The following is a 71,775-nucleotide window of genomic DNA, read 5'->3' on the forward strand; positions in this document are numbered from 1 at the left end:
GGGAGATCCCTGCTGCCTCCAGCCGCGACCCCGCAGGCCGAGGGCCGAGCCGGGCGGGGCACTGCCCGCGCACACCCGGGAGCCGCGACCCCGCAGGCCGAGGGCCGAGCCGGGCGGGGCACTGCCCGGGCACACTCGGGAGCCGCGACCCCGCAGGCCGAGGGCCGAGCCGGGCGGGGCACTGCCCGGGCACACCCGGGAGCCGCGACCCCGCAGGCCGAGGGCCGAGCCGGGCGGGGCACTGCCCGCGCACACCCGGGAGCCGCGACCCCGCAGGCCGAGGGCCGAGCCGGGCGGGGCACTGCCCGCGCACACCCGGGAGCCGCGACCCCGCAGGCCGAGGGCCGAGCCGGGCGGGGCACTGCCCGCGCACACCCGGGAGCCGCGACCCGCGCCGCCGCTGAGGGGCCGGGCCCCGCCCCGCCGGGGCGGGCGCGGCGCGGAGGCGGTGCCGCAGAAATGGCCGGCGCCGAGCGGGGCCGGGGCCGTGGCAGGGGGCGGGCATGGGCGGTTCCGGCTCCGTGATGCGGCTCGGCGTCGCCGCGCTGCCGCGGGATCGCTCCTTCCGCTGCCTCCCCGCTCGGGACGAGCGCTGGGAAGCGCCGCCGCCGCCGCGGGCCGGGGCCATGTTGGGCGGCGGGGCCAGGGCGGCCAAACCGTCCTTCGTGTCCTACATCAGCCCGGAGGTGCGGGGCCGGGCGGGCGGGGCGGCCTCGGGCACCCCGGCCCGGGGCGCGGGGCGCGCTGTGCGGGGCAGGGGAGCGGGGCCAGGGCCACGGTCAGGGCTGGCGCCGGGCACTGCGGGGCTCAGCCTGCCCGGGCTGCCCCGAGGGTGAGCGGCGTGGGAAAGAACTTAAAGAAATAGAGCTGGCTGGTCGGAGGAGTTGTTTCTGTAAGCCGTGGCCAGGTGTCGGGCTGCGGCTGTTCGGCCCGTAAGGTGGGACTTTCCGAACCTGTTGTTCTTATTGTCCCTGAATAGCGTCACTTCACTGCTCGTCGAGCTGCTTGCTATCTGTTCCGCCGCTGGAAATCCCTGGATATCCTTCCTGAACAGCTCGATGTCGAATTCTTGGCAGAGTGTATATTTCTGTGTGTGTCTTTTGTATTGTACTGCCTAGTCTCCTTTCACTTATTTATCGAAACTTACGCTGGCGGTTTGATCGAAGTGACCTTAGGCTCAGTTTGCTGAGGTCATCTTGTTAGCACATGGTATTAGGTTAGCATTGTTATTCTGTATTCCATCATTCTTATTCTTGGTAAACAGCTGTTTTCTAGGAAAAACGTTTGATTAATATGGGCCATAAGTGCTGGGTTTTTTCCGCCTCCTAGTTCTTTAAGATCTGTCTAACAGATTCTTCTTAATCGTTAATTCTTTTGAGAGCTTAAGGAAGAGGTTTTTGTCAATCTTGTTAGTTAGTGCAGAGTCTGTCACTGATAGGACCTTGGTGAATCTGCTGTTTTTTATTTTACACTATATCTGAGGGAACAATCAGAGTTGTTATGGCCAAAATCAGCTGTGGTATTTAAAACTTAAGTCCTTAGTTGGTGGTAGCAGATCCGGTTTTATATGTTTTTCAGTACTGGTGGCTTGTTGTTTCATCAGTTTACTTTTAAAAGTTTTATCTCCTTCTTGTATTTCCAAGTGAAAACAGATGTAAATGATAGGTACAAATATTTCTGGAGTCAGCAAATAAATCCCTGTCTTTCCTTTTCACTTCTGGAAAGTACCTTGAACAAATACACAAGAAACTGGATTTTGTGAAAGAAACAACTTCACTTGTTGGACTTACTGGAAGACATTTCACCATTTAAATGAGCGTAGAATATGACTAAAGCTTGCTAGAAAAAATGGCTGGTTGGAAAGGGCACGAGTAAATATATACATAGTGCAGCAAGATACCAAATAATAAAGAGTACTTTAATTTGATTTTAAGTGCAGTAATGTAATGCTTCAAATATGATCCTGATGGCTGCAGGAAGAGTAACTAAGGTATTTAACATGGTTTCAACATTGTTTTAAAATATCTTGATCCAGTAGACATTGCAGTCATTAACTCTTTATGTGTTATTGCTGCTTTTAAACCTCTCTGTATTTCATTTAAATTTAAGAATTTCACACATTGTTGCAGCAGGAACTGCTTCCATAGAATGATTTCTGCCATAGAATGGGTGTCCTGTTTGCACCTTCAAAGACACAGTAAAACGGAGGTCTGATGTGATTAGCAAGTAAAGCAAGTTTGACTCTGCTGTTGACAGCCTATGACTGCCTTAATGGTTACACAGGAAACTGAAGACTTTAGTGGCTTTTATGAGGATTAAAAATAAAATTTTAGGTACGCGATGGAACCTGTGAGTCTACTTTGGTGTCTAGAAAAAGCATGTTGCTTAAATATCCTAAAGTAAGCAGAAATGTGCGTCTCTCACAGAGCTGTGTGCACCCAAGAAAAACAACTTCCTGAACACAGGTTTCCTGTACAAGTTAACTTTCATGTAGTTGAGTTTTAAAAGGAACTAGACTGATAAAGCAGTGGAAATTCTAATTCCTCTTATGTGGAACATAGTTTGGTCAAGTGGGGGCTTTCATAAAGGCATTTTAAAACTTCCAGGTGCTTGGGGAAGACATACTAGCAACAGGTGTGATGCTTCCTCTGGCAGGCCATGTCAGAGGGTGGGAAACAGCATTTCAGGGACTTCATGAGTTTGAGATTTCAGCTGTGTAGGATTAGAAATAGTGGTGGACTTCTCCATCAATTTGCAGAGCCTTGCCTTGAATCTCTTTGTACTTACTGACTGAGGCAAGATTTCCAATCAACTACTATGCAGTGCAGAGCAATAGACTAGTGTTAGCTGTAGCCCTCCCTTGCCTGCAGCCTCCAGCTTCTGTAGTGTTGTCCTGGTTTGCTTGGAAAGCTGTTTTAAAGCCTTAAACTGCTGCTTCCTGGTTATGGGAGCCCTGCAACAGGGAAATTAACAGGTAGAGCTGAGTTTTGGTTTAGCCCCACCTTGTTTAGTCCATCTTCAGATACCTGAGGGACACAGTAGGCAATATTCTGAGAAATAAAATGAAGTCAGCTTTAAGCTGCTGTGTGCGCTAATTTGAATATGAAAAGAAACAGGAACTCTGTTCATGTTATTATATGGCCAGATGGAAGCAACGAGTGAAAAGAAAATGCTGTTTATTAACAGTAATTTCTGCTGTGAAACCCCAGAATGTGTGGAAAAGCAGCATTTTTAACATCTGACTAAATATAACCTAGTTAAGCTCTACTGTTTGGAACTGCAAATCAATCAGTGGTCTGTTGAGAGTGAGACCGTAGGATGTTGATATTAATGACACACTTCCCCTCAGGACAGACTTGGCTATCCTGCAGGAAGTGGGGTGAATACTAGGGTATAAAGTTAATGTTTTGACATTTCAGATCACAGTATATGTGTCTGTGGAGACAGTGAAACAAGAACCAGTGAATTACTTCATGATTTCTAACTCTTTCAAACTTCAAAAAATGAAGTTATTTACAGGTTAAACAAGCTAGATTGTGTTTTCCTAAAAATCTTAATTTGCATAAAAACTTGATTTCAAATTTGATGTCAGGTTTAAAGTTGGTATTTTTCCATGTATTCCTTAAAGCTGAATTCTTCATATTAGTTCGTATGGGATGTTTTTTTCCTGTGTTAGCCTTTAAACTATGGAAGAGGTAGTTCTGCTTCATGCTGCTTGTCTCTGAAACCTGGGATACACCACAGACTGCTGAGGGTAACTTTCATACCTTGTGTGCTTTGTCTCTCAGATCCTGTTGTTAGCTCATAACCACCGTGAATACGTCTTTGTTGTAAATCTTGGTACAATATTGTGTGTTCTGTAGTGATGAGCCTTAAAAAAGTACGTCTCCCCTTCAAAACTGGAGTGGTGGAGTTGAAGGGTGGAGTGAGGAATAGGAGTTGGTGAACAGCTGGGCTGACATGGGGGAAAAAAGGCGTTGATGTCAGAGGAGATGAACAGGACAATGTAAGGAAAGAGGAAAGGATAAGAGATGAAACGGATGGGGAAAACACGTGCTGTGATCTAATAGACTTCTGGATAATGGAGCTGTGGAAGGAAGGAAAACAAGCAGTTAGAGATTATTCTCAACAATGTTATTAAAGTGTAGTAAGTCTATGCTCTGGGTTGCATGACATGCAACATGGGATTAGGCTTGTTTGACGAACAAGGAGTCCTTCAGAAAGTACCAGGTATGTAATGTGGTTTGTTTCTGGATGCAAAGTAGATACTCAGCATTTGCAGGGGTCTTTCCTCTTCTGCATGGAATTCCTGTGGAACTTTGCCACAAAAGTTTATTTTACTCAGGAGCACTGTATTCACTTGTTGGAGCACCGCAAATAATTTGCAAGTATTTTGGTACACGGTTTAGCTTTCACAACTGCTAACTTTCTTAAGTATGTGTTTATCTTTTCTCACTCCTCTTTTAGTGAAGCAAATATGAAAAAACAGATGCTCTTAGCAAACTTCACCAGGATGTAGAACTTCCCTGTGCAGAACTTACTTGTGGAAAACTACATAAAAACATCAAAGTATTTAGTGTTCTTGCACCATTATTTGCTGTCAGCTTTGAAAGCTGTCATCTGTTTCAGCCAATACCCTTGATACCCTGGAAGTGATAACTTGTTCCTTCATTATTTGAATCTTTCAATCATGTTTTCTCAGCATGTTTAGTAAAAGTCTTGGTTTTCATTGTCATAATTACCTGTGGCACAAATGTCCAGCTATGGGTCAGTGGAAACATTATTGTGGGGTAATGTAGGTGCAGTGTTTACAGTTTGCAGCAGCAGATTCTATGGGTGGTGGCTGTGCTGGGGGTGATGAGCAACATCCAGTAGCAGTAGGCACATATATATCTGTTTGTCAATGATGAAAAAAACCCAGATTGTCTATGAAGATCTGGATTCTGCATGCAGGGAATGTTTTTCTCTCTTTACATATTCCCAATATACAGTTGTTTACCTTCCTGTGGAGTGAGAGGAATTGCTCTCAGTTGTGGTGACGCTGTAGAACAAAAAGCAGAAGTCATTTGGGATTCCTTTCCTGCTCCAGCTGTTAAGACCCTGTTAATATAGTATAGCTCCTACCTGACATTTTTGCCCTAAACTCTGTTGCCTCGCTCATGCCTTCAGCACTTGGGGAAGACTCGTCTCCCCAGACAGACTTGAGGAAAATATTTTAACCCTTTTAAATATATTTTTTTTTCTGGAGGAGAGCTAACTGTAGTCCCTGGCTATTGCAAACTGTGCAGTTGTTCCTTGTATTTGGGTAAAAAAACAAGAGAACTTTCCTTAAGTAAAACAGTTTTTGGTTTTCTGTTAGCAAGAAGGAGGGTGTATTATGAATTAATTTGGTATGATATGTCAGCTTTAAGTTTTGACATGATTTGTGACTCTCTGCTGTTAAAACTGATAATTAAAGGGCATTGCCATATTTCCTACCATGGTTTGAGAGCCTGCAAGAAGGAATGTAGCACAAGGTAAGTGCACATCTGAAAAGCATCTCTTAGAAAGGAGTTTCTAAAACCTTCAGCAGAGTTGAGGTCTTTGCCTCAGAAATTTTAGAATCAAAGTTAATTTTCCTCATTTGCTTGGTGTGCTATGGGTGACTGCTTTTAACTGTGATTGGTAGTAGGGCTTCCCATGTTGTATCTTAAGTAAGAATTGACAAAATACTGTTTGTGGCATTCATAAAAGGGGAGCTACCCATGAAAGAAAAGCTGTTTATCTAGAAGTCTGCATGGCTTTCAGTGATCACATATGGAAAGTACTTGCATGCTTAGCGTCAACAGATGGTCAGAGGGTGAAGATTTCTGAGGTCCAAATTTATTCAGTAGCTTGCTTTTGCTGCTTCCCTTTCTTTTGTTTCTGTGCTCATCTGACCTGTTGATGAGCCAGTTGTGCTAACAATAGGCATTAACAATAAAACCAAATGTAGGACAGGTGCATGCTTCCCAGCTGATTTTACAAACCAAATTACATCACCGTGTTGTCAGGCAAAACCAGGGATAAAGGAGTGGATGGGTGAGTCTGAACGTGTGACAGATGAAAGGGGTGTTAAGCAGCATGAATTGAAGTGTCAGCAGGCTCTTCAGTTAGTGGTAAAATCAGTGTTGCCCCAAAACTTACATTCATTATAAAAATAAAGTTGAAACAGTGTGGAGATGGCAGCTGAATTTACATGTGTGTTCCTACACAACTTGAACTGACTCATGGTGAGTTTTCTTGCTGAAGAAACCTTCTCGCTGAAAAGAGCAAATACAAAATGTGACAATAGTAAAATCTAATGTATTTTAATACCCTCTCTAGGAGAATGAGTGCAGCAGCATGGATTCTTCAGCATCACTCATGGCTTGAGGTCTAGCTATCTCTAGCATATATGTATCAATGCCACCTTTAATATGTTTATGAATTTATTGTGGAAATGTAGATGTTGAATTTCAAATAGAACTCTTCTGGAGGCTTAACTCTTGGATTCTGTTGAATGTTATAGGATTTCTGCCTGTCATAAGCACTTCAGTGTCTGTAGGCTTTTTCAACAAACTGAAACTGAATTTTACAAGGTGATCTCAGTGTTTGTGGTCTCTAATCTGCTGTGATGCAATTTAGTTGAACTTCTAACGCTGTTCAGAAGATAACCAATTTTAACTTGTGAAACCTAAACTTGTTCAAGATTATTTGCTGTTGAAATCCATTAAAAAAGCTTCACTGCGTTTTAACAAATGTGTGTCGGCTCAAAGAACTTCCTTGGGGTAATTTTTTTTTTTTCCTCCTTCAGTTCAGTTCTGCCAACACTAACATAAACTGGTACTCATGGCAATAAGTACGAGCAGTGTGTGTGCAGGAACAGTAGTTACTACATTCTTTATGGCATCTCCCTAAGTCAGAGGTGGTGGAAAAGCACCTGGCTGGTATAACTGTGTTACTGTTCCATGGAAGTGATCGTTGGCATCTGAGCAGTCTTGCATGTAGTTGGACACAAAGAGTGATTGTATAAGGCAGAGCTGTTAAAGGCACTTGTAAACCCAAAGTTTAGTTTAAAGCTAGCAGCGGTGAGGAGACAACAGTGGGGGGAAGAAAAGGTGTATATTTCTCCTCTGAATACAGAAGTATTCAGCTTAAGTCATAGTAACATTTTAGTGAACTTTTTTAGCTGAAAAGCCTGAACTTTGATTAAATGTTACTTCTACAGCATCCACACTTAGAAGACAAAGGCAGGAAACTGGGATTTGTTTTCTCTGTTGGTTATCAGCTGTAGTTATGGATTTCTTTCTTCATACCACTACCACTTTCATTTTATAACATTTTTCTCTTTTTGGCCTATCTTGAACATCTCTGCTGTTCTCAGGATGTGGTTTCCTGGTGATTTTAGCTTTGCTGTGCAGCCTTCAAACTTAGTTCTGGGTCTTCTGAGTGTGGACAGCAGGTGTTTATATGAATGGTAGAGGCTGTTTATTTTTGTGCTATCAGGGGCTTTTGTTTCTCTGCATTTAATCTAGCAAAATTATTATTGCCTATATCTTCTTTGATTGCTTGCCTTGAATTGCAGTGGCTGACTCTGGATGTTGGTTACAAACTAAAATTAACTTGCTTACTGCTGTGCACCTGGGGGAGTTTCCAGTTAACTAATGATTTTCCAGAAAGACTCCAATGCATGCAAAGTGATTTGGATTTGGAGGAGGGAATTCTGAACAGGCTGAGCAGGAAGGGTGTAGCATCTCCTACAGTTTAATAGTCTTTTGGCTGGAGTTTTTAGCCCTAAAATTTGTCAGTGCCTTAAGGCACTGTCAGTGCCTTAAGGCACAAATAAGTGACACAGAGAACTTAATATGTTTGTTCTGTGCAATTTGGATCCAAACGGAAGGATAACCTGTAACCAGGTATTACCTCTCAGCTGCAAGATCCTGAAATACCTTTCCATATAGTCATGTTAGTGCTGTTTAAGTAACTTTTGTACTTTGATTGAAATAATGTAAGAAATCAAAACAGGGAGTCATGGATAAAACTTGAAAAACTGGACGGTACATTAGAAAGAGTAGCAAGTCATACATGGAAAAGCTTATGAATGAGCTGGGGGATGGTGCTATAATACTAAGTTTATGCTTATCCATTTAGGTGTGCTGAGAAAACTTAAAAAATATTTGTAATGTTTTATTTCTGTCTGTTACACAGAAAGTGCATTTTTTTGTGTCTTCACAAATGCATGTAACTGACACTGTGGATGTCAAAACACTTAATTACTTAGCAAATAGATTTCTGACATTAGGTGGAAAGATAAAATTGCAGATGCACACTCCTTTCGTTTAGACGGCTTTTTTCCTTAATTTTAATTTGCCAGAATGTGAGGTATTAAAGTGGGAGGGTATAGTTCTTTACAGTATGTGTTGGTGTGATCTTTGCAAAGTAATCATTACTCTTTTCCTCTTTAGGAAATACACATAAAGGAACCCATAGAAAAGGAAGTAAATCCTCACTTATTACCAGGTAACCATTGTATATTAATAGACTTAAGTAATAAAAATTAGTGATTAAGAAACAATACTTATATATTTCCATGTCTGCAGCAAACACTCATGTAACATAAGTGTCAAAAGTAGTAAAATACAGGGTTTGGTTTAACAACCCATGCAGGTTGAAATGTTTTTAACATTTCTATCTGTATGGGATGTTGAAAACTCAATAAAAATAAAATTTTTTACAGAGTACTGTGTCCTCAGGTAAGCTGCATGCGGAGAACTGAATACTTGAGTTTGCCCCATTTCTTAGAAGTTAAAGTTGGGTGGGTTTTGTTTGTTTGGAACTGAAGACAAGAATTAGAGGAAATTTACTTTCTAGTAGCTTTTCCTCTGCTGTGAGTTACTTGAGCCTTCAAATGTTTCATTTACTGTTAAGATTTTCTCTTGTAATTTACAATTATTTCTTTTTAAAAATTATTTTCCAAGATAAGGAAAGACAAAATACATGTAAAATTCCCAATAAACTATTGCTCTTCTGTTGGGTTTCCTACATTTTTTGGGAAGAACCAAGAGTCTGTCTGATCATATCTATTAAAACTTTACTTTCTTAAATTTGAAGTTCAGTTCCTGTAATTTTTAACATGAGAACTTAATTGGCTATTGTTTATGCAAACTTGTGTTTGAGACTTTCAAAATAGCCTTCGGACCTGTAAAATAGTCAAAGCTATGAAAAAATAACTATGATGAACCTGAAATATCTAATTCAAATGTTTCAGCATTCTTAAAGTTTAACAGTAAGGAAGACTGGAATAATTTTCAGCTTGTTTATTGGCTATATAAATTGCTCTTGCTGCATTTTGTTTTCAAGTATCCACTCAAATGATTGCTCTTCTGCCATTTTGAGTAGGCCATGACACAGGTACCTCTGGTTACAGAACTCCCAAACATCTGCAGTTCAGGCCTTCTGGAATGATGTTAGTAACTTGGAAGGCTCTCAATGTGCTGATTCCAGGAGCTGCCTGTACAGTGGCTTTGTGTAACAGTGATGAACTGTCTTTAGGCATACAGTTCTGAGAAGCTGTCCTGAAGTTATTGCTGCATTTGAGATAACAATTGAATAAATTCAATTGTACATGTCAGTTAATGCTGCAGGTCAATGTTTCTTCTCTGCAGGTGAACTGCTGCTTTGTGAAGCCAGCACAGTGTACAAGTATATGCAAGAAGATGGGTCAAATCGTGGCACTTATGGGAAACTCGTGTGCACAAACTTTAAGATTTCTTTCCTTGATGATGATTCTGCTTCAGATGATAATGTAAGAAAACAAGTCTTATAATTATAACTAAACAAGCTCTGCATAAATAATCATATCTTTCCCTCATAAATATGCAGAATGAACACAAATGTGTAAAATTTCCTAATGGATGCAGAATAACTTGAATCAGTCTGCATCTGTTTGATCCTTTCTCAAGCTCTAATGACTATTTTAAGCAAAGGCAATGTGAGCATTTATGTGGACACTTAGATGAGACATAGTTTATAAGTCTTTATATTTTGTGAATTGGAGAAGCTAAAGTTAAAAGAACCCATTGTTTTGAAAACTAATCAACAGTTTGTTTAAAGCTGATTTTTGACTCTTTGTCTTGGTAGCCTTTGTGGAAGTGTAAGTGTCTCTGATGATGGATAACAGCTGCCTGATTTGACTTTGGGCTACATCTGCAGAATCATTTCAGGCTGTACAAGACTGAGTAAGCTAATACTCAGCGGAAATGCTCTGAAAAATTATGTGGCTCGGTAAAGCTCTGAATTTTTTCATAGTCTGGTGTTTATTGAAAATATTTAAAACCCAGTGCGGTTGAGCTTGCAAACACTGAAAAAGCTAAAAACTTCCCAAATCTTAAAAATAATTTCAATCATTTTTCCTTTGGTTTAGGTGCTCAAATTGAGCTGTCAGAGGAGAATGGTAATGCCACAGTGCTTTTGATAAGCTTAAACATTGAAATAGTTTAGTCCATTTAGGTGTTAGAAGTGAAAAGAGAGTCTAGTGGCTTTCAAGTCCAAGGTGATCTTGACAGTTAAGGACAATGAGAATAATATGATTTGACACACGTTGATTTTATTCAGACATTTCTTGGGCTAAAATTTCACAAAGTTTAAGTATTAAACTAAGGCTTCTGTAGCCAAGTACGGATTATTGGACCTTCTGGAATTAATTAAGACAAAGCTGCAGAATCTTTTGACGTAAATCTCAAGTGATCTGTGGAAAGTTGGTAATGGCCATACTAATTTCTGTTCCCTGCTGGCTTTGAACCTTGGGTTTATAACATGCTAAGTCAACTATATTTATTTTAACAAAAGTTCAATATTAGCTACCTGCTTCAGAGTGCTGCAGACCTGGAAGTAACTTGATCAAGGTTAACTCTGTTCACCATAAAATAGAAATTGCTGACATAGTATACATCAGCTGTTTGGTAATGAAATTGAAAATAATAGTGTTTAATTGTGGCATCGCTAAAATGCCATTTTTAACTGAACTCATGGAATGGTAGAAGTGAAGGGAACTCCAAATCGCTTCAAGTTTGGTTACACAGTAGTTAAAGTAGTTGGGTTGTATGTGTCTTCACTTTACCCAGTGATAAATCTGACTTTAATGTTGGAATGTTCTTGGGATGCTTGTTCTTTTAGGAGACTTTGTATTTCCTGCCAGGTTCCCATAGCGAGGAAACTTCTCATAAAAGGGCTTGGATTACATGAAGTTACTGTACTTCCTGTTTACTGCAGTGATTCTAGTTTGAAAAGTGACTCTCAATAGAAATATATGCTTTGAAGCTATCTGAAAAGTAAAAACTCTATCTACATTTCAAGCACGGCTGAGAATTAAATAAAGCTATATTGTGCGTGTAACTTGCATCTGTTTCTATTTTGATAACTAGTCTTCAGTGTCCTGCCTTATACAGCTTATAAGAATAAGAAATAATGCTGATATTAGAACAATGTATGGAAAGCCCTTACTTGGTAGAAGGTGGTACTGTAGTGTGACATTTCTGTGATTTTTTTTTTCATGTTTCTAGGAACCACAATTTAAGAATAAGATTGTAGGAGAAAATGATATAACTCTGCAATGCGTAGATCAAATATATGGAGGTAAGTCAGTTTTCTACCCCTAGGAGTCTTAGAAAGTGCTGGTGCTCCCTACTAGTACTTCAAATTTTTAAAACCCAATAGATTTTAATGTAGTAGTTGCAGTTATATTTAATGACGAAATGACAGATAAAAAAATTATCAGAACCTAGTCTTATCCCTCAAGTTTGCCAAATTAAATTTTATTTGATTAAATTAATTTGATTAATTGTCTGCTGCAAGAGACAAGACGATTCCTTCAAAATGCAGTGGTTCACAGCAGAGAGTGTACTGTGAAAAGTCCCTAAATTGGGTAGACAAGGATCTTCCAGTGTATCAACTATTTCTGTAGATATAGGTGTATTCACTTCATTTGAGCAGTAGTAGCACAGGTACCGAATTCTCAAATAGTTCTTTTTGTTTGTCTAAGGGAACTTTGTTTTATGAAATTCATGATGTCTTCAGCATATTAAAGAAGATAGAAAAGGAGGTTTTAATTGCCAGCTAAATTGAGTGCTTTGCATCAAGGCTTAGAGATGTGCCAGTGTTGCTAAAAAAGATAAATGAGAATGGGGCTCATAATTTTAAGTAGGGGAAGGCTTTATTGAGAATCCTGTTCTTGGACTAATTATGAGTATTCATGGTGTTTATAAATGGTGATGTGGATTTGTGAAGCAGTGAACTCAGGCGGACCAGTGAAGACGGTTATGAGGTGCTTTAGTTTTATGTACAGTGCCCCAGCTGGCAGCACATGAGGTTGTGAAATGGTACTTTCTCAAAGTGAAGTGAGCAGAGGTTTGCCTTGGGGACTTCATGGTGGTTAAAAAAAATATTTTTAAGGAACTTAGAATGATCTCAGATGTCTGGGGACTTCCCCTTAGGTAAAACTACTAAACTTTTCTTTATGTATCCTGAAACTTTAAACTTAGTATGCAGTCAGAATGTGAACAGATATGAGCACTGAACAGCTGGTTTGCTGCAAATTTGCCTTTTGCCTTGTATGAAGTAATTTGATGGGTTTTAAAAGAAAAGGTTGAGTGTATTAGCACAAGAGCTTGCTAGCACAGATTGTGTTGTAGGATGCTTGTTTCATCATGAGAAAACTTGGGCTTGAATTGGTTTCTTGAGAATTCTGGTAAGTCAGTCAGGGGCAACTTTATCAACATACAGGTACCTTTTTGATATTTACTTCACTTCTTAATTTTGCAGTTTATGATGAGAAAAAGAAACTGCTAACAGGACAGCTAAAAAAATACCCAGAGAAGTTAATTATCTACTGCAAAGACCTTAGAGTATTTAACTTCTGCCTGAGATACACAAAAGAAGAGGAAGTGAAAAGAGTAAGTATAGTAACTTGATTTGCTTTTCTATTTTTAACTTGGTGTTGGGTGTTGTGAGGATGAGGGAAGGATGAAGTTCACTCTGAGATCCCTGAAACGTGAAAGTGTTTTCTGATCATTTCCAGCTAAGACAGAAAGTAAAATATTGATTTCATTAAACATTTCATTATGCACAGCAGTTAAAAGATAGGTGCAGAGGCTCTTTAAAGAAAACTGGAACTTGAGGATGCTACAGGAAATTCGCTCCAGCTCAGGCAATCTGTAAAGCTGTTCTATTTGTGACATGTAATTTCATTGTATTTTAGAGTTCAATGTAGTGTTACTTTCCTGATAACTTCAGTTTTTTTGACAAGTTAGTCTGAACTCCAAACTAAGAGTTAACTAACTTCATTTAAATAAGAGTAATTCTGGGGGTTGAACATACATAATACTACTTAGGCAAAGTAGGTACAGTGTCTTGCAGACAACAGAGGAGCTATCCTAAAAGGCAGATTTTAGCTGTTGGGGATAGAACACATCAGTTTTGTTTAAAACCTGGATGGAGGGGTTGGTACAAAAAAAAAAGACCCTTTTTTTATACTGACAGTCCTGGTGTGTGTTTGGGTGTTAATTTTGGGTTGTTTGGTTTTTTTTTTTTTTAGATTGTCAGTGGTATAGTTCATCATAGCCAGACTCCTAAGCTGCTTAAACGTTTGTTTCTGTTCTCTTATGCATCAGCTGCTCCAAACAACACAGGTAAATGGTTTTTTTAATCTGCTTGTTGCACAGTTAGTTTGTTAAGCAGTCTGTGATGTCTGTAGTTGAGTTTGTGCTCAGCTTATGGCTCTGTCCTGCTGGCAGGTAGCCTCAAAAGATTTATTTTTCTTTTGTAGTACATTGTTAGGTATGTTGCTAAGAACCTCTAAATTGTTTCCTGTTGGTTTTGGTGTCCTTCAGGAAGTTGCACAGAAATTTTCCAAGCAGGAGTAGCATCCCTGGATTGAAGATTTACTGTGACTAAAATGGGCAAATGCTTTTCATGTGGTTCATCTAGAAAATACTTTGCTTGTTTTATCAGTGTGGTTTTTCTTATGTATTACTGCTGTGAACCAGACTTCCTGCTCTTAATTCTGAAATTACTGCATTTGCAGTGGCATCCTTTGACAAAGTATTTCCCTTTTTGCTCTTATTTGCAAGCAATATGCTTCTTCCAGCCAATTACAAAAAGAGCATAGGTTTGCAAGGCATCTGACTTCCTCTTATATCTGACTTATTACATAATCTTCCCACTTGATCAAATTTGGCTGAATAATACATTAGACTGCAAAATTCAGGATAAAAAAATTGTCAGTTCACTTTCTAACATACCGTAATTCAAACTTTAGCTGAAATAATAGTGCTATTTTGAATTAGGAACCTGATCCTTAGTGCACCAGCAACACTAATTCCTTTCACAGAGAGAGGTTTTGATCTGTGCAAGGTATTAATGAAACACTTAGCAAAATACATCAAGGAGTTTCAGGACCATTGAGGTTAGAAGAAGCCTCTGGAGATTATCTATGTTCTTGTCCACATGCCTCTCTTCAGTAGGGTTAACTGCATCAAGCTTAATCATGTCCAGTTGGGTTTTGAGTATTTCCAAGCATTGAGACTCCGCAGCCTTATTGGACAGTTAGTTTTATTGTTTGACCCTCCTTGTAGTGAAAAGCATTATTGTTATATATAAGTGGGATTTGCTTGTGCATAATTGCTTGTGCATAACTGTCACTGAGTCTGGATCCATCTTCTGTACTCTCCTCCCCTGTTCCACCCCCAGTGTTTATACACACAGAGATTGGCCCCTGCTGAGCCCTCTTTTCTGAGTGATCCCAGCTCTTCCTCTCCTCATATCAGGTGCTTTGAGCCCTTTAATGGTCACAGAGATCCTTCACTGAGCCTGGTCCAGGAGCCTTCACAGGGGAGCCCAGCACTGGGCACAGCCCTCCAGCTGCGAGCAGTGGTGGCTTCATTCAGCTGGTGCACAATGGCTTTGTTAATGCAGCTCAGGAACACACTGTCTCTTTGCAGCTAGGAAAGGCACATTGCTGGCTCAGGTAGTTCCTGCAGGCTTCACCTGAAACTGGTGTTCTGTTTCAGCTACAAGCAATGGAAAAGACTGCAAACTTTTGCAGGCAGAGACTGAGGCTGGGAGAAGCCTACTCCTTAAAGCAACATTGAAGTGCTGTCCCACAATTCTTTTCCTATTTTAATAGCTGTTTTCAGTAGTAAGTGGCTAGGTGTCATTCTTCATAAAATTATTACAGAATATGCCAAGTAGACTGTTGAAATTGTTTTTTATGCTTCTCACAGTCTGATACCTCTAAAGTCTTATCTCCAAGAGCTCATCAATAATGTTCTGCTCTGTGCTGTAAATTTTTCATCTACCTTATCTTCTTACAGTGGAAAGTTTCAAGTTGCCGTTGTGCCTTCCATGGAAATTATAGTACTGTTTGGTATTTCAGTGTTAGCTGATGTTGTAGAATGTTACTTAGTTCGGATGTGTGCTTAAAACAATTGATGTTACTCCATAAATTATAAGGTTATTATACAAGATTTGAGCTAAATCAAGCTGCTGTCTGAACTGTTCCTGAGGTGGTTAAGTAGAATGACAGGGAAGATTCTCAGTTGAAGGTATTGAGATTAAATTGGTGTAATTAATTTTCTGCTTTTATTGATTGCCTGATTTTATTGATTGCTCTATTGATTGCTCTATTCAATGCAAAACTATTCATGAGAGAAAAATGAACCTTAAACAAAATGCAATTATCTGAAATTTTTGTCAAAAGATTTTTGGAATGATTGTTAATTCTGCATTTAAACTACAGTATTAGAGACCAGTCAGCTGCATTAGTATAAAATGATATTTGCTGCTTAGTATCCTGCATTATAGGTTGGATATGAGGACAGTCCCTGCTGTATGGAAGTTCTGTAACAACTAATTAGTTTCTGCAGGAGAAACTGTTCCTGAAGTTGTCATAGCAGTATTTGACAGAATATTGCTGTTAAAGATCAAACAGGCAGCATGGTGTACAGAGGCATTTTGGCTTTGACTCAAGGCTTTCTGTACACAAGAGGTTCTGCTTGCTTACCTTAATAGCAGGAACAGGCTTACTTAGGATTGCTTTCGTGTTAGAGTTCCTGACAGTCTGAAGAGTTAATATTATTGATCTGACAGATGGGAGAAACCAAACTGTGATGTTTGAGACCCTCGAGGACTGGCGTGATGAGTTGGAGCGGACCAAAGGGAATGTGAAATACAAAGCAGTGACTACCAATGAAGGCTACAGAGTATCTGAAAAGTAAGCTTGCCCAAGTCAATAGTGAACTTTGGACTCATGAAAATCAGTGCTACCTTTGATGCTGGGATTATACAGTTATTAGCAAATTTTTTTAGGATGCTTTCCATTTTTATTTATGGAATAGTTTGGTCTGCAATCCCAGGAGGTGATCCTGCACAACCTCTGGTTCAAGCACGGTTAACTTCAACATTAGGTTCAGACTACTCAGAACCTTGGACAAATCAAGCTTTGAGTATATCTAGGAGTATAGAATAGAAAATATGTGTGTCTAGGACCTACACTTCTGTCATACTTGTTAGGATGACACTTTCTCAGTCCTGTATCTTTACTGTGGTAAAATTCCAAGTTACATGCACTGGAGATTTTCCACTGTTTTAGTTGGGAGGGGGCTGGCTGGTGAAAAGTTAACTGGTTTAAAGTAAATCTGCAAAATGTGCTGGTACAAGTTGTGTTGTTTTTACAAGGTTAGCTAAGTTTAGCTGAGCTTGGCTGCCAGTTTAGCTGAGTAACACTTACTGATGAGCCCTTTAGCATGTATAGAAGGCATTGTACTTATACTGTTGTTTCATAGTCAAATCTTGAATGATTTCACAGACCTTGGAAACTAGTATTTCAGAGTCTTAACTATTTATTCTAGAACTCTGTCTTGGGAGACTCAGATTGAGTTTAATGACTTACCTTTGTTGCTTCTCTGGGCCTTGAACATAAATAGTGTTGGTTGATGCTGGAAAACCTTCCTATATTAAATGATATTCTTGAATTAGGATGTGAACGGCTTAACAGGCATGGAAACAGAACTAGTAATTTAATACCGTAATGGTATCTTTTGAAACAACAAAGCATGAGAGAACAAGGTGGTCTTAGCAATCAGTCTTAGAGGTTACAGTTAATTGCACCTTTGCAAAGGGAGGGGAGTGTTGCAATGAAAATAGTTAAGACCTCAAGGTTGGGAAAAAAGTCTTATTTAGCTGAAAATAAAGGGACAACTTTGAGGACAATAGAATTATCTAGTAGAAAATATTATTGTAGCAAGGTGAATATATAATTAGAATTTGAGCTAGAACACTCATCATCATTAAAAATAGCTTGGAGATTCTTCGTTGTTCAGTTTCTGAGACCAAGAAATTCTTCTTTATTGTCTTAGGCTGCCTTTGTATTTTGTTGTTCCCATATGCATTTCTGAAGAGAGTATCTTGAAGTATGAAGGCAGAGGCATTCCTGTAAGTATATGTCCATGGCTGAGGGTAAGACTCTTACTGACACGGCAGAATTTCAATTAGCATTGCAGATGTTACTTCATATTGTTTTCAGAACTTGTTTTTAGTAGTTTACATGTATATGTGGTCATCTACAGAAGGGAAACAGATGTTGGAAGGAGAATGGTTGATACATATTTCACCAAACAGTGTAATATGTAGCAAAACTTATATATAACATATACATAATGTAACAGCTAAATATGTATTTACTGCTCACAGTTCCCATTTACTAATGTCTTATAGCCTACATATATTACTAGGCCTGTGTGTCCATCAGCCTGTTTTTTATGAGACTGCTGAGTGGCATCTGGCTGGGGCAAGATGTAGGCCTTGAAATGCTATTTGGATATTGAGGTGAAGATGGTGCATGTAAGGTGTAGCTGAACACCTCCAGTTACCTGGCTTGGGTTATGGTAAGTGCTGTGGCTGTGATGATGCTGCATTTTTACAAAGTCAGGTAGCCCAACTGAAAAACTAGTTCTCCCAGTCCAACAGAAAATGAAGTTAAATATACTGTTTTGCAGCCTGTGGCAAGCTGAATTTGACTTCCTGCCTTGTACTTCAAGGGCCAGTAAGACAGAGAAGATGGAAACAAAGAGCAAAGTAATCTCACTTGTGAGATCTTACCTTAGTTGCTGTGTGTACTTTAAATTTGACAAGGAAAACCATGTTCATTTTGTGCTCTTAAGTTAATTGGTCCATGGAGGAGATAGTACTGTACTGTTCTGCCTAAAGGTCAGGGTAATTTGGTTCACTTTTTCTTGGAGACTCAGAGACCTATTACACTGGCTCTTACATAGAAACAGAAGTGTTTGGGATTTTTTATTCCATCTTGTGTTCACAGAGCTGTAGGATAGTTTGCACCTTTAAACATCATCTAGTCTAATCCCCCTCTGGAATGAATCAAAGCATTCTCCTAGGTGCAGAGCCCTGTCCAACCTGGCCTTGAATGTTTCTGGTGCATATACCACCTTTGTGGAAATCCTGTTCCTTCCAGTGTTCCAGCACCCTTCTTGTAAAAACTTTCTTCCATATATGTATTTCTAAATCTACTATCTTTTAGTTTCAAGCCATTACTCCTTGTCTTGTCATAGCAAGACATGTTAAAAAGTCTTTCCTCATCTTTCTTATAAGCCCCCTTTAAGTAATGAAATGCCACAAAAAGGTTCCCAAAAGCTTTCTCTAGGCTGAGCAGCCCCAATTCTTCAGTGTATCGTCACAGGAGAGGTGCTTCAGCCCTGTGACCATCATTGTCTCTCCTTTAAACTTGCTCCAGCAGGTCCCTGTCCTTCCTGTGCTGGGACCCCGGAGCTGGCTGCAGAGCTCCAGGTGGGTCTCACCAGAGCAGAGCAGAGGGGCAGAATCCCCTCCCTCCCCTGCTGCCCACGGGGCTCTGGGTGCAGCCCAGGACACGTTTGGCTCTCTGGGCTGTGAGTGCCATGGCTGGGGCATGTCCAGCCTCTCACCCAGCAGCACCCCCAAGTCCTTCTGGGCAGGGCTGCTCTGGGTCTGTTCATGCCCAGCCTGTGCTGGCACTGGAGGTTGCTCTGACCCGGGTGCAGCACCAGAAGTTGGTTTTGTTAATCCTCATGATGTTCCTGTGCACCTGTCCTTGAGCTTGTTCAGGTTCCTCTGGATGGCATCCTGTCAAATCACCTCAGTGTGGTGTCATCTGTAAATTTGCTGAGGGTGCACTTGATCTCATTGACTGATGTCATTGATAAAGGTATTAAATAGCCCTGGCCCTAGTACAGACCACTGAGGAGCACCACTCATCACTGATCTTCATCTGGACATTGGAACACTGACCACTACTCTCTGGATGTGACCATTCAACCAGTTCCTCATCCCTGAACAGTCCATGCATCAAATCTCTATCTCCCCAATTTTGAGAGAGAGAGATATTGTGGGTAACCACGTTAAAGACCGTACAGATGTCCAGACAGATGACAACATCTGTAGCTGCCCACTGTTCAGAGGCCTCATAGAACTCTTCTAACTATTTCCAAACTGTTTCTGTGAAGCTAGTGTCAAGACAGCTGGACCATATTAAATTGGTTTGAGAAGGCAATGGAAGGACAGCATAGTAATTTTTTCCACTCTTGATGATTGTGAGGTTTCTTTATCTTTCTGAGGTGCGCCTCTTGGTTACTGTAAATTGGTAGCAGAACTTCAACTTCCTGATTTCATTTGTGTAATATTCCTGATGATAATGATTCTTACCCCTTGTTTCAATGCAAGTTTACAGATCAGCTTGAGAGCTTCAAGGAGTGAGTATGAATGAGGAAACTATGTGTAAAGGGAAGTAAGAAGCTCTGAGGACTGATTTGCCACAAGAAATACCTGTGACCGTGCCATCTGATTCAGCTGTGGAGTGTTTAATACTTTATTTCATATGCCTAGATTACTCTTTATGCATAGTTCACATGGAATAACATCAGTGCAACACTCAACTATTGAGTGTTATCTCAAGGCTGAAGTATTAGAAAAACCTATCATCCGCATGGAGAAACTGACAGATAATGTATATATAAGTTACTTACAAGTTCTATCTTGCTGTGGCATATATTCTGACATAATTTGGCCAAATTTTTGATCAATTTTTTTATCTGTGAGTTGAGAAAGTAATGTTTTGGCATAATTTGACATTTTATATTTCCCTGTGCCTGTGTAAAGCCTAACTTAAAACTTGCAAGTAATAACATAGTGTACTCAGGCATTTGATTTTGGTGCAGGTGTAGGAGTTTGCTTCTGTTGATGGTGTTATTAAAAGCACTGAAAACTCAGTGAAGCAAAAGCACAGAGAAATTTTGAAGTCGCTCAATCACTTGAGCAGATACCTTGTACAGAACAATTTACTAATTTTTCTCACCTGGTAAATGTCTTTCTGCAGATTTGGTGTTGGTCTTGCCATAACGGTGCTGCTCTTCTCAAAATGTCTGCATTTCCCAAAGAACAGGATGACAGCACTTCACAAATGCAAAAAGCCTTCTTGGATGGGTCAGTAATAGCTATTCTGTCCACAACACTTTGCTTGGTATGGACCTTGCTTCTCTTTTTCCATATATGCTATATCTTTTAAGCTTTCACACATCAGGAAACAAGTTCTATATCTGAAAGTAGTTTGTTGTAGTGGAACGTGTTTAATCTCTTGACCCAATGGCATTGGTCACTTGTGCAGGGTTGGAACTTCACCGTAGGCTTTTTCCGTGGAAGTACACACAGACATATTTCTGAGGAATTTGTATAAACTGTGATGTGTTATTTAGGTAAAGCAGCAGCAAAGCCTTTAGGGTTTAATGGCTTAATTGTTTTGCAAGTAAGAGAAATGTAGATTCCATGTCTAAAGTGCATTTGCAAACTGAGTTTTTAAGACTCTGCCACCTTCTGAGGGCTAGGTTCATATTCTTAAATAACTTGAGAACAGGTGATCTAAAACACCTGAGACAGCCTAAGCAATTCACTGCTGCTGCTTTCAGATGTGAAGGCAGACAGCACTTTTTCAGATGGGGTAGTGAGCTGAATTAGTTCAGCAGTTTGAAAAATGACAAGTTTAACTTAAGAGAAGGAGCACAGCTGTCTGACTGTTATGGCAATGACTTTTTGCCCTTTAATTATGGCTTTGGTTTTTTAACCTGTTGTTGTCCTGGGCAGAATTTCTCTCTCAGCAGCCACCTATTCTATTGGACTCGTATGTACAGTCTATACATTGAACATTGGCTCCTTGCTCCTCATAGATAGAGACCTGTTAATCACACAGAGCTAATAGAAAACAGCTTGATTGGGCTCTTAAAATGGATTTTGTTTATAAAATTAATTATACTTGCATAGGAAGGAGTTGTGGCCCTTTCTGCAGAGTCTCTAATATTATTCTACCCAGAAATAGGAAAGACTATATGACTTAGAACTGTCTTTAATGCTATTTCATGATGTGAAATTAAATAAAACTAGCAGTAAGCTGTAACAAGGTATCCTCTGATATTTTGATCATTTCTCCGTGGCTATTTGAACCTGGGGCAGTGTTGCTGGTTTTCTTCGCTGTGCAGTACTGATGTTCAATCATGGGAGTCTGAAATGTATCTACAAACTGGTCATCAGGATGTGTTAAAGTGCCATTACAGTAATAGTCTGAACTCAGGCACAGAGCAGATATTTACAATTAGCAGTTTATCTTTTCAAAAAAGCTGTTCAGAACCTGATCTTCCAGGTTAAGTTCTTTACTGCTTCATTTAGAAGAATTACTGTATTTAGCCAGCAATTACTTTCCCTCACTTATCTGATCTGATGCATCTTCCAGTAGGTCTGGTAATCCGTGTTTGTGACGTGGGCCCCTGTAATTCTCACCTAAAGCAGGTTTCTGTGCTACAGCCTGCAGGAAGCAAAGCACTCTGTCCTGCCTGGAAAAGTGCCCACACGGCCTCACTTCTGAAGTATGAGCTAGAGCAACTTTTCCCAGGTCTTGGTAATAAAGAGGCCAATGTGAGAGCAGATGTCGTTCCTAAGTTGATGTTCTTGTGAGCTCTGGAACATGAATGAGAGGGAATGTTCTGCATCCAAGCCAAACACCATCTGGCCTGGTATATTTTCCCTCCAAGTGGAAAAAAAAAAAAGGTAGATATATAGGGAGGTGCAAGATACATTGTCTTGTTTGAATCCAAATAATTTCCTTTGCTTGTGTGTTTCATTGGAAGACCTGACAGCTAGGTATCAGAATCTAGTAGGCAAAACTCAAGAGACATTATAAACTGCTGGGATGTTTGGGCGTTTCTGTCCATCTCTTCTTTCAGGATACAATTCTAGCAGCCTCCTAGTAAAGTGATTTTCGTGTGTGTAGTGAAGAAAGTACCAAAGAAACAGTAGTCAAAATCAAGTAGCGCTTGTAATATTCATAACTGCACAAATAGGCATGAGTATAATTTTACTGGTGTCATGGTTAAAAGCATCAAGTCTTGTTATAAGCCTGTAGGCAAGCTTCAAGACAGTACTTAAAAATGAATGGAGATCACTAGTGTTCCAGAGTGTCTATCTTTTGGTATTACAGCTCTTTGACAAATCGTGCCTATTAACTTTGTTTTCTATGGTAATAGTTGATGCATTATTTGACTTGTAAAGCAGAAGGCTTTAATCTCTTGATCGTTTGATTTAGAATCTATAAGACAATTAGCAAACCTCCCTATGAGCTCCTGAAACTGGATGACTTGTCAAGCAGCCTTCCATCTCTGCAAGAGATCCAGACTGCATATACAAGATTTAAACAGCTGTTTTTGATAGGTAAGTCAGACTTTAAAGCAAAGCATAACACTGATGTGCTGTGTCTCCTGGGTGCAGTAATTTTCTTGATTGGTGTCTTGATTTTGAGGGTGGTTAAAATCAGATTTTAAAATACGTAACTGAAGACTGTGCTTATGTTTGGGATGTGAATGAAGGTTTATAGTTCTTTAATTTAACCACCTCTTGCTAAGCTGTCGCAGTACCTGAAAATTACTTTTCAAGGAGTGGAGTCTTAAATGATAGTTGGAATACACTAGCTGGAATGAAGTCTGTGGGGAAGATTTTTCAGTCTTCTGTGGCCAACCTTTTAGCCTTCTGTCAAGAATAGGGACTAAATGCTAATTAATTTTTTGCTCTAGGTTTTATTACACACTAGTCACATCTCAAAACATATGAAGCTGCTTAAATTCTCTGCTGTAGAAAGCAATAAAATGGGAGTCATGTGAAAGTATGCTTTAGGCTTTCAGACTTCTTTCTTGTGAGACTTTCCAACTATTTTGCTGTCATGAAACACTTTGACCTCACCTCTTGAGATGAAAGAAGCTCCACTCCAGTTTTAGTATGAGGTATTTGAGTTTCACACTGAGGATTTTGTCTAGAATCCACTGTCAATTCCACAGTGAATCTTAAAAGCTAAAAATAAATACCCTTTTATGTGATTTCTGGTAACTTACCCTTTGTAGGGAAAAAAGCCAAAGCTTGAATTTAAGTTATTTAACCCATCTCAGGAAATACTGTGTATTTTGATGATGTAATTGTATCATTGTCTTACATTCATGCAAAAGGGAACGTGTTGAAACTGCAATCTACTAAGTATTTGTTCTAGCAGTTTTTAAAATAAGGTTTGTTAATAGACTGTACCTTACTGAGTATAGAACTATGCACTTTCAGTCTGAGAAAAACATTCAGGTAACCTTTTGCAGAGGTACTAAGACCTTAAAGAAATTTATGACCTTATTACCGTCTTTTAAAGTCTGAACACATTAACCATTACTTTAGTCCTGTGTGTGCCTAGTTGATATGGTACAGGCAACATGTCCCGGCCATGGCACTCACAGCCCAGAGAGCCACATGTGTCCTGGGCTGTACCCAGAGCCCCATGGGCAGCAGGGGAGGGAGGGGATTCTGCCCCTCTGCTCTGCTCTGGTGAGACCCACCTGGAGCAACCAGCTCTGGGATCCCAGCACAAGAAGGACAGGGAGCTGCTGGAGCGAGCGCAGAGGAGGCCATCAATACGATCAGAGGGCTGGAGCACCTCTCATATGAGGAAAGGCTGAGAGAATTAGGATTGTTCAGCCTAGAGAAGAGAAGGCTTCAGGGAGACCTTATGGAACCTTTCAGTACCTAAAGGAGCTACAAGAGACCTGGAGAGCAACTTTAGATGAGAGCATGAAATCACAGGACAAGGAAAAAGGACAGGCAGGTTTTGATCAGGTATTATGAAAAAATTCTTTGCTGTGAGGTGGGATTTGGTGAAAACTATGTCTAATGGAACAGAGCTTTGAAGCTTCATTCTAACACTGTTGTGGAGAACTAGTTTCTATGGCCAGGATGAAATAAATTAGGAGAGAAGTTTAAATTCTGTAATGGACAGGATGAGGTGCATAGGCATGGAGGCAGCACAGCTACAGGAATAAAGCATACACATGCCTGTGCATTTGAGGTGTAGATGAAAGATCTAGCAGAGACAGACGTGTGTGTAAATGTGCTGGAATTGAACACTGGAAGTGTTTGGAGAGACTCTGGGAGGTGGGCAGTTACACAGAAACATGGGGAATTGAAGCTGTTGTGGAAAGGGTGGGGGAGAGGAGGGATGTGTGTATATCTGGTTTCTCACTAGTAGAACTGTTGTAGGTCTTGTGCTTCAAGGTTTGTCCCATGCAGGAAATGTAATCTATTCTGGTTTTAATTTACTATATCAGCTTGGACACTTAGGTGGCATTTGAAAAAACCTAGAGAAGTCCTAGTGAAATTCATAGGAGTTTAATGACTGTGGTATTGATCTTGGCCTCCCCATTTATTATGTATTTTAATGCCTTTTTTTAGTTGCAGCAAAAACTGTTTAAAATATTTTTCAGGTAGTCTTGTATTCCATAAAATTTTTATAACCTACTTCTAAAACCCATTGATGTTTCTGGCTCTGATGGTAATGATTTTCAACATCCAGCCTCTTTAGGTTAAGCTTCATGTAAATCATCATGTCTGATTAAACTTTTTTATTCCTTTTTCATTTTATAAACAGATTTATTTACCTGGTTTCATTGTCATGAACCTTCAACATACTTTTCTAAAAGACTGTGGTACTGTAAAACTCTGCTGGTGTTTGTAGGACTACTTCACTTCCTTATTTAGTTAAAAGGTGTCAGCTTTAATAGTGATTGAGACTTGCTGACTCCTTAGTATTGGTTGTTTTGTACCTGTTCATAACTGAAGGGTAATGGATGGCTGTTATCACTGTGAATGTGTGAACAAACCAATTTTTTGTTTTTCTCTTCTTTTTGCAGATAACAGTACAGACTTCTGGGCAACTGATGTGAAATGGTTTTCATTACTGGAGAGCACAAACTGGCTAGAAATAATCAGGTTTGCTCTATCTTTTGCTTTCTGTGTTTCAAATCACTGGTAATTGCATTTGTAGTGGGTTTTCTAGCTAGTTTCTTGAAACTGAAACTGAATGACGTTCTTTACTGCCAGCAGGAAAAAAAATTAAGACAGGCCTATGGTGCTGTTTATATATCTTATTTCTGCAACTTGAGGCAGTGTTTCTAACAGTGCAGACTTCTGCTAAATCTTCCACTTTAAAGGATGTGAGAAGTAGCAGATCTTTCCAGTTACAATTCTTCCAGAGAGCCAGTTTAAAATACAGATCCAGTAATTTCCATTATGCACTGTCACCTTCTTTCTAAGCTCAAGAATCTTTTTTCTTTCTTGTATGAAACTATTCTGTGTCTCTGACTGGCCTTGCCATTCTTCTATTTAGTCTCTACTTCTGTAATGTCCTTTAAGGTGAGACAAAGTGCAGTGTTCAAGATGTTAGCCCACCAGAGATTTATAAAAGAGAATTTCTTCTCAGGTTTGTCCCCCTGCTGTGCTGATTGTACCTTAAGCTCTCTTTTATTCTTCCAGCAGTTCACAGTGAGTAAGTGTTGGAATGGTGTTGGCTAACTTAAGGCTTGTTGTAGTGGACTGTTGAGGAGTTTTGTTTTCAGCGTTACTTTGTGCTAGCTCTTTTGTCTGTCAGTTTATTCTGTGATCAGCTAAATTACCATGGGGTGCTTCTGCAGTCAGCTCAAATCCCTTCAGGTCTTAATCAATAAATATTGATAGTTATTGACTCCTTAATCCAGAATTTAAATGTGTGCGTTTATTGAAAGGTTCTAGTGAAGACCATATATGTTGAGAAATTAATTGACATAACCAAGATCACAAGTAGTTTAAAGTAAAAGCCAGGCTGAGTTCCTTATGTTATCCTTAGGTTGTTTTGAGACTGGTCATTTCCATACTTGGATCTAGCTGCTTCCTCAATCAGCCTATTCTTGGCTCTTGCAGTCAGTAGGAATGCTTTGTCACATGCTCTAGATGGTAGAATCAGACACTTAAGACTGAAGAAGAATCAGACACTAACTCCACACTTAAGAAATAAACTCTCAGCTTTTATTAGTTACCTAAGATATTGCACGAATCTTAATTTGTGTGCAGGCTTTTGCTAGAAATAACTAACTTTATGAAGATTCAGATCTAGAAACCAGCATTATTATGTCTGGTTTTATGTGATCTATAATTCTACTCAGTCTTCCTTGTGAAATAACATTCTCTGTGTAACTTTTGTGTGAGTGTTTACGAGAGCGCTGATTGCTCATCTTTCCCTCTGCCTCTTCAAACCGTATTTTGGAAGAAATGTAGTATGTAGTACATTAGAACATAAATGTGGTGATGTTAGGGTAAATATCTGGTGCTTAGCAATTGTAATACTTCAGTGTCTGATGGCTGCTGTTGATCCAGAATAAAATACTGTATCATAGCAACTGGAAATGCGTAGTTAATGGCGAAATAAAATGTTCTTGAACCTAAGCAGTTCTTCATTTACACAAACTGAGCATGGGTTTTGTATTTTAAAGAACTAGTCAAGTTTCAAGTATGGCATTGTAACCATGTCTAGGGGAAACTAATATAAGAAACTTCATTTAACTTTTCCTGTACCACAACAGGAGAGTCTTGAAGAAAGCAATAGAAGTTGCTGAGTGTCTGGAAATACAGCATACAAATGTTCTCCTCATAGGTAAGAATTTAATGAGATAGTCCTATATATTGATTTGTTTAAATTCATTTTGAAATAGCTTAAGCTGGAAGTTTATAATCATGGTAGAGAGTTGCTAAAATTCATACAGCGCTTAAGTAGGACACCTAAATATCTCACACTCCTGGAAATGCTTCCTGTAGTTAAAGCAGATGTGGTAAGCACAGTTACAGGATATGAATGAAAAAGCTGCTGATAAATTGGCAGGAGAGTCTTGCATACAGAAGAGGTAACATTCTTGTTTCTCAGTTTATTTTATTTAAGATCTCCTAGACCCTTTGCTGTACTTTAAGGGACAGGGGAACCATATCTACACAAAGGACTAGTAATATGAAAACTTCCCTAAATAACTTTTATGTTTTCTAGATACAAGCTGGAAATTCTGCAGGCTCTTTATTAAAAATACATGGAAGAATATTTTTACTGTAAAACATATTGAGCAGTTTATTTTCCTAGACTGAGTAATCACATGTAAAACCAAACCTAAAGCTAATCATTAAGTGACTTTTAGTTGGGTTTTTCATGCATATTGCCATTTGAGCAACCTAGCACAGGAAAGAACTGTTTTCTGGAGGCACCTTTTGGAAAGGTGAAGAATGTATGTTGTATGGGAGGCAGTTGCCCACCTTGTGAAAAGAGGCATGGAGGATAGGAAGGGTAAAGACAAATAGCTGGGCTGAGAAGCAGTGCATGCATGTGAGAGACTGAAGGGCACAGGTAAGTTATAGTAGTAAAGACTGCAGCTTGCAGGTTTTATTGTCAAAGTAGTTTCCTAGGGTAAGTGTGTAAGTAACCTTGAATTTGGAATCATGGATTAACTTCTTTCTGACTTGCAAAAACATCTGTGCTGCTCTGATCCTGAAGTACAGTTTTATTTATGTGAACATGGCACTGCTTTGCTTTCTTACACAAAGTTTGAGGAATAGCTCAGTATAGAATGTGGTTTCTGTTCTCCTTTGTAGAAGAGAGTGCTACTGATCTGTGCTGTGTAATCTCAAGTCTGGTTCAAGTGATGATGGATTCATACAGCAGAACAAAGTCAGGGTTTCAGAGCCTTATTCAGAAGGAGTGGGTGATTGGAGGCCATGGCTTTTTGGATCGCTGTAACCACTTACACAAAAGTGAGAAAGAGGAGGTATGATTTTTTAAATTGCTTTCCTTACATAATATTTATAAGCTTACTCAGTATGAGGAGGGATTTAACTGTTAGTCCAGAAGTTGCAGTTACTCTGAGGATCTTTTGTTTTATGGGTTGATGTTTGTACAGTGCCGCTATTTTTGCTATTTAGAGGTCAGCAGTGGCTTTATTATTAAAGAGAACAAATGTAAAATTTCTCAGTCTTGGAGTCCTTTGAAAGTCATGTATCTTATGCCCTTGAAAACTGTGTTTAATGGTAGTAGCATCCATAGAAATCATTTAAGTTAATTGCCTATTTGTGTCACATCTGGAGATCAACTTTATACTGTCTTGCTTTGGGACTAGATCATATTGCTATTTGAGTGGAAGTAATAGGTGTAAAATGACTAATTCTGATCAAGAATTGCTATAAACTAGTTTTGATTTGCCACCTTTAAAAGGCTGCATAGTGGCAAATTTCAAATTCAGATTAGAAAGTGCTCATCTCTTCCATCAATAATTGGCCAAGGGTAGCTCAGATAATACTTCTTCAGATTTCAGCCAAATATAAATGTAGCAGTTCTGTAGTTAACCAGGCTTCTTGCCTTAAGATTTGTATTTGGAGACACTAAGTACTATAAAATAAATTGCATGGTGGAACAATTTTAATGTTTTTGAAACTGTTGAAATACTTTCTTTACTTAGGCTCCTGTTTTTCTGCTCCTCCTAAATTGTGTTTGGCAGCTGGTACAACAGTATCCTCCAGCATTTGAGTTCACAGAAACTTACTTAACTGTCTTGTCAGACAGCCTCTATGTGCCTATTTTTAGCACTTTCTTCTTCAACTCTCAACATCAAAGAGACACTAATAAGGTAAGGGTTTGGTATTTTGTGGATGCAGTGTGCTGGAGAATGAGTTGGACAACAAACAAGGAACACTCAAAAAAAGCTAATTCCCTACAGCACCTTTTTCCTTACTCATTGAAGTGCCTTGAAGGGTGAATGAGTGCCATTTTGGCTATTATGAGTCAAGTTTAGGATTTAGGAGTTTATGATGACAGAAGAAATACATTACCTGTAATATGTAGCTGTAGTTTCATGTTTAATGCCCTTCAGTGAAATTGGAGCTCCTTAACCTACAAGGAATATCCAGCTGTCCGGCAGAATAAGTTATCTGTGAAATTCTTGTATAGTATATTCTGTTGTATTCCAAAATCAACATCTCCTGAATGTTGATTCATATTTGGTTCATGCTCTTCTCTAGCCTAAGAAGCTGGGAGCAAAGGGAGTATCCTCTGCAAGGCTGCACAGAGACCAAAGGAAAAAGTGAAGATTACTGTCTTTCATACAAATAAGTTGTTGATCACAAAATTTAAGACCAGTAGCATTGCATGACTGCAGTTAGAACTTATGGTGTTTGAATCCTAACATGCCTCCTGTGTTTGAAGAATCCAAATGTCTGTCTCTTGCCCAGGTTTCAAAACTTCTTTCTTTCTGAGAATGTTTAACTTTATTTTCATCTGTGAAAGTCCAATTGCACTGTCGTCGTTCAGTTATTGAACACACAGAAAGCACAAGTGTTGTTGCACCTCTGTAGCCTTTTTTCTGAAAATCCAGTTTCTTAATTTCACGTTGGCTTGGTCAGAATTCCCTTCTAGCAGTATTAAATGTGACCTGTTTGTTTTGGCAGAGTGGGGAAAGCTTCAAGACACAAAGTGGTCCTTTCAGATTCCTTACTGTGTGGGACTGGGCTGTGCAGTTTGACCCCAAGGCCCAGGCTTTTCTGAACAACCCTCTTTATGCAGAGAAACCAAAACCAGATAAAAGTCAACGGAAGACTGCACGGTTCAAAGTAAGATATGTGCTGCTAAACTGTTCTTTTAATTCTAGAAATATTTTCCACATCTCTTATTTCAAATGTACTCACAGTAAAAGTATTGGTGCAGACTCTTTAAGTGACAAAATACATGTATACCTCAGATCCACCTGGATCTTAAGAACCCAGTTTACATCCACCTCAGTTGTAAATAACTCTTTCATAGTTCATAGCCATGAAGTTAGGGTTTCTTTTTCTTCCTACTTCTATGCAAGTCTGTTGATAAGTCATGAGATCTAATATTCAGATGAGTTACAATGATGTGTTTGAATGGAGTTAATTTAGTTGTTCCATGGAGTACCTGACTGAAATACCTAGGTTTGTGATTGCCTCCCTAATTTTGTCTGAGTGTAGCTGGAGGGTGTGTGTGCACTTGGGAGTGGGAGGAGGATCAACAACAGCAAAAAATCTGTCTTAGTTAGAGCATGGAGGATTATGGATGGACCACCTCATTACTGGCACATAGCACAAACTCAGGGAAAATTTTTTGGAGTAGCCTCTTTCAATTGCAATTTGTTGGTCAAATTCTGTCCTGTATAAAGCATTCTCCTGTGAGACACTGCCAGTATGATCTACAGTGTTAATCTGAGGTGCAATGTGGGACCACTGGACAAAAAACTTTAAATAAAGTGCTCTCTAATTTCTAAGTAGCTTAAACTAAACATGGACATTTGCAATACTTGAATATAAGTGAAAGGGTTTGGCTTTTTCAAATAAAATTCCTTTATCAGTGTTACTTTTCGTTGGTGCAGGGAAGGAGGCTGGCAATACTCAGTATCCTCTGAAGTGCTTGTGTTGAAAACTAGCAATTTAAACACAGCCACTGCTTTTCTATGTAGTGCAAGTGACTATTGCTTGTAAGAAGTTTCTGGATACAACTTTTTCTTCCACTTAAAACTGCTTTGTGAAGTTCCAATCCATTAATATTTATCTGAGTATTTTCTCTTTTTTCCCCTCTTAAAGCATCAACGGCAACTTTCTTTGCCACTGACGCAGGCAAAGCCTTCCACGAAGAGAGGATTTTTCAGGGAGGAAACAGATCATTTAATTAAAAACATTCTGGGTAAAAGAATTGGCAAGTTCATAAATTCTTCAGATGAACCCCCTAATAGCTTAAGGGAGTTTTATGATAGCTGGCATAGCAAACCTGTTGACTACCACGGTCTTCTGTTGCCGCGTATCGATGGCCCTGAGATCAAAGTCTGGGCACAGCGTTACCTACGATGGATTCCTGAGGCCCAGCTTCATGGTGGTGGAACAATAGCTACAGCTGCCAAGATTTTGGACTTGATGGAGGAAGTGCAAAGCCTGCAGGTAAAAATGGATGAAGAACACAGTCAGGCTGTTTCTGGAGACATGCATTCTGTTCCCATGCTGAGAAATTCTGCCCGTTTGTCATCCTTGTTTCCATTTGCTTTACTGCAGAGACAGTCTGTCAAACCAGCTTTACCCACTAGCACCTGGAAAGACTTGGAAGATGAAGATGACTTGGTCAGGAGGGATGATGAATTTGTTGATCTAAGCGGGGATATGTTATAACCTGTATATAGATTACAGTATGAATTGTATGTGGCTAAGCACTGAGTTTTAAATGTTGTGCTGTATCTTCATATAAGGAACTTGAGCATCTACAACCTGTTTAATGGGTTTGTGGGGTTAAAAATTCTTGATTGGAAAGAACTACTTGCTGTAATTACCTGAGCATGTTTTGAACTTCCATTTCACTTTAACAATATTTGTTGCAGAAACATATTTTTAGCATAGGTGTAATAAAAATGGGAGTCTTGGCTGGAGTAACCATATGGCCACTGTTAAAAAAAAAAAAGAAAAACAGCAAAAGAATACTTTCTGCTGTAAAGGTGGAATGATAAATGCGTATGGCAACAATCACACTATCTTAACAGAACATCTCTTTCCCCTTCTGCTAAGAGTACTGGGAGTGGAGTACTGTGGTCTGCATTTTCCTCCCACATCTAAAGATGCAACACTCACAAATCAGCTTTTGACAGTTGAGGAATACGCTCATATTCGCAGGGGTTTTCTGTCTGCTGTTGGATCAACAGAAGTCATGTTCTTGCCCCTTCCCCTTTGTCAGGGTTGGTCTGTGTGGTGTCATGGTCACCGGTTGGCTGCTCTCAGCCTGTGCATGCACTTAGCTCAAGGGCCAGATGCAAGAGCTTAATGACACATTTTGAGTATTAATGTATGGCTGCTGTGCAACATGCCCTTGCTGCCTTGGAATATTAAGTTTGCTCTTAATTTTAAGGAATGAGATTTCAATTTGCCATGAGCATTTTTTTTCTCTGCTTAAGTAGAGTGAGACTTTCATTTTAACTTTCCCCCACTGATGCCAGTTGCCTTTAAGGCTTTCTGTAGCTTGCACTGAGACTCTCTCCACATAGCAGGGAAGACTTTTCCTGTAGTCCTGCAGTGAAGCAGGATTTGCAGTCTGTTACCACCTGTCATGAGTTGGTGGTACAGCTTATGAATGTGTCGTTTATAGAACACTTGTGTCCTGTTGCTGGATGTTAAAACAGTACCTCAGTGATAAAAGCCATAAAGAAATGCCTGTTGACTTGGATCTACTGTGTGTATGTTTATACAAATTTTTACTGCAAATAATTATTCTTTGTAAAGCTGAATATTATTTGACTGTTAGATCTGTTTAAAACCCTTAAATTCTGTAATAACCCAAGAATGGATTCAAGTCATAATATCAGTTACTGAGAGGCTACACATTGAATATTTTCTCTGTTCTCATAACAATTAAGAAACCCATGCTGGAAAACTTAGCTGGTGGATAAACTGTTGCTTAAATTTGATCAGCTCAGTGAAACTGGGGATATTAAACTTTTGTTACTGACTTATCACTTCATACTGAGTTGTATTAATATATAGCAACAATTCATCAGTGGCCCTCTAAAAATAAATTCTCATAACTGGGAAAGGGAAGAGCTTGACGCAGCTATGCCAAACTGAAGCTTCCCTGCTCTTAATTGCCTTAAAGTCTTAGTGCAAGGACAATACTTGAGTTTGTAGTGGTTTATTTAAAATACACTAGTGCTTATGCTTTCTTCTGTGATATGTATGATCTTTACAGCTAGCACTTGCTAGAAGGGGCTGTACAGCACATTTAATTCAGACTTAGTTGTGATTCATGTATGCAATAATACTTTGCATGTTGAATGAGCAGTGTATTATTACAGTGAAGAAATACTTGTCATTCTGAGGTGGTTTGGGTTCAAGGGTGGGGTTTTCTAAACACTGCCATTAAAGAAAAGATATCAAAATGATTTTTCTATACTTTTGATCTAACTGTTGTAATATTTCGGTCATGAAGATTACATATTTGTATTAAAGAACAGATGTTGGACATCTTATTTGTACATAAGTTATCAGAAATATATATAGAAGAGAAGCATATATCTGGACTTGAACATGGGAACATTTCTAATGTAGAGTAAATACCATTGTTGCTGGTTTTCTGCACTGAAGGATTGGAAATATACTTCATATTTTTACTCCAGGCTTCTGTTTATACCTCCAAGTTTTAACACTGTATGCAAACTAGCAGTTTTACAGGTTTTTATCTTCCTTTTTTCCTTCTTTTTGTTATTTTTTTTTTTTTTTTTAATACTGTTACTTCTCTTTAACAGGCTGTTTGAAGAGTGTCAATAAAATATACTTTCAAGTATTTGTCCTGAAATAAGAATGTATGTCTGTGGTCCACTTTGCAAGTGATGCACTAAATCACACCAGACTTGACAATCTGCAGTGGCAAGGTTTTTCTGGTTATATCCTGATTTTTACAGACTGCAGTTTTGATCTGGCTGTACTTCTGGAGAGCTGCCACCAATGCAGGAGAGAGGACAGTTCAGTGCAGTGCAGTAGGATGGCTGTGGGAAGTTAAAGGTGATCTAGCAATTGTCTGCTGAGTGTGTTGGGGGGATTATTAAACACTGTTTGTTTCTGTCTTAGCAATATACTTCCCTGATTTCTAGGGTGAAATTTGTTCTTGAAATTGCCACAGGGGGGTGTTTCTCAAACCAGATGTGTGTTTGAGATGGACTGAGGTAGTCACAGTAAGCTGTGGGGTACAGATTTAAAAATTCCACTTTTTTTTTTTTAAGACTCTACAAATTGCTAGCCCTTGGTCAGAGGCAGCACTAGTGCAAATCACACATTAAAAACCCATGAATGTTACAAGACGGCCACCTTTGTTTTTGAAGCCCTGCACAGCAATAGCTCTAAGTCATGTTGTCCCACAAGGTGTACCTCTGCCTCACCCACACCTGCTAAAGACCAGCAATTGTACTTTGACCACTTGGCTTTGATTTAAGACAGTATTCACTATTGAAAAAGTTCAGCTGTTGATGTGCAGCATAATGAAATGCAAACATGTTCTTCATTAAGGTGCTCACATCCAGCTTGCCCTCCTGATCTTTTGCTCCAGCTAAAGCTTTTTCCATTTGTGCTTGAAGCATGGAAGCACAACTTCTTCCAGAAGTAGATGAATACTATCTGCTGATGATTTCTTACAATGGATTAATTTTGTCACAGCATAGGTCACTTTCATTCTAAACTACCTGCAGACCTCATGCAGTATTTATGGTTGGGTGCCCCTTCACAAAGAGCTAGGTTTTGCATAAAACTCTAAAACGTGAAGGACTTCATTTTCTGGGTCAGGAAGGAGATCTGACTAGTGAACTTAGCTGAGTCTGAAAAGAGCATTCTGTGTACAGAACTCTACGTGCTCTTCCAGGGTGAACTGGGGAGGTGGGAGTGGAAGGGGCAAACCCCTTCTTAGGGTCTTGTGTCCTTTTTCTTGGTTTATAATAAAGTCAACATGACAAATGCTTTTTGCCAGCATTTGCAGGATGGCAGAACTTGTTGTGATAATAGAGTTAACTTGGAAAGGAGTGGACATAGAAGATAAGGAGAGCTGATACTTGAGCTGAAGAGACAGTTCGGGGGGGGGGGGGGGGCAACCACGATATTGGGTACAAAGGAAGTTGCAATGGGGTTCTTCTGTCTTTGTTAGAAGAAGATGGGTAGACATTTACAGTTCTGAGTCCCAGAGGACACTCTCTGCTTGGGAGGTTAAGTTTGACTGGGGTCACAGCTTTAAATGTGCTGCGGAGGCTGAGAAGATATAATAGAAGACTGCTACTATCTTGTGTGTTTGGATGGGCAGTGGATGATCAGTGCTTCCATGGTTTGGCTGCTGTGGAGCCCTATAGAACAGTAAATGCTGGTGCTCAATTGCAGCATGTTACTCTGCTTCCAGCATGCATTTGGTTTCCCTGGTTTTCATGTAGCAACTCAGTAAAAGGAAATAGGCACTTACCTTACTGGTATCCTTCAATGTTTAAAGCAGGTGAATAAGACATGCCTAAGAAATGCATTTGGAAATTTACTTTGTGAACAGCAGATCTAGGAAGACTGGTTTACTGTGGCCTTGGTTTGTCTGGCCATACCACTCAATTTTGTCCTTTCTTCTGGCATTTCCTGCCCTTGCTCATGCCAGAATGTCTTCAGTCTCCATCCTTCTCCTCCCTGTTCTAAGTCATGTGCTGTTCCAGCAGTTTATAGGTTTGTCACTGCTGCTGACTTTCTGGATGGACAGCTCAGACTCTGACTTGGTTCATGGGGGACCAGGTAAATGCTCATGACTTGGCATGGCCTGGCCATGTAGCCTCCAGATTGCCTGTTGGAATCTAGCAACTTCTGAAATAATTTTTTGTCAAATACCATCAAAATTATTTACTGTTTTTCACAGCAGGAACGGACGGAACATGGTGGATGGAACATTGATTAGATGCCCTGTGTTGTTAATAAGGAAATCAGGGTAGGAGAATGCAACAGAAAGAAACTTCTGTACCTGCAGCTAAGGCACGATCCAAATCTGCACTTCTCAGGCTAAAAGCAATGCTTCTCTCAAATAGGAAGATCTTCTTATTTACAGTCAAGTCAGGTATCCCAGTTTTCTCTTAAAGCAACTTCTTAAAAATCTTGCACTTTTTCTGTTTCTGGGTCCTGAAATAAAATTTTCGTTATACTGTAGGAGCCAAAATTCAATCTATGGAATCACTGAATTTCCTGGAAACCAGCTGATATTTCCATGAGTTCTGAAACATACAAACCTTATTGTTGTTACTATCTGAAGAAAATTTCCAATTAAGTAGCTACCACTACTAAGAACTAATGTACGGTTTTGCTAATAGAGTATAAACCTTCAAGGCTTCTTAAGACCTTTAAAAGTCAGAACGCTGTGGGCTCACTTTATAATCAGTGGGATTAATTTCCTTTTGTTTTAGAGACATTAATTGAAAGTATGTTTATGCATGAATGTGATGACAGAGATGCTAATTTTATGTAGAGGGTGTAAGTGTTCATTGCATCATGTTTTGGTGATGCAAGAATGTATTTCCACTCTCACTCTGACCCCAATTCATAAATCAAATCGGGATGTTCCTCACCACCCTCCTTGATTTCACTATACACACGAACCCAGTTTGTTTCCTACAAGTCACTTCCGGTATTTTCCAGTTTCCCTTCACAGACTTTCCACTGTGAATTTACCATTAGAAAATATTTCTTATTTTTCTGATGGTGGTTCCTTTAACTTTGGGAAGGACTGTTTTTATACCTTCCAGCTGTACTCAGTTTTTCATGTTGCAGGAGGTGGTGGGAATATTTGAAAGCCAGACAAGAAGTACCATAGATGACTTTAAAAGTCCTCAAAGTACAAGGTCTCTTACTTCCCCACAAATATAGAGCATAGTTGTTCTGGAAGTTGTCCTGTTGTTGTTGTTATTATTAAGCGTGAGAAAACTCCTGCACAGCACCTTTTCACAAACAAAAACTGCATCAAAGAAAAAGCAGGGTGATAATCCCAAAATGTGTTTCCTAGTCCAGCATATCTCCTAGATTCAGCATTTTTCTGTGATGGTGCCTGCACAAGAAGCATGGTCTGTTCTCCCAGCAGGTTTCAGATTGGATTACACCTAATGTGAAGCAAATGCAGGGGGCTGCTGGAGGGAGTCCTGCTAATCACTGCCCAGCAGTGCCCTCACAGTGATTTTATGGAAATTGGTATTTTGCTTTTGTGGATTAGCTTTCCATCAGGTCAACTCCTTGATCCAAATCATCCTGTGGGGATGCAGGAGCAGATTGCTTGAGGACACCCCTCTCACTTGGCAGCCCCCAGCTGGAGCAGATGAGGTGAAAGGTAGAACTACAGTCACGGGAAAAATCACTCTCTAGCTGCTGTGCTGCTGAAAATGGGCTAAATCCTAGGAACTACCTCTAATATGCAGCAAACTGAAATGCTGTAAATAGCACACATGGCCAACTCCAACTATTTAACACTTCTGAGGGGAAAAAAAAAAAAAAGGGAAGAAAAATGCACAACACAGACCAGGTGTGTTTTGAGGTTGCCTGTAGAAGCCTTACAGAATGATTTAAAGTACAGTTGCATTGAATCTGACCTGTTTGCCACAGCAGGAAGCTAAGTAATGTGAGCAAACCCAGTGAACTCAGTCTATGGCCATCAAGCATGCTCTGATGATCTTCAGACCTGTAAGTTCCTTAGGCTGTGCTTTGGTTGGGCTGGTAGAGCCTTAAATACCATCATGACACCTGGGCTGTGAGTAATCAGTGATTGAGAGCAGCTGCTGCAAAGCAAATATCGTGTTCTGACTTGTAATCTAAAAACAGCCATTGCTTGGAAAGTGACTTTGGACTCCTGGTGCATTCCTGCTGTTCTCTCCAAAGCTTCAGCCACACATAGGTGAGCTGCTTGGTTACTCCCCCACATTCCTTTAGCATATTTTACTTACTTACTTCTCATTTGTATTTTGATTTAATGCAGGTTATGTGCTCTGTCTATAATCTGCCCATTATCTCTCTCAGGTGTAAAATCTAGTACTTTCTCTAATTTTCCATGAAAATATATCTACCTAATGTTGTTCCGAAAGCAATGGGCCTTTTTATATTTCAAATTGCAACTGAATATCTGTCTGGCAGAAATGATGATAAAAAGGGCAAGTTAGTGAAATGAAATACAGTAATAATAAAACCATTACTCAATGGCTTGGTATTAAGTGGAGGCTGCATGAATTTGGCAAACCTCTGGAGTTCTGCAGGCAATAATGAATACTAGAAACAGCTGAAATACAATTACCAAGGACACAGAATTACTTGGGCAGCAGGAAATGACTGAACATAAGCTTTTTTCCTAATATTTGGGTCTTACTAAAGTCGTAATAGCCCTCCTTGTGCTGATTGCTGACATTAGTATTCTGTCTAGGCTGATGGACATCCTTCTCCTCCTTGAACGTTTTTCCTCTCAGTTATTAATATACAACTTTCTGCCTTCCAGCTCCAGCCTCAGAAGGCAAATATCTCCCCAGCTGCAACACGCTGAGGGGAAAGTTGACTGACATATTTGCATTTGTCAGAGGAGCATTGAAAATGGCTGTTCCCAACCAAGAAATTCCTTTTGAAAAGTCACATTTGGTCAGTAAAATAACATCTGAATGTGTCAAACTAGAGTAGAAAAACAGTAAAACTAACCATAGGACTGAAAAGGAATTCTTTAATACACCTGAACTAAAGAGAGGAAAGAAGAATTAACTCTTTCCATGGACAGAGGAAAAGACACACTGGCTGGCTGTGTCCCTGCAGCCCCCGGATTTCCATTGGGGAGCAGAGATCCACCTGCAGCCCACAAAAAAGCCCACACTGAAGCAGGTGGGTGCCTGAAGGAGGCTGTGACCCCATGGGAAGACTGTGCTGGAGCAGGTTTGCTGGCAGGACTTGTGACCCCACACGGCACCCACAGTGGAGCAGCCTGTTCCTGAGGGTCTGCACCCTGCAGACGGGACTCATGCTGGAACACCTCATGAAGAACTGCAGCCTCTGGGAAGGACTCACCTTGGGGATGTCCATGGAGGACTGGAAGGAACCCCACATTGGCGCAGTGGAAGAGTGTGAGGAGTCCTCTCCAGGAGGAAGGAACAGCAGGGACAATATGTGATGAACTGATTGCATCCTCAATTCCCTGTCCCCTTGTGCCATTGGCGGAGTTGAGGTAGGGAAACCGTGAATGAAACTGAGATGGGGAAAGAGGGGGGCATGCTTTCCTTGTGCCCCAAAGGAGAAGGCCTTTTTAAGATTCATTCTTACTTCTCATGAATCTACTCTGATTTAGTTGGCAGGAAGTTAAATTAGCAACTGTGAGTTGAGTCTGTTTCACATGTGAGGGTAACTGGTGAGTCACCTCCCCTTGTCCTTATCCCAGCTCATGAGCCTCTCATTTTATGTTCTGCGCCTGCCCTGTTGAGGAGGGGAGTGACAGAATGGCCTTGGCAGGCACCTGCTATCCAGCCAACGCCAACCCACCACAAATACTTAAACATAACTGCACCCTTTAACAGCATCTCTTTGACTGTGTGAGCTTTTGGAAAGTCTCTATACAGGATTTTCAGTCCCTTTAGGGGGACTGAGTTTAAAAGGTATTGACAACATATTTCATGTGTCTTTATTAGCCTTTGTTCAATTCATGTAACTATTGGTCTGCCAGTAGGGGCCACCCAGGCAGCCACACTCACAGGATGATTTTAGTGAGAATCACCCACTAATTCATATCTCCCAAGTCTCCTGAATGTCTCCCTGGGCCAGCTAGGGGAAGGTCCATGTCACATTAATAACTGAGTTATGTCAGTGTGGCTGGCCACCACCAAATCCTCACTGCTGAGCTATGGCAGTGTAAGCAGTCTGTCTCATATAGGGCAGGGAGTAGCTGTGCCACCACTCATTGGCCACTTTGGTGGGCCAATTCCATCAGGCTTTTGAGATGTATTTGATGGCAGTGAGAGGCATGAAGTGAAGAACTGCCCTGTGGAGAACTGGCGGAAGAGAAGCCTTGCAAAATGTTGCTTGGGTCAGGTGCTGGCTCAAAGAGCTGTGTTAAAGAAGCTGTCCCCAGCTGTCTGATTTATCCTGTGCTCAAAGCAGCAGGGCTTCTTACATTTTTGTAAATAAACCAAACTGCATCAAAGATGCTTTATTCCTAACTGGAGTAACCTATTGGACACTGAGCTGGCCAACTGCCCAGATCAAGAACGATCTCTTCCTGCTGAAGGGAAACTGGCTGATTAAGCGGAATTAGGAGTCTTTTTTTTTTTTTTTTTTTCTTTTTTTTTTTCTTTTTTTTTTTCTTTTTTCCCAACTGTGCTAAGTGCCATAGTGAAAGTCTACTTTGAAATAGTTTTATCTGCCTATGTATTTTCAAATTTTAGGGTAATTTCTGTGCAACATCATCTTTCAAAACAAACACGCCAATGGAAAGTGGTAAAAAATGTCATCTTCTTCCCTAAACAGTCTTGGTCCTTCATATTCTATGGCATACTTCCTGATGTTCATGGCAAAATGAAGTCCCTGCCACTGCCTTCTTGAAGCACACCTTCATAAAAATCATTTACTGAAGTTTTACTTCCGATGCAGTAATATAGCTAAGAGCAACGTGGCCTTGCAAAGCATCGGAAATAGCTTCTGCTATAAAACAGGATGTCAGAAACACTTAGCACTTTGTATTAGTCTTGTATTAATAATGATGAACAAACACACATTCAAACATGACATTCATATCTGAGACCAATTTATAACCTTGGGGTCGTGCAGATGTAAGTAATGCTTTGGTTTTGGCTGCAGGATATTTATCACTGACGGTGAAGAGCCAAGTTGGTTCTCCAGTTCCAGGCTGATTTTGCAGTGAGAGAAACAGAACACATTTGATTTAAAGAAGAGATAAAGTCCTAATTTTGGGTTTGAGATTGTTTGGTTTTGGGGTTTTTTTGTAGAGCTGTTTTTCAGAGTGGGACCATGCTTCCAGGATAAGCAGTGCTTTCTTTGCTTTGGCGCTGTACCTGGTCCTGCTCTCCTGCTCTGAGCAGTGGGGAATCACCTTCTGGGTTTCAGCCACAGGTGTGTTTTGACCATTAAGGCCAGTAAAAGCTTGTGTCTTCTGCTCATGCATTTGTTCTGCTTCTGCATTTGCTGCTTGGGTTGCGGTTTTTAAAGATTTTCTTTCTGAAGGGCTTTACTGTGTAGTAAATAGCTGTTCATTAAAACCACTGTTTTATCCCTTGGCAAAGAGAATTAAGCTGATACCTAAGTAAGTATTAGGGAAAAGGCCATACATACCAAAGTAGGACACCTTGACGCAGATGGCTGACTCATCAGTGTAACATATTCTGTGTTAAATATGGAAAGCTCAAATGTCATTTGCTGTACCTCAGCAAGAGCAGAAAGAGGTGTATATATATATATTTATTTTTTTTTTCCCCCCAAAGATGCCTTGTAAACCTGGCAGAGATCTTGCAGAGTATCTATGTAGGTGAAAACACTGTGCAGCTCTTCTTGTTTCTCTGCTGCAGCCAAAGGCCTCCCTCACAGATGCATCCCTGCTGTTTGGAGGTTTCTGCACCACTCCAGGGTCACGCTTTTAGGCTGCTGGGTGTATTTTTATTACTAGTTATCAGCTGAGTTTCTCCACTAAGATTTTGTTTCCAACTTCCATCTTAATTCGCAACCAGGAATAATTTAGCTGCTAATCCTTTTCCATCTCTCCCCCTGGGGAAGTCATTTGAGCCCTGAAGGTTTAATCCTGGCTTCACTGACATAGCTTATTGCTGTGAGCATCCCATTGCCCCCAGGAGCTGTTGGGAGATAGATTTTTTGGAGGCTGTTTTGCGTAGCCAGTTCTGAAGCTGCACAGGGAAATGATCTGAGGGTCATCTGCCACACGCTGCCACTGCTCTAAGCCTGAGGCTCTGAGGCAGACAGATTGCTCTGGCTTGGAGTTTTAATGTCAGTGAATTCAAGAGGAAAGGAAAGCTTCTGGCCAAATCAAGGTAACATTTGCAAGAACTTTGTAGCTTTAGAAAAAAATAAATACAATAATGCAGAAGTAAGTGGCTCTCAGCGAGATACCAGTGCACCAAACCAAACAAGCGATGCAAGCGCTTTTTCACACTTCCTTTCCTCTTCCTCCCAGATACAGAAAAAGGTTTTGGGGAACCATTCTGTTTTTCAACACTGTTTTTGTCAGGCTCACTGACGTGAGCTGCTGCATGTCTGGGCACGCAGGGAACCAGCACCAAGCTGATAGTTCACTCTGCAGCCAGCAAGGCTTCTGGATAGGGAGCCTTCCTTCCCCATACAAGCATCCCTAGAAAAAGAGTCCTGTAACATTTCCAGCTCTGTTGTGTACTTTTGGTGTTGTTTTAGCTCTCTTTGCCTTCAACAGTGAAGTTTCAAACTCCCCATCTTATTCCTCAATCCAGCTTTCAGGGAGAGAAAAAAATACACTAACAGGCAGAAACATGAGCATTCTACGGCAGTACAAGGCTGATGGTAAAACTTTTTTTCTGAGTTTTCTGACAGTCTCTGACTACTAGTCAGGTTCCTGTTGTGTTTGAATTCACTGTGATAGCTACAAATACTAATTTTAAAAGACAGGAGGCATTCTAGTATCGCCTTACTCTGTGTCTCATGGTTTAATATTGTACTTCTCAACACTGAGATGAGCTCAGCTGGTTAGAGCACGGTGATAATAAAACCAAACCAAATAAAAGCAAACCCCCAAGGCTGTGGGTTTGATCTCCATATGGACCATTCACTTGATGATCCTTGTGGATCTCTTCCAACACAGAATATTCTGTGATTCTGCAATCTTTACTTAGTTGTGTCCATGTAGCGTTATGTTGGTGCTATATTAGTACATAGCAGGTGTTCTTACACATTTGTAGTTCACTAATGAACTCTTAAATCCAATCAGGACTTATGAAAATGTACTTACTCAACTCGACAGCAATAAATGTTTAATAACTGGCTAACCTTAGAAACAGTGCTAAAATCTCATCAATCTCTGCTCATCAATCTCTATTTATGTGGTTAATGTCCTAAACAGCCTTTGTTCCAACCATTCAAATTATCATGCCAACTTTAACTATGAATGTGCTCTGCAGTGTAGATTCACTTAAGAAATTCTTTCCAGATCCCCTATGAAGAGATTTGTTCGAACAGCAGCTCCCTTGCAGCACATTTATAGATTTGCATAGATGGCAAAGTGTTTGCCAGTGAAATTGCTTTAAAAGCCACCCCATATAATGATATAGCAATAATATAATTTTACAATACAGAAGGTAGATGTTTTTTCACAGATATGATCCAGTGCAGAATTAATCCCCAAAGTATCAATCCATGTTGACTTGTTTTAGTCCTTTCGGGATCAGTTCACAGCATAATACTCTGAAGCTCCCTGCCCTGAAGTCATCAGAGGCACCTGGATTACAGGTCAACACAGAAACGTGCCAGTGCCATAGAGTGCTCTGATGCTGAGTCTCGCTTCTGGACTTCCCCAGCTAAGGGCAAGTATATCCCTTCCAAAAAACACCTTCTGGATTTTTTTTCCCATTGTCATAGTCAGCCATGCAAGGCAGTTCACAGCAAGAGGGTGAGACAGAGTGCTCCCTACGACTTGACTTGGATTGTATTCTTCCATGTTTTCAAAACTAACTTCAACAAACTAACTAGACATGTGTCCAGAGATATTGGCATATTTAATCTACAAATGTTTATCAGTGCTTTTTGCTCCCTGGGTAGAAGGTACTGTGGAAGACTTAAAAACTTCCTGGCATTCCCTCCTGGTGGATGGTGATCACAACCTCCTGTCTGCCATCAGGAGTAAAAACCACCCCGCACAAGCAGGGCGTGCCACCTTTGCCAGCAGCAGCACAGAGTGCAAAGCACTCGGCTGATTTCTCAGGAGCAAGGTAACTTGGGAATGCAGCTTTATCTACCTTACAACATTATTATAGAGGCTTTATCTACCTTACAATTATTATAGAGGCTCGGATATGGCTGCTACCAAATCCTTCTAGATTTTTCCTTTATTTCCCAGCTGCTCACACACCTTTTCTGAGTTAAAGTGACTACTAGTTTCTGGAATCTGTACTTTTCTCTCTCACTGACCCCATGGCTTTGTTTGCCTCATATTTACAGTTCTAAAATTACCACTCATTATTTCATTCTCTTTGCATGGGTCTTTGGTCATAACAAGAGGGTGTAAACCTACCACGAGTATTCGACATTTATTCTACACACTCTCCGAATGCATACAAATACTCTTTATTTAGACAACATCAATGCTCCTCTAATCACTATTTATCTTGTAAATTACTAATCTGTGGAAAGATTTTCTTTGCACCATCTGGCTTGATGTATTTTTTAATCAGTTGATGGGTATTTTTATATGTTACAAGGAACAGATAGTAAAGCATTTGTTACATTAGGATGTGAAGTAGAGACTTTTCAAAGCTGAACTTGTAAAAAAATTCACTGCATTAGACATTTTAAATTTTGCCAAAATATGAAGGACAGTTTTGGTGAAGGTTTCATAGGACGCATTTTGCACAGTGAACATCTGTCAAGAAAATTGCACATTTTTCCTAGGAATGCTGGTTGAACAGGACCCCTGTGTAGAAATGAAAAGACATTTCAATTACAAACAGCGCTTTGACTGATAATCTCGTCCTTATGATTTCAGTACTGTAATTGTAATATTAAAATAACCAGGACAGAAACTTGTTGCTGAAGAATTTCACTCAGATACAAGGAGGAAGATGTCATTACAATTCAAAGATTTCAGGAACTACAGTATTTGGAATTCTCCTGGAGATAAGAAAATAAGGGTATCTAGAAATATTCAAAATCTTTTAAAAAGCTTTTTAAATGAGCAAATGTGCACAGCATTTTCTCATGTCTTCCTAAAATGCCAGTCACTCTTTTTCTAAAAATCCACAATTCATTGTATTTATAGATACAAAACTTAAAAGAGGCATGTGCTGGTTTTTAATTCAAAGTCCTTTGAAGATAAATTTTATTACTAAGTGGCTGCATCTGATTTTATATGAGCTCAGTGTTAAACACTGGAATTTATGCTGCTGAAAGTAGTAATTAAATACACGAATTTTTGAGAAGCCTAGAACATTGCCCTTGAATCATCCTAAGAGAGAAGCTTAAAAAATAGCTATTGGAAAAGGTAGACTGACAAATTTCAATATTTAAATTGACAATTTAAACAATGTCCAAACAGTTGGACATTAAAAGCCAAATGAAAGTTTGTTGTACAACTAGAGTCATCAGTGCTTTTTTACTCACAATATTTTGCTTTTAGCATAGGAAAATGCTTTCCTAGAACCAAGAAGAAAAACCCAGCTGGTCCACACTGGTTACTGAAGGATTTATTTAGTAACCAAAACAACAGTGTGAGTAAAACAGGTGCAGCTGTAACTGAAAGAGACAATATTACATGATCACTGTGTACCAGACACAACATCTACGGTCAGTTAATCATTGACTCTAGTTTCTTCCCACATACAGTATCACACACAAGCCCACTCACTATGTCTTATCTCTGATCTTCTCCTTCTTTCATCACTCTGCTCCTTTCAGCATCTTGATTCTTCTTGGCAGTGAAAATCCTGTTCTCAGAGATCACACTGATAATACTGGATAGAACAAATCTCTCAACAGTTTGTTTCCAATTCTTTGCAGGCATTAATGTCTAGTCTAGCACTCAAGCAGCATGCCTATAATCAGCATGGTAATGAAGTCTTTTTGGCCCTAAGGAATTCCTGTCACCATTTGGTCCTGGTCCTTGGGTTTCCATACTTTGTACTCCTTCAGCAATGATCCTGTGCCTACATATGAGACTGCCCTGCCAATAGATCCCTGAAACCATACAGGGGAACATGGCCTTCTTCTTGACTGTTGTTTTTAAGTCAGATCCACACAGGGATTCAGGAGATGGCGCCACTTGACACTTATTTTCAGTGGCCTAATTGGGAGGGAATGGAGACCTGCTTTTAGTGGCCTAATGGGAGGGAAAAACTTTCACTGGAAGGGAATGAAGATGTAGGAATGTAAACAAGCTTGACTGGTGAAACTGCTGGATGGTGGAGCCACAACAGAACGAGCAGCCTTCTTCTGGAAAACAACTCCTGTTTTCTTGTTGTCAGCTTCAAAACATGCACATCCTATTAATCTAACTGTTCTTCAGGAGAAAATCTGCCCACGTATATATTATGATGATGGTGTGACAGGAGCAGTAGATTCACCCTTTGTATCTGAAATTCCAGAGCCTGGCACATCTGTTAAGCTGAGGCATCTGCAATTTCTCACTTCAACCAGCTCTGTGTCATGTTCTGATGTTCAAGTAGTGAAACACTTGTTTATAGTTACGAGAATGTGAGCTCCTACCTCAGGTGTTAAATAAAGTTACTCTTTTTCTGACCTGCTGTCCCAACATGCACTTGCAATCACTTTACCATTCACTTTTCCTGCTGACAACACTGAGGTAATCCCAACTCCCATGGAGAAGCAAATCATGGAAACTGCAACTAGCACAACAGAAAGTAAGACATTCAGATTCATGCCTTTGCTCTTTTTCCTTTTATTTCAACCTCCCAGTTGGCTAGCAGCAATTAAAAATATCCTAGCTACTTCCGAAGACTATTGCATTTTGCCAGAGATGGGTTTAAGAGTAAACAAGAATGCATTGCAAGGTCAATTTACTGCAAAATGAACAAAAGTATTTATAGACCACAGGCTGTGCTTTTGTGTTATTACTTCTTAACAGAGAGTTTTGAAGATTTTTGGCCTCAGCTCTCTGGATACCACTGGCACTGGGATGGGGGAGGAAGGAGAGTCTGTACCCAACAAGATGCCCAGTGACAACCCAAACAATGTCAACCACACATTGCAGTGTCGGGGACAACAGCCATCTGAACTCCTGATAAAGCCATGCAGGACTCAGAAATATTTTTCAAATACTGCTTGGCACTGTAAAATAAATTGCAGTTACGATGGTTGTGACAAAGGCCTAGGTGACTATCCAGAGTATCCAGAGAATGCTCCTCTCTGGTACACCAGCTCTCTGCTGTGCAGAAAGGATCAACAACAACAAAATCATGTGCTGAAACACATCCTGTTTACTATCCTTTTCATTCAGATTTTTGTTTTGTATATCAGTGTTCACAGATTCAAAAAAAAAAAAATTAATTTGCTCAAAATTCAAGTATATGTGTTCTTAATTTGATTTACTGAACTTCTTAGTTTACGTTCATCAGGTAATGAGTCAGAACTGAAAGTTATAAAGAAGAAATACATTTGTTTGAAATTACACCATTAAATTTGTGCAAACACCTGAGTTTCTAAGTCAAAAAAGTGACTATTAAATATAAGGAATGTCACTGGACACCTCATCATAATAAAAATGAAACTGACCAACAAAAAATTATTAACCTATAAGTGAACCTAATTTGTTTGCTTTTGTAACAAAATACAGAAAAGAGGGCAAATCAATAATATAATTAGCAACTATTTTTAATGACTGATTTTTACAATACTGAAAGTATTGACAAGTCCTTTGAGGCCCTTCAGGAAAGGATCCAAAAATAACCCACCAAAAAATAATGAGCTGATAATGGACATTCCATTAGTTACCCTTTAAAATGCAATCAGGACAAAATGAAAATGTACTTAAATGCCACAATAATCTAGTGGAAAAGTGAAAATAATTGTAACAGCCCAAACAGTGCATTCTATTGATAAGAATGGAGATGATTGAATGTAGGTACAAGGCAAATTATAGTAATGATATTACTAAAGTGAAATGTAAGAATTGTTAACTGTCCTGTCAGAAAATGTATTCAGCAAATAGCTTTGCATTCTTTAAAAATAGGTAAATATCAGACTTGACAAATATTAAATTCTTTTCCGTAACAATACTTAAAAAAAAAAATTAAACAGCAGCACTACGGCTAAGTAATTTGTATCAGTAAGCCAGGATACTTGTATATGGTTTTTTTGAAATAGCTTTTTGGAACCTCTTTTTCATCTCTAAATATGACTCCCAATAAACCTTGGGAGCTCCAAAGAACAGGAAGAAAGCTAATATAGTGATTGTGTTAAAAGAAGAAAATGACTTAGATAAATTACGTGCCTATCATCTGGACTGTAATCCTCAGGAAAATATCCAAGTTGCTCAGATAGGACTAAATTAATAAATGTCCAAGTTTAGTTACAGCTCAGAAATGACATTTCCAGGAAACACATCTTGTAGCACTATTGTGGTCTCTCTTCTTTGAGCAAATGTTAATTTGATAAAAATAACAATGATGCTATATCCTTCAGCTTTGGTTTGGCATTTGAGCTGGTACAGTAGGACATTTTAATTAACAAAAAAAAACAGAAAAAAAAATAAAAATCAGAACATCACACAGTAAGTGGACTGTGAATAATCAGCAGGCCTCGAAAACCAGAAGAGGAATGATCACCAAACACTTGCGTGAGTGATCCAGATCCTGTGGGGATCAGGATTGTCCATCTGCTATTCTTTCTTATGCTGCACCAAATGGTCACCGAGTCACAATAGCAGAGGATGCAAGAACTGGGGGTGTAGAAAATAATGAAAGCTAAAGTCACTTCCAGAGTGAGTCAGAGCTCTTGGTAAACAGGGTCCAGTTAAAAACAACAAACAAACAAAACAACGACAAATTAAACCACCAAACAAACAACTCACTAAAACCAACTCTCTAATTATTCACATATTTTATTTATATATTAAATACCTATTTTACATATAATTGTATTTATGTATCTTGATATGGTTAAATGCAATCTTCTAACAGTGAACTAAAAAGTGTAAGCCATCCTTGCCTAGACCATAAACACCTTTATTCTGCAGTAAGTTACACTCCCTGAAAACCTACATGGGATTTAGCCTTGATAGGATTGTTGTTGTTGTTTTTGGTTTTTTGTTTGTGTTTGTTTGTTTGGTTTTGTTTTTGTTTTTTGTTTTTGAGTTTTTGGTGTGCCACATACAAAGGGGCTCAAGGTTTGAAAAGGTGCCCATCAACAGTAGAGCTGAGGGACTCCATCTACAAAATCTGAAGTGAAAACTGTTGAGAGCTCGCCTTATTTCGCCTGATGGGTACATGTATATATATACACAGAATCATGGAATCACAGATTTTGGGTTGGAAAAGATCTTAAAGATCATCTTGTTCCAATGCTCTGCCATGGACAAGGGCACAGAATCACAGAATCAACCAGGTTGGAAAAGACCTCTGAGGTCTTTGAGTCTGGCCTATGACGGAACACCATCATGTCAACCAGACCATGGCACTGAGTGGCACATCCAGTTTTTCTTTAGACACTTCCACGGATGGTGACTCTACTACCTCCCTGGGCAGTCCAGTCCAACGTCTAATCACCCTTTCTCTGAAGAAATTCTTCCTAATGGTCATACTGAACCTTCTCTGGCACAGCTTGAGGCTGTTTCCTCTTGTCCTGTCAAGACAAGAGGCCGACCCTCACCTGACTACAACCTCCTTTCAGGGAGTCGCAAAGAGTGATATGGCCCCCCTTGAGCCTCCTTTTCGATAAACACCCCTGTCTCCCTCAGCTGCTCCTCGTCACACTTGTGCTCCAGAGCCTTCCCCAGCTCCGCTGCCCTTCTCGGGACCCGCTCCTCAGTGTCTTGTGAGAGGCCCAGGACTGCTCACGGGACACTCGAGGTGTCCGACCCAAGGGTATGGTCACTTCCCTGGTCCTGGGGCCACAAAACTTCCACCAGCCCCGGCTCCTCGCCACACCCCACCCGGCCTCCAACGCTTTCCATGCTCGGGGGAAAGACGCTCTGAGCTGCGCCAGCAGTCGGACACGGTTTTGTGGCTGAACTCGGTCAGTCATTGGAACAGGTTTGCCCAGGGACGTGCTGGAGTCACTGTTCCTGGAGGTCAAGAGCTGTCTGGATCCGGCGCTGGGTGATGCGGTTTAGGGGTTAAAGGGGCAGTTGTGGGCGGACGGTTGTACTGGATCGTCTCGAAGGTCTCTTCCAACTTTAATGATTGTATGAAACCAAGCGGGCTTGCGGCCGTGTAAACGAGGCACTTGTTGGAAGCGCACCCCTACACCCGAAGGCAGCACAGCGCCCGCCCCGGTCACTGCTGCGCTCCCTCAGGCTCGGGTCCCTTTCCGGCGCCGCCCCGCCCGGCGCTGCCACATCCTCCGCTGACATCAGCCCGCGCCGCCATATTGAGTCGCTGCCGCCGCCAGCGCGGCCGCCCCGGGACCGGCCCGCTCCCCATGACTGCCCCCGCCCGGGGCGCGTAGGGCGGAGCGGCTCCAGCCTGGCCCCTGCCCTCCCCGAGCCGCCGCCGAGCCCCGCTCTCTCCCCGCCGCCATGACTTCCCTGACCCAGCGCAGCTCCGGGCTGGTGCAGCGCCGGACCGAGGCCTCCCGCAGCGCCGCCGCTGCCGATAAGGAGCGGGGCGCCGGCGGCGGCCCGGAGGATGAAGGGCGCCGGGACGAGTCTGGCGACGACGAGAAGGGCGATTCCAAGGAAACGCGGCTCACCCTCATGGAGGAGGTGCTGCTGCTGGGCCTCAAGGACCGTGAGGTGCGGCCGGAGGCGCTGAGCAGGGGGTGCCCGAGGGGACACCGGGTTTTGGGGGGTGCTGTGAGGAAGAGGAGCCTGGTGATGGGATGGGTTCACGGGCGCTGCAGAGTGAATGTGGCTGTGGGCTTGGGGACAGGGAATGGGGGACGTTATGTGTCGAGAACGGGCTTGGTGTTTTGGAGGAGGTGGGGAAAAGGTGCACGGATTTTGGGGAGAGAGAGCCCGGCAGTGTTTGTAGCCTTTTGGTTACGGGGTTCGCAGAAGGGCCGTCATATGAATTCATATGAAGGGGAATATAGAGGGCCTGGGGCAAGATAGGGACCTGGATATGGGGGCCAGGGCTTCAGGCCAGCGTTGGACTTGAAAGCCTAGGTGCTTCTCGCACATTTTTATCCTTCAGCTTATCCGTGGCTCTAATGTGGGAGACTCGTCTACTGCTGTGGGTTTTGTCAGGCAGAAATCTAGTACTTACGAGGTCCTCAAGTGCTTTAGAATGCTGAGCAGCTCTTTTCTACTAAGACTTTGCAGACTAATGCACGTGAAAAATATCTTAAAGTTGGGTGAAGGGTTATATGACAAAAATGGCTGTGAGTAATGAGAAGCACGTCAAAATGAAGAAATGTCATTATTATCTAATTCTGTTTTTACAAACTTCATTGCTTGGTAGTTTGCCACGATACTATAAGTCATTGAGGAGGGTGTACTTCCACCTCTGTGTTGGATATTTTTTCCTTAGAAAAAGGCAGTCAATATAGAAAGCACACACACTGCAAAATGGGAGTTCTGTTAGGGGAGCAGTTTATTTTGATGTGGTGGATGATTGAAGCTTAATACAACCTTAGTTTAGATATGAGATACAGTATGGATTTGATTAAGCAGCTGGCTTTTTTTGTCAAGTAAACTTATTTTTGTTTTTTGATTTGTGTAACAAGTAAATAATTTAATCCAGTTCATTGATTTGAATGAAAGTCTCTTGAAACTGTGCCTGTTCAGGCGGGCAAGATAATATGGGAGGGAATCTGGAAAGTTTTATGTTCTTTGACTGGGCATTGCATCTGAAATAAATTTACTGGTTGATAGTGAATAAAGAATGTTTTTCTTGATTAACGTTTGCTTTTTAACATGTGTCATAGCACCAAGCCTGATTGAATTCAAGCAGCATTTGGACAGTACTCTTGGGCACATGGTGTGACACTGGGGGATGATGCTGTGCAGGGCCAGGGGTTGGACTTAATGATCCTTGTGTGTCCCTTCCAACCCAGCTTATTCTGTGACTCTGTGATCTGTGTATATACCTGCTACAATAGCATTTTATTTCTCTCTCAGACTGTGTTTCAGTCTGAGAGAGAAATCATATTCTTGTAGTCCCATTTTTTCAGGGGGACCTTGCCATGGTGTACTGATAACCTCAACAGATAGTGATCTCTGCTTCTACATGTGAAACTGAAGGTTTGTTGAATTGAATGCATATGAGCATTTCTCTTTCTACATGCCTGAATAGTTGGGAGAAAGTAAGTTAGGAGTGGCAAGAGCGATTGTTGTCAGGATTGGCTTAGGATACCTTATCTTGAGGAAGGTTGTATAAACTAGGTGGTCTTTCAGCCTTTTTTTAACCAGGATTGTGTGCTAAATCTGCTGAATCAGTGGGCATTATGCTGTGAAGATTTCCAGGTAGGGAGCATTGTGTCTGCCCAGAAGCAGTATGTGGCACAGGTCTTCATGGTGTGTATCAAAAGGCAGTTGTTAACATTGGGTCTAAAAGTCTACCTTTGCAGTGGTGTGCATCAAAGTTTATAAATTATCTGACTTTGCTAAGCACAGCAGTAACATACATTACAGATGATCTAATATTCCTTTGTGTAGAAAAAGGAATTAAATGGTTACAGTGGCGTGGATATCTGTATCTCCATCGAAATCTTGGGATTTTGCAGTGGACTCATCAGACAAAAATAATTATAATGTCATCTCTAGGACAGGGGGCGTAAATGCAGGAGCTATAGCATACCCTCTTTATGAGCTTTGTTAGACGTGAAGCATTGGGACTTGGACTTTGGTTTTGGGCCTGCTTGCGCCCCTGTGTATGGGGTACATGATTGAAACCATTTGTCATGTGTTTTCTTCTAAAACTGGAAATAAAACCATAGGCTTGTTTTCCATTATGAATATTTTTTGTTCTCTGTTGTTCTAATGATAAGTAACCAGAACTAACTTACTTTACACATCTGGAAATGTTTTCTACAAAGTCTTTACTTCCAGTAGAACTGATTTACTAAAGCATTTGAGTGAGACTTTCTCAAGAGAGCAAGCAAAGAAAAGCAATCTAGGGTCTGTAAAGTTTAATTTTGAAATTTTCTGAAGACTAAGGGACTGGCAAAGGCAGATTTATGAGATACATGCTTGAATGAAAGCCTGTAAATTTAAAGCTGAGAATATCCTTCCTGTTTATTCCAACAGGGTAAAGCAATTTAATGTTTACTTTAAAATAAGAAAAAAAATACAAAAAGTAGACTGAATTGTCTAAAGAATGTATAAATAAAAAATACAAAAAAACAAGGACTCTGTTTTGGCCAAAGAACACGCTTCCCTAAAAATAGGTGTTTTCTCCGAACACTCACTGGTACATGCATTGATAACATAGCTTTAGGATTTTTAGGTAATCTTAAACACTAGTGGATGTGGCTTAACTTTATGTAAATTGTATACAAAATACCTCACACGTATGGAGCCACCTTTATAATTTCTAAGTGTATATGGAAGAGTCTTTACTATTAGGAAACAGTTTTTCAGGAAGATCCATTTAGTCATTAGCAGGACTGATGAGTTCAGTGTTTCCAGGAGACTGTTGGATACTCATGTGAATCCTGTTTTCACAGTGGTGCGATGGTCGTAAACAACCACAGCAGGACTTTTGAGTCGTTATCTGGTTGCTGCTGCAGGATGGATTCAGTGATGGGAATTTCTGGCAGCTGTAAAACAAATACACCACCCCTCAATCCTATTCCTGTTGTCTGAATGCAGTTAACTACACTAGTACATGCTTCTTGGACTTGGCCTTTTTGTTTGTTAATTTTGTGTCCCCCACCAGTTTGGCGTAATTAAGTTGTACCTAATGTATATGTTCTGGTTGCTCTTTTCCACTAACAGTTCTTCTTCAGTCGGTATTTTCTGTGTACACATAATCTGAATTCCAAAGCCAAGATACCCTATAAAAGATATGTGCATGCTTGCATAACATGACAGATGTGGTGTCCTTGGAGGAACAGGTAATAAGCTGGAGGAAAATACATTAATAAAATTTTTCAGGGAGCCATCACAATATATGCATGTATTGGAAATCCTTCAGCAGCAAGTCTGGAAAAAAGAGTCTGGTTCATCCATTTAAAGCAGAGCAGTAACCAGTTGCTATAGGAATGAAAAGTATGCACTGAAGTAAACTAGGGCTGTACTAGGTAAAAACCCGGTATTGTGGTAGGTCAAAGCCGCAGCAAAAAGGAGTTACGATAGAGAACTACTGAAGCAAAAGAAGGGACTGATAAATATTGGCAGTTAGAATATAACTTACTTAAAAATGATAGGTAAGAGATGAGTACAGGGGTAGCCCTTTGATTACTGGTCCTCCCGGCATCTTGTAATTCAGCCCTGTAAAAATTGAGAGATTGTGGGATGGTCCTGCTATGTAACTTGCTCCACTAAATTTTGTCCTTGTAGGGTTTCTTCTGGTTGTGGGTTTGTTTTGGTTTGTTTTTTTGGTTTTTTTCCCCCTCCTTTTTGAGGTTTTCTTTTGTTATTTGTTGGGAATCTATTCAAATATAGCAGTGCACTCAGCTGCTTTTATCCTTTATACAGTTGCTACAACTAAACAAATTAAAGCAGCTAGAGAGCACCTGGCACGCACCAAGATAAAATATTTATTTGATCTTTAACTAATTCCTCTCTTGCTGAAAGAATACTCACGTAAAGTATGCTGAAAAATAGCTGGCTGCTGCAGTCTACTGCAACATTAAATATTTCTTAGGTTTTTTACCCGTTCTTAGCTGAAGACTAAAATGTCATTTGTGCGAGTGAAGTAACATTAAATCACTTCATTAGGTACGGAAATTATCTTGGATCTTTGTTGCTTATGTTTGGCCATCAAAAATTTTATTTATTGCTAAAAATTTAGTTTTGCAGTGTAGCTTTGTGTCCAAACATGAAGCTCTCCAGCTTATGATATTTTTCATTGTATTGAGGTAAGATATTGGGAAACTAGTGTGCCTACTTCAGATGGCCTATTTTGTATTGATCAGATTAGTATTAAAATTTAGTTTCTTTATTATTCTTATGAATATGAGTGTGTCAGTCAGTTTCTGAATTTTATATTTTAATCCTGAAGGTACTTGCAGGAAAGATGACAGGAATTTTGAAAACATTCAAAATGTGGGTGGTGTTTTTCCTGCTCTTAGGATTGGACTTAGTGAAACAGATACTGTGATGCAGAAGTCTGGAGGGGATTTGCCTTTGTGAGAAATTAACAGGTTTTGGAAAGTCAGTCTTTTTTTCCATCTCATGAAAGCAGTTTCAGCAGGAAGCTGGTTACCAACTTAGAAGCGCCCAAGTTTTGGTGGAAAATTTCTGAGACAAACAAGTGTAACTTGAGGCGGTGCCTACTGGGAATTCATTCGCATTGCAGTTTAAGAGTGACGTTTGAATGTGTTGAAACCTGGACAAAGACATGCTTTTTTCTCAAATGTTCAGGGCCTAATAACAACTAAGTGTGTAATGTCTGTGGTGAAAAAAAATTTCTTTCATAGTTGCCTACCTTTTTGGTCATTTTTATTTCATGTCTGTAGATAAATTACAGACGAGGAGAAGATAGGAGGTGTGGGAGGAGGAGTATCCTAGTTCTGTTTGCTACAAGATGAATAAAGTGCCTCTTTACTGTGCTGCTGGGTAGATTCTGCTTTTGGGCTCTTTTGAGGATATGCTGATTTTGAATAATTTGCATGCAGTTGGTGTGGTTATAGCTTTCATAGCATGGTTAATCTGTAACCTATGTTATTTTTCTGTGGATAACTTTGAGAGTGGCAAGGTCCCTTTTTTATGGCAAGCCGTCTGGTGTAGGGCAAAGACAAAAACATTGTCAGAGCCTTTTTAGTAGTGCTTTCCAGTTTTTAAAGTGCTCTTAAACAAAGCTTTAACTTTATCACTCTTGAAGATGTACCATAACTCTTCTTCCTCTACCTTTAGCAAGCTGCTTTTATTAAACATTCTGAATGAAGTATCTTATATATAAGAAAGTTTTGCTCTTTACTGCTAGAAGAGAAATAATCATGCAACTGAAAATAATATTTTATATTAAAGAAGTAGTGTACTTTTTTCAGGTGTTCTTTGGTCCTAATGTAGATAAAGTATTCCAGTATTTATTTCAATTAATCAAGGTCCATGTAATGGACTTCTTTGCAAGGGTAAATTGACCAGGCTCAGTATTGCAGACAGTATTTTTAAGAATTACTTCCTTACAGATCTGATAGATCAAATCAGATACTCAGCAGATACTCATCTCTGTTAACATTACTGGGAAGTGGGGAAGCTGGAATAAATGTGTGGCTTGGTTTCCTCTGCGCAGCATTCTCAGTCTATTTTTTCATAAGTTTTAGTAAAAGAATAAAATAATTAGTTAACTAGCCATATGCCACTTTTAACTGTTCGTTTGTTTTTTTTTTTACTGGCTTGCAAACAGATCTGAGGTAAATCTTGCTTTCTCTTCAAAGTATTGATAAAATGTCGCTGCAGAATGATTTTGCGTGTGATTTCCAGACATAAGAATTGTGAGATTGCACATAAAATAGTTCTCAACTGCTTTCTTCCTCCAAGCACACTGTATGAAAGCCTGGATGAGTAGGAGCACAGATGAGTAGCAGCACAAAATCACTGTGCTGTTGGTCTGAGTGTGAATCAGCATTGTGCAGGCCAAATCTTTCCCATCTCTCCCAGTACAACCTATACTGAACTAATGTGCTTCACCCTTTTTCCTCCCCCCCCCCCCCCCCCCCCCCCCCCCCCCGCCCCTTTCTGGTGTTTGTGATGGACCATTGAGGCAATGCTCCCTATAAGTTAGGTCTTTATAATGGGAGAGGTGTTATTTTCAAAGCTCTCTTTTTATTTATGGGTGTTACTGGATTCATTCATCACACTGGGAAATCAGTTGTCAGGCTTTTTGCATATCTTTTCTGTTGCTGGTACTCTTTTAAGCACTTGAAAGCTGCTTTTTTGCTATATACTTTCTCGTCATCTGTCTTTATGGTCTTACTAGACAACATCGTGTAGTTGTTATTTAGAGCCCTTAGCTGCTAGACTATCTTTTGTGCATGGTTTTTACTAGGGGGTTTGTATTTAGTCTTTCATTCTCGTACAGCACACAGCACATTGCACTTCCTTTTTTGTTTGTTTGTTTGTTTGTTTGTTTCAATAGACACTTGATTTTACTGTGGCACTTGCACACTGGGCAGTCTCTACCGCAAGAGAAGCATTCTGTATGTATTGTGTTGTAATTCTAGTATTCTGTCTCCTGCAGTGCTCAGTGACCAGGGCAGGTATGTGACGCTCATTGTGTAGCTTGAGTAAATGTCAGGTGGATGTTCTGTCTGTACTGATCACTCGGGAAGGTGAGCTGCAACTACATTGCCTGAGCTGGATATTTAAATGCTTTAGCAGCTTCAGCAAACTATGGCTAAGACTTTCAGTTACAGTTAGTGTATGTTAAATACTAAATGGAGGAACTTGTTCCCTTCAATTGAGAACAGTGCAGCAGATGGACTTCTTATTTAACCTCATAACAAAGATGTTGACGTGGCATTTTTATTTCTGTGTCTTGAAAATTGTTTGCATCTGGACAAGTGAAACAAGTGCAGAACTAGAAGCTTGTTCTGAAAAGAACTGAAAGGAAGATGGATGAGATTTTTAAGAACAGAGGAATCTCTCTCCCTTATGTACACAATTTTTTAAAGACCCGAAACATGACTCAAAATTCCGTCAACATTAATAACCAGATGTGTATTATTCAAAAATCAGCACTGTGCACCTCCCCAGTTTGAAATAGTGCAGTGTTTTACAGTGATTTTAATTGTGACTGCTGTAAAAGAAAAGGGAGAAGACAGGGGTAAATGTTTTATTTGGGTGCAGATACACAGTATTTTTAAACCTGGAGGATGGAATTATAATTTTAATCAATGTGGCTTAGTTAGTCATAGTGAAGCCTCCACCTCTTATTTAGTCAGCCTGTAAGGGGCCTGCTTTGTCTGTATTAGAAAGACATACTAGATTCAGGTTTTTCAAATTGTTTTTAAGAGAAAGATCCTGGACCTGGCTGGGTTAGAATTAATTTTTGTAATAGCAGCCAGTATGGTGCCATGTTTTTTTATTTTTGACCAAAACAATGTTGATAACACAAAACAGTGATGACATGCACCCTGTGCTTTCTATTGCTGAGCAGTGTTTGCACAGCATCAAGGCCGCCTCTGCTTCTCACTCTGCCCACCCGTTCAGGGAGGGGTGCAAGAGGCTGGGAGTGGGGGCAGCCAGGACAGCAGACCAGAGGGGTACCCCGGGCTGTGCAGTGCTGTGGTTAGCAATAAAAAGAGAGTGGAGGGAGCGGGGTAGGTGGTCAGAGCCAGGGGACCACATGGGCACCAGTATGCTTGTGGGAGATGGTAAGCAAGTGTTTGACATCACTTACTTTTGTTTTTTCACTGAAGGTCTTCCTTTTCTCTCCCGTCATGCCAAAGTGACTGAGGGAACTGACTGAGTTATGTGGGACTTATGAGCTGCCACCCAGGCTCAGCCCAGAGCTAGGGGACACTAAATTCTAATTAAACATTTCTTTCTTCTATATGTTGTATTTTATGTTCAGTGACAATAGGAGGTACAGTAGAAATCAGTTTGTTGAAATCAAAGGTTATTGAACAAACTAATTTCATCTTAATTTTGCACCAGTGTAGAGAATAGAGATTGGACACTGATGGAAGGTGACTTTACAAGAGTCACGCAAATATTTGAAGTCATTATCTGCTTGTGTATACATGAAGTTAATCATGAAGAAAGTTAGACTTCTAAGTTTGTCTTTTCATTTCCAAATGAGCAGTCAGATTCTTAAGTGTTCATTTAATCAGAGGTCTCATAAGAGTTCAGCAGTGTGTGTATGCTAGTTGCCTCCTATTTAGCAAATTTAAGGTTTTTTATTATCTTCATTTTAGTGAGGTATCTGCCTGTATAACATAGGCACGTGTACATGCATGAAAATGTGGGCAGTAACATTTGGCTTTAGTGCTTTCAGCACTTGACAGCCGTTGCTGTGTGTTATTTATTCCTAAATGCAGTGGCAGGTTAATCAAATACCTGACAAGTTCCTTGTCAAGAATTCAGTGCTTTGTAGAATATATAAGTATGCTTTCCTAAAGTATTTCTATGTTTGACTGTCAGAACATTTGAGATTTCCCCCGCTAACATATCTTCCATTTATAACTAGAGTACAATTTATGTTGCAGTCAAATGGCTAATGATTTCATTTGCATGAAAAGAGGAAATCAGGAGAGACCGGAGTCAAATATCAAAAGGCCAGTAATAAACACTCCTGCATTCTGGCTTGATTTTTTCTTTTTAATTTTCAAAATTTGTTGGTTAGGATGTATCATTAGATGTTACTCCAAGTTTCTGCATTGCGAAGGTGGTGACTTACTTGAAAGGTCAGATTTGCAGGAAGGAGCTATCTAGGTATAGGTTGAAAAAGACCTAACCTAATGTGAAGAGGAATCCAGTTTATTTAAACTGCACATGATTGAAGTTTGAATATTTTTCCTTTGACACATGAGAAAATCCAGAATATTCCTATAGCAGTGTTTTACTTGAATATTTTTTTTAGTGCTTACAAGTTTGGGGCATGTTGTTTTTATCTTTTTAGTATTATGTTTCCTGATGGCACCAACTTGAGAGGAGCTGTTGAATGCTTGAAGTCATAGCGGCCCAGCAGAGAGACCTTGACAAATCAGAGGGTTGGATATCACCAACCGCATGAAGTTTGACAAGGGCAGGTGCCGGTTTCTGCAGCTGGGTTTGGGCAACCCTGGTTGTGGCGGGGAGTGAGATTCTGGAGACGCCTCAGGCACATGGCAGGATTGTTTGGGGTGTCCTGTGCATGGCTAGGAGCTGGGCTTGATGATCCTTGTGATTCCCTTCCACTTGACGTTATGGATACAGGATATGATAGGTTGTGATTCTGTGATTTCTGAGGGATGACTGGTAAAAGGGATGAATGTCTCCTAAAATTATTTTATCTTCAGAATGTCTTCAAAATGTTTTTTTTCCAGCTATTTCTTTTACTGGATCTGAAATTCCTTTGTTACCTATTTTAGAGATATTTGAAAAATGAAACTCCCACTTTTCGTTATTAAATCTATTTTTTGTCTATACATAGAAAATAGCCTTCCTTGAATGCACTCATGTCAAGTGAAGCTGGGTCTTGTCTTTAACCAAATGTTTTAGAACGGATTGGTTGGTAGAAGCAATGAAAATCAATATATGACAGACAGTAGGTGTGAAAACCATTTAGTAAGGAAAATGGAGGGTTTGTCTTTCAGTAATTCGTTAATAATTAAGAATTTTATTAAATCATGTCTGAACCAAAAATCAGTTTTTTGTTTCAGGATTGTTTGCTGTCTTGGAATCTAAGCATGAGGTAAAAAATTGAATGTGTTCTCAGCTTAACCATCATTCTTGGATTCCAAAATTGTGGAGGTTTTATTGTCTCTCTTGTTTGATGAGTCCATTGACGGGGGAAGAGATTGAAACTATTACTGAAGAGTTTTTCAAGCAAGACACCCTAACCCTGAACACTTTATTTTCTGTTTGGGCTAAGGTGGCGCAGTTCCTTGCCAAAAGAAATTGATTTGGGACTTGCCAAAGAATGCTGCCAGAGAGGCTGGATTTGTTTTTTTTGTTTAAATCTGTCTTTAGATTTTGCAGTACTGTAGTGTCATGAAGTATTAGATTTTCGTGGAGGTAATAAGTTGATAACTAGTAAGAGTTAATAAACTGAGATATATATATTGAATGTGTACTAGATAATTGCTGGGTAATTAAAGCATATGCATAATTTCACTATGTCAACTTTTCTTGTTTGAGACATACTGCCTGTTGCAGCTTCTGTGCTGTGATTACATTCAGGTTGGTATAAATTACAGTAACCTGCATTGGAAAGAAAAGAATAGGTCTTTTTGGTTCCCTGAAGATGAAAGTGGATCAGTTCTTATAAGATACCTATGGTGAGAGCAGTCTGCTTTTACCTTGAGTATTCAAATAATTTTGAACATTCCAGCCTGTCTTCAATGAGTGTTACAAAGTTTTTCCTTTTTCTTGTCTTCTGTAATTGTTTTTTTGTTGTTTGGATTTTCCCCACATTTTTATAAAGGTGTTTAGTTAGGCTGGCAGGAAGACTTTTAATTGGTTTTCACTGAATTTCAAGGTGCTTTATGTGTTTAGTCCATCTAAGGCTACTGAAGCTCAATCAGAGGTTCACAGAAGCCTGTATAATGACCTAGCTGAGGTGGAACAAATGGTGCCTCGCTGCAGAAGAGGAGTTCTAGTATTGACCAGCATTTCTGTTTGTCATTGAAAACTTGAAAAAGTTTGTGGACTTTGTTTAATTTTGTGTTCTTGTGTTTGCCTTCTATTATGCTGTGAAGCTTCTTGTAGCAGTGTGCTGGAAGACATCCTTTTTTTTTTTTTTTTTTTTTTTTTTTTTTTAATGGTTCCTTTTTTCTAAGGGGTGGTCTAAAAATTATGTAATTGAAGTTTTTGACTGAAAAAGTCAGGTGTCAGATTTGTTGGACAAATACTTTATAAGCATGCTCATTATTAAATTAAGCATCTGTAGCATCACTGTTATTGACTCCAGCCCCATCCAAGAGATGCGAAAGTGTATTAGTTGTTCTATATAGAACAATGATGTTCCTAAATAGATTACTAACTTTTAACAGCTTTTCATTTAGCTTTCATCAAAAGAATCCATGAACTTACTGCTGTTTTATTGCCCCGTAACTCAGTTGCTGACTTTGATTTGCCTGAGATTTCTGCTTGTAGTTGTGTTATCACAAAGAAGAGGTTTACTTACCTGCAACAGTGTCAGACTATTTATCTTACTGCAATCAGCAGTTTCACCTTCAGCTAGAAAGGATAGGAATGGAATCATGAACAGGTGTTAGAAGACAATGCTCCATACTGTTCTTTGTCCTCTTTTAGTGCTGTCAGCTGGTATCTCCATTTCATCCAAGGAAACGTAGTGTTTCTGTTGTAGAAGAATGCTGGTGATAGATGCATTTAGAATGCTTAAAATTAGGCATTTGGGTCAACAGAATGAATTGAAATTCTATGTTAAAATATTATTTGTAATAAACCAAGTACTTTTGTTATCGTTTCTCAATATATTCTACTTTTATTTTGTACTTCGCCTGTTTGGATTTGGGAGCAGCTTTAAGGAGATGTGTTGTAAAAGTTCTTCAGGTGATGTAAGTGCTTTCAAAAATTCAAAGTAATGTTAGTAGTTGTGGAGAGATTACATTAAGGGAAACAGTGTATTAAGATTGTGGTTGTCCTTTTTGGGTATATGATAGCCCAATGCCTTTAACTCCACTTGTACCCTTCGTTAAAATCAGAATCCTTTTAGGCAGTGTTTTTCATGAGCAATCTGTGAAGCAGGTTAAAGTTGTAAAGTTGCTTGTGACTGATTCGTACATTGGAGATAGGACGCAGGGAGAAGGAAGCAGACATCTCTGACATGAAAACTGTGGCAGACCAAAGTTCCTAATAACTCTTCACCTGCTGCAGACCACCTGGACAGTGTATGCTCGTAAACCTTTCCTTCTGTTCTCCCCAGCTGTCTTCCTGTCACCACAAAACTACTACTTCACGGAGGAACTAGTTGACTAAAAAAGTGACAGTTCTGTCACATTATGAAATACAACTTGCCACAGCCTCTATTTCAGGATAAATTGTCTATGCCTGTCTTTTGCAGTAGGTTTCCAATGGGTGGCATATGATTTTATATTATTATGTTCTCTCTGTGCTTTGTATTGGCTAGTAATAGGTTAGTAGGCGCCTCTGAAAGAGCTTGCTGTTGCTTCAGAGAATCAGAAAGGGATGCTATTGCTGCTTTGTCAGATTTAAATAATATAACTTCCAGTTTATGATCATCAGGTTAGTCATTGCTGAAGTCTAAAATGGGGAGCTGAAGGTAATGATGAATAGCACATGATACCTTGAGCTTTATGCTTTTTTGTCTTTTCTGAGCTGTTTTGGTCATGAATGGCTTTAGCACAGGTATCCCAATAATGTTCCTTTTTTTTTTTTCCCTGTTCTTTGTCTAGGAGACTAAGTTCCAGCTGAAGCTATTCAGGTTATAGAAACTATTCAGTTTTTATATTTTAATGCAGTTTATCTATTAAAGTGTGGGTTGTCACGGAATAGGATGCTGTTACATTTTGCTGTCTGTCCCAACCACATTCCTTCCCTTTTCCACACTGTCTCTGAAATCTGTATACCTGCATGGTGAATCAGGTGAGGAGACTGGCCATTAGCTCTCAGAAAGACCACTTGCTCATCTGGCTAACTACACAAAAGCTGCTGTGGGGTCAGGAGAGAGAACAGCAATGTGATTCCATGGAGTGAAGAAATACTTTCTCTTCTGCAGCAATTCAGGCTTTGGACTGCTTCCTTTGGTTTAGTCATCAAATGGCTAAAAATGAAGATGTGGGGAAGGACATACCTGCTCCAATTACATGCAAGGTTTTGTGCAAGGCTAAAATGAGATGTTGTGACATTGATTTGAAAGGTCAGTAAAACTGAAATGAACCTCTCTGAGGTAAAAAGTAGTGATTCACATGATTGCTTGTGCTGGGAAAGTAATTGAACACTTGGGTATCGTTTTGTCCTGTTTCTTTTCCTGCTGTTTTCCCCTGGTGTTTCTGTCTTCCACTCTTAATACCTCAAAGAAAAGAAATCTGAATTTGTGTACATGTAGAACATGAGTCTTTCATAGAATTAACTGCACGCAGTGAGCATGCAGGTACATTTTTCCTCCATGACACTTCTGTGTAAATGCTAGATGTAAGTAGACTCTTTGCTAATTGTGCTATTCAAAATGAAAAGCAGCTCATATCAAATTTATACCAGCAGATAACTCAATTTACCTTGTCCAGTCCCTACAGGTGATCTGAACTGACTTTGAAAAGTTTTTTCCAAGTTCCAGATTCACTTTAGTTAGCCATCTCAAGCTTACATCCTCTTGACAACTGTTTCCTCTTATGCACACCTGAACAGTAGAACTAAAGGTTGTAAGTTTTTTCTGTCTCCAAACTATTCTGGCATGTGTATTTAGCACGGTCCCCTAACTGGGCCTGCAGATAATTGTCCTCAGTAATTTCCCCTGATGCCCGCAAATATGGAGTATTTTGCAGTATGTTTGTCATCTCTGAGTTCTGAGGACATATACACAGTCTGCCATACTTTGGAAAGAATAGACAGCAAGGAAGAAACACCTGTTTGGGAAAGCTCAACACTTGTTTGTATATAAACAAACCAATCATTTTGTGTCTCAGAGCTTTTATGTTGCTACCCCCAACAGAGTGTTTGAGTGCCATCTATGCAGGAGTAGTAAAAGTAACAACAAACTCCAGCAAGTTTGGGAAGTCTAATTTTTCTTAATCTTTCATCATCTAGGTAGAGTTTGTGGCAGGTTTTTTTTTCCCGAAATACTATTCTAATAGAGAACAGGGTGCCTGTAAATTCAGGATTTACTGTTTACTAATGTGAAAGCTTTCTTTAACCTGGATTTTGCCTCCTAGGTGAGAAACCCGGAAGCTAAGGATTTTATGTCCTCTGACAAGACTGTAAGGTGTGTTACCTCCGAGCTAGGACTACCGAACTCCTCAGGAGTTTTAATTGTTCACTTCTGTTTTCTGTTGGTCAGCTTCCCTTCTGGTGATGCTGCCGTGGCTGGGAAGATTTAACCAATGTTTTATTTGTTTTGTCTGTACATGAAATTTCAGAAATTGCATTATTTAGCAAAATTCAAAGTCCTTTTGTTTGTTTCTTTCATAAAAGAAAAATTTGGAATTTCCTGAGAACAGGAATTCAGGGGTTTGGGTAGCTGTAGTGATGTTTCTCCTTTAGAAGGTTCCCTTCAGTTGCTTGGTTTATTTCAGTTGTTCGCTATAGATGTTTTAGTTTTGTGTTTTGGTAGATGGTACTAGGTGAAGATGTAAGGAGTACTATTAAGTTGGAATATAAAATTAAAAGGCTTTTAGTAAGAGAAAGATAGAGTAGGCAGTGTTGTATGCATTATCTCAGAGAAACTTCTGCTGTGGTTCCTCATAAACATAAATTGAGTCTGAGTCAGGGCCAAAACGTTGACCTAACGCTGACCTGTGATACTAAATATGAGGCTGTGTGGATCTGAAGATGGGCCTGAGGGGCCTGTTGTGCTAAAATGAAGAAATACTTAATTTTTTTGTGAGTAAACATCAGGAACCCGCAAGTTATATTCACACACCATTACATGACTTTATGATGCTTTTTTATAAGAAGCTGATTTCCAATTTCAATGGCTCTGTGATCTGCAGTGTAATCTGCAATAGCTTGAGACTCTTTGGGTTAGAATGCGTTGGCAGCTACAGTCTGTGTTCTGTAAACAGCTGCCCTTAACCACAAGTTAAACCCATCATATTTATTTATATTACCATGTGTGTATTTTAAAGCCTCAGAGTTGTAACCCTGCAAGCATTTCTCTTTCCTTTCTCCTGAATCTGAGATGTTTTCATGGATTTTTTTACTCTGCTCTTCTCCTTGTCTGTGCCAGGTATAGTAGGACTCCTGTTCACCTATTCTGAGATAACTGAAGAAGTGGAGAGAGAACGTATATTTCTGTAGTGGGAAAAGATTTTTAGCAATTCTGATATACAAAACAAAGTATTCTTGAGTAAGATTACCCATTCTTTTCTGAATTTTTTGTTTTGTGTTTTATTAAGGAAGTTTTCTCTTAAAAAAACCAAAACCAAACAAAAAACAGAAAAAAACCCCCCACACACAAAGAAAAAAAACGCCTTGTAATCCATTAGGGATTACTTCTCTGTCTATATAAAAATAAGATGCATTAATTGCATTTTTTTGCGCTGTTACTGCTGGGTAACCTTAAATTGCACTTGGGAAACAGAAAATAGTGAAAATTCATTTAGTGGGGTCCTTCTGTTTGTTTGTTTATATTTTTGTTTGTTTGTTTGTTTCAAATAGAGTTAGTGTGACAGTAGCCTGGAAGCTGTGAGAATCATTGCGCTGTGAAGGTTGGCTGTTATGTGCTTAAGTGAAATGATTTTGAAGTTTTTTGCAAGTTTTAAGCAGCCTTAATTGTGGAGAAATCACTAACATACGTACCACCAAGTTATCTTCAGGCACATCTGATCATGTTTGTCTTCTCACTCCAATTTTTTTACATCTTAGGAAATTATAGTGGTCATGGCTGCAGTGCCTTTTTGGATCAGAGATAAGGTGTTAGCAATCTTTTTTAAAGAAAAAAATTGCAAACAACCTTTTGACATTTTAAAATCTCTCAAATAACTTAGTGGCTCTGTAATGGTTTTAATTTAATAATACTGGGCAGAAACACTAATTAATGTAGTGGTTTTATATTTGCTAAATTTTGGTTGCTAAATTCAGTGCAGTGGTTTTAGTGTTTATTCTTTTTTTGTGGGAGAAAGATAAGGAGAAAAGTAAAGCAGGCTTAAACTTAAAAATAAACAAGTAATTTTATTAACACACACTGAAAGGATAGAAAAAAGAAAGTTGGGAAAAAACTAAAATAAAACAGAATGAAACTCCAAAACACTCTTTCCTCCCTCTGCAAACTGTTCACTTTCTTACAAAACAACATAGAAAGACACAACCTGTGATTTTCAGTCACTTTCACTATTAAAACATAATCTTTCATCACTTTGGGTGAGGAGTCTCCTTAGAGTCTCATGGAGACATTCACCACAAGACTGTAACGATCTGGTGGCTCCCAATGTCACAAATCTGCAGCTGCCCGGGGTTCCTGCAGATTGTCCTGTTCCACCCATTAGCAGCCTTTCCCCTGGCTACTCATGGGCCTCTTGGCGTATCTGGGGTACTGTTTGAGAATGCTTCTTCTAGTACAAAATGAGGATACTCTTCTTCTATCTCTAAAGTCATCTCTATCTCAAAAGAAATAAATACCTTCTTTTACCCCATGAGCTGAGGGCTTCAAATCACTCTCTCTCTAAAATCATCTTCATCTCAAAGGCTGAGACCTCCTTTTACCCCAGGAATGAGGGCTTTTGAGATTCTCACTTAAGTCTCAATCATATCAGTCAGCAATTTTCATTAGAACCAGCATTCCCCCAAACAACATTAAGATGCTACCAAGAACAGTCCATTTTCTCATAGTTTACCCCAGAGGAGTCCGGTTAAAAATGTCCACTTCCTTGATCCCGTTGTTTAGTAATACTATCAGTTCTTTCACTCTTGATCTGCTGATTTCATGTGGTGTCTTTTCTACGTCCACTCTGTCTCTTTTTTCTCTTTCTCGGGAAAGGGTTAGTCCTTGGACGCTTCATGTTGCCAGGAAAGGGTTCAATCTGCCCAGGCCTGCAGTGGCCAGTGCTCTCTGCCCCGGGCTGCGCAGATGCAAAGCTGTGCTGACGGGGGAGGCTGGTGGATGTCCTCCCCTCCACCCCCTGGTCTTAGCCAGGGTGGCCTGGCTCGGAGCTGCCACAAAAGCTGCAGGTTCTCTTTCTCTGCTGCCAGCGGCCACCAAGCTGGTCCATGGCCTGGCCCCCTCTTCCGTGGCCCCAGGCACGTGGCCAGCACTGCCAGGCTGCAGGCTTCCCTCTCCCCCAGTGGCAGCTGGGGAAAAGGAGGCTCAGCTGGGGGAGAGGGGCTCAGCCGGACCAGGCTGCTCCCCGTGCAGGCAGCAGCTCCTGGAGGCCTGGCTGGGCCCAGCCCCAGCCGCACAAGGGCAGCGGGGCCTGGGCCAGGCCCTCTCCTCTGCTGCCCACCTTGTTACCTGGTGACTGACCTGAAAGCAAGAGTGACCTGCAGGGAATCAGGGTTTTTATATATGGGTATTTCCCAAAGTCGCATTTGATACTCTCAGTGGTCAAAACAGATGCCATTATCCTAACCTTCTGCTAGGTCCCTGTCTTTTCTAAAGAAATTCCCAGGTCTTGACAGGGAAATGCATTCTGCATTTCTTCATAACTAAAACGTGTGCCAACCTATGACAGGCTCTAAAGAGACTAAGTAGAAGCAGGAAGTGGAAAGTAAGGTAATTTTGGTAACTGGCCTTTGTTATACAATGGACTGTTTAATAGGTGGGAGTTTCAAGTGATAAATGAATAACTGAACAGGAATACCTGCATGAGCTGGAAGTGGGTAAAAGGCAAGGGAATAGGAGAAAGTGGGAAATGGCCTAATGAGCATAGACTTTAAATAACTTATTGTTAAAGTGGAAAGAGGATTTTAGTCTCAGCTCTGTGCTTTGCCTTACCTGGGTGGAAAGTCTGGGCTTTCAAGGTTAGTATTGGTAGCATGTATTTGGTGTAAACTTTATTCCTATTTCCCTTTTTGCTTGTCTAGCAAAACTAGTTTTTAGCTGAAAGTTTCTAGGTCAGGTCTGATGAAAAATGCTTTTGTGCTGTGTTTGTGTAAATAAACATGACAGTTGTAAACAGTCTTTTGATCTTTGAGTCATAGTAGATTTAAAATTTTGTCTTGCAAGCTTTTCATAGCTTAAAGTGCTATTCTAGTGTGATTGCTGTCAGGTAAAAATAATCTGCTTTTTAAGTCTTACCCCCTGCTGCTTAGCAACTTCAGTGATACTTTTTCGAGTTAGGAAGCTTATAAAATTATAATACTTATAAGTCTTATAAACTTTAAAAGTTTATAAAGGTTGCAGGAAAATGGATAAAGTAAAAATATTTGGTATTGTGTTTGTGAGAAAACCAGTGCTGTTTAAGAGCATTAAATAGTAGAATGAGTTGCATTTCTGAGTAGTGGTGTTTGATCTTCAGTCAAGTGTTACTGCTAAGAATTTGGAATAAATGAAGTTTTGAAAACCAAATCCCTGTCTTGTTCTGCGTGCTGGAATGAGCAGTGGCCAGGTCACATTCAGGGAGAGGATGGGATGAACGTGACAGTTCCCCTAGTGAACATTGACTTCATCCTGATCCACTGGTGGTTTACTGATCCATCGCTCTCTCTCAAATGACATTATTGTTCTTATTTTTTAAAGGATTTTTTAAAAACTTCTGCCTTCCTGTTAAAACAACTGATTGGAAAAACAGAAAAGAAACTGGCTACTGACTCCTAACCTGTGAGATAGCTTTGTTTGTCATCTTTTAGCCCTTCTTTCCTTTACAAATAGTGAATTATTCCATATTGCCATTCCACCTCTCCATAAATTATTAATCTCCACCCCTTTGTTTCTCTTTTGTGCACCTTTTCTCGTTATGCTGTACACCGTTTAGGGTAGGTGTGGAGAAAGTGCTGGGAATGATAAGCATCTCCCATTCAGTTCTGGCTACTCCAGGAAGATCAAGTTAATTTAAAGGATGATTTAGTTAGACTGTTCTGTGCTAAACTAATATTCTGTGAAGGTTTCTTCGATTGTCTGATATCTTTGCAGTAGGTGTCAAAACCAACCAGTTCATCTACCAGAACAATCTGGAAAGATCAGTTCAATGGATTGAAAATAATCTCTTTCCTAACTCTGTTAATAGCTGTGCAATTTCTGTGTGCAGAAATACAGTGTTCCTTCTATAGAGGATCACCTGTGAACTCTGAGCCTGAGGTACAGAAGGAAAAGAAGATGGTGGTAACACAGTATACATTCTCATGACTTTACTGTCATCTAACCCACCAAAACAAGCAGCTCCATTTATGAAGGATGTAATCTTTTTGAGCTGTCTTTCAGGATTAGTTGGTTAAAAACTGTTGAGTGGTTGTGTAGTCTCCATCCTTGAAAGTTTTTGAGACATGCTTGAATAGAACCCTAAACAACTTGACCTGACTTCATAGCTGAACCTGCTTGCAGCTGGAGGTTGGACTAGAGACTCATATGGTTACTTTTGACCTGAATTATCTTACAAGCCTGTATTTCTCCACAATCCTCTGCCTATGGCTGTTCCTATTAACCACTGGAACAAAGGAGTTTACATCTGGTAGTTGGTGGTGGAAGTGGTGTAGTTAATGTCACTTCATTGAAAAGTAGTTATTTAAAAAATAAATTCAGCTTTCATTGCTAAAAAGGGGGGGGAAGAGCATCAGCTCTTTAACTGTTTGCATAATAATATGAAACTTTCTATGAATATAAAGAAGTGTAAATATATTGTGCCTGTGAGTTTGTGCAGTAGATTTTTAGTTTGCATATGTATTGTTTGACTTCAGAAATTAATATGTAAAGAGACTGATTGAAATAGATTGTGGGAGTCATATCTCTTCCAGCTCAAGCAAATACTACACTTTATCGTGTGTGTTACTTGGCAAAAAATGTCTGGTGCCAACCAAAATCTTATTTACAGAATGGCATTATAGGAGTAGCTGATACTAGCAGAGTATCAGCTCTGGATTAAAAGGCTGATTAGATAACTTCTCAAATGCCTTTCCAGACTCAGACTTGTATTTATGGTGTTTTAAATAAATACATTACCTATTTCAGTAATTACCTTAAAGATTCAGGGCTTTTGTAGACTTTCTCATAAGTACACATTGGTCACCTATGTAATACTGCTCTTGAAAATAGCTAAGTTCAAAATTGAAGCGAGTATTCTCATGTTCCTGGAAATCTGTAATTGATGGCATTAGTTACAGACTGATTTGTAAATTTAGTGGACTTAAGATATGCACATCTTTTATCTTTATACATTGGCAGCTTTCATCTGCAAAAATAATAAAATTGACTTGCTCGTGTTTTAAGCTAGTCTTGGTTATTGGTTAAGACAAATTTATGAAAAGCAGAGCTCTTTTCCGCTTTTCCCCCACCTTGTCTAGTGTACAGCACCTTTCTCTAAAGTATCCCAAAGCTGGTGTTTTCAGAAGCGCTTCACTAGAGGACTTTTGGAACAATCTTTATGAATTGTATCAAACATTTCTCAGAACATTTCTCAATGATTTTGCTTTGTCTTAGATTGTCAAATGTTAAAAAATATGGAAGAACATTGTTGGCTACTCCATATATAAGAATTATTTTTATAAGATTTTTTTGGTCATAACTGTTGAACAATGGAGTACAAAAGTCAGTAGATGTGTTTCTAGATACTGGTGAGTAAATGTATTGGGTCAAGTGGTCTGTTCTGCCATTCGAGCAGACAGCTGTCAATGCAGAAATAGAGATAAATCAAGTAGGTGTGGTGTGCTTTGTAGAATAAATGGTTTTCAGTTTTGTAATTTGTATAAGAACTATACTTCAAGCTCTAGAAGTATGTTTTCTAAGGATTTAAATGACAAAACAGTAGCTGTTATAAATATTTCTTTGAAAGCTTTTGTCTTTTAGTTTACTATGTTCAAGCCAGAAGAATCTGTTCTGTGATTTGTGCTGATTGCCATGTTTGTGTTTTCGAGTATACTCCATAGTTAACTTCATATCCATTTTTAGTTTGTTATTGCTTTCTCAGTGCCACGTTGTTTACACATGTAAAATCATGTTGATGTTTCTCGGTCACTCAAAAGGCCATGTGATGTTAGTAATGCCAAATGCTTGATTGTCTTAAGAATACCATAACTTTATTTTGACTGTGTATTAAACTACACTTTATACCTCACAGTTCTTGGTATTGCCCTCTTTCATCCTGTATCATTTTCTGGAGGATTCCCTGTTCTTTACAAGGCAGAGACTGAATGTCAAAACTAACAACGGGATGAGACTGTTTCTCTCATCTTTTCAGGCCTGGAATGATAGTGACTAGTGATGCCACTAAAAAATTGTGAAAGCAGGAGAACTGTTTGGAGAGCACACATCAAGGCCCTTTTTCTGTTCGCTTTTAGGTGGAGATGGAGATATCTTACTGTCTTTCATTCTTCACAGGGTTACACGTCGTTTTGGAACGATTGCATCTCCT

The 71,775-nt window shown here is 39.9% G+C and overlaps 2 protein-coding genes across 4 annotated transcripts in view; both read left to right on the plus strand.

Annotated features, from left to right (window-relative positions):
- Nucleotides 1-580: 580 nt before the first annotated feature.
- Nucleotides 581-33,761, plus strand: MTMR12 (myotubularin related protein 12). Of its 3 annotated transcripts, XM_040090445.2 has the most exons (17): nt 581-686; nt 8,466-8,520; nt 9,666-9,805; nt 11,562-11,634; nt 12,820-12,950; nt 13,592-13,685; nt 16,144-16,267; nt 17,412-17,487; nt 20,420-20,526; nt 22,673-22,797; nt 25,302-25,380; nt 27,006-27,076; nt 28,057-28,229; nt 28,917-29,084; nt 29,902-30,063; nt 31,051-31,401; nt 31,513-33,761. In XM_040090445.2, the coding sequence occupies exons 1-17, from the start codon at nt 627-629 to the stop codon at nt 31,624-31,626; spliced, it is 2,103 nt and encodes a 700-aa protein (XP_039946379.1). In that variant the 5' UTR covers nt 581-626; the 3' UTR covers nt 31,627-33,761. The 3 variants fall into 3 exon arrangements, with proteins under 3 accessions (XP_039946379.1, XP_039946377.1, XP_039946378.1); XM_040090443.2 differs by having other exon boundaries at nt 31,051-33,761; XM_040090444.2 differs by having other exon boundaries at nt 28,956-29,084; nt 31,051-33,761.
- A 16,556-nt stretch (nt 33,762-50,317) lies between these two features.
- The window catches only part of GOLPH3 (golgi phosphoprotein 3), a 32,493-nt gene continuing 11,035 nt past the window's right edge, over nt 50,318-71,775 (plus strand). The window contains exons 1-2 of the mRNA XM_040090753.2: nt 50,318-50,620; nt 71,742-71,775. The exon at nt 71,742-71,775 is cut by the window's right edge and continues 98 nt beyond it. Of these exons, the coding sequence (XP_039946687.1) occupies nt 50,405-50,620; nt 71,742-71,775 (250 nt within the window). The 5' untranslated portion in view covers nt 50,318-50,404. The remainder of the gene's footprint in view (nt 50,621-71,741) is intronic.

The sequence above is a fragment of the Hirundo rustica genome, chromosome Z, assembly GCF_015227805.2.
Source record: "Hirundo rustica isolate bHirRus1 chromosome Z, bHirRus1.pri.v3, whole genome shotgun sequence".
NCBI lineage: Eukaryota > Metazoa > Chordata > Aves > Passeriformes > Hirundinidae > Hirundo > Hirundo rustica.

Excerpts from the sequence above, each read along its gene's own strand:
- MTMR12 (XM_040090443.2), top strand. The coding sequence starts at position 627 with ATGTTGGGCGGCGGGGCCAGGGCGGCCAAACCGTCCTTCGTGTCCTAC. Across the intron at positions 16,268-17,411 it reads GGCTACAGAGTATCTGAAAA|GCTGCCTTTGTATTTTGTTG; the intron begins GTAAGCTTGCCC and ends TTATTGTCTTAG. Across the intron at positions 25,381-27,005 it reads AACTGGCTAGAAATAATCAG|GAGAGTCTTGAAGAAAGCAA; the intron begins GTTTGCTCTATC and ends GTACCACAACAG.